Genomic DNA, 72,089 nt, shown 5'->3' on the forward strand with positions numbered 1-72,089 from the left:
TGATAAGTGATCATGCAGGGTATCAGAATATCCATCCTAAATGCTTGGTAATGCCACTAATGCTCCAGATGTTCAAGGGAGAGAAAGGCTTCAGCTAGGCCTGTAAAAATGGGTAAGATTGCATTAGACTGAGTGGGAGAAGGGCAGCATTCTGGAGCGGAGGGACTGAAAGAGCAGAAGTGGAGAGGTGGGCCTTCCGAAGCACAGCTCAGTGTGTTGAAGATGAGCTGAGCGCTGTTAAAAGGGGACCAGCAGGGGAGACGACAGAAGTTCATTCAGCATTTGTTCAGCTATTGAACTATTTGGAGCAATTAGGCGACGTGACTCCTTTGCCTTTAAAAGCAGCCTCTCCGGGGCGCCTGGGTGGTTCAGTCGGTTAAGCGTCCGACTTCGGCTCAGGTCAAGATCTCGCGGTCCTGAGTTCGAGCCCCGCGTCGGGCTCTGGGCTGATGGCTCAGAGCCTGGAGCCTGTTTCGGATTCTGTGTCTCCCTCTCTCTCTGCCCCTCCCCCGTTCATGCTCTGTCTCTCTCTGTCTCAAAAATAAATAAACGTTAAAAAAAAATTTTAAAAAAATAAAATAAAAAATAAATAAAAGCAGCCTCTCCGCCCCCAGATAGGGACGGGACTAGTTCAGGCTGGCTTAGCAAAATAGAATAACTGGGAAAGTCAGTAGGCCGGGACGGGAAAAAGGAGGCTCTGTGGGAGCCGTGCATGGCCACGTCACATCCCATAAGTCTAATGAGAGTAGCCTGCGTGCTGTTAAAAAGTGGATTCAGGGGGCGCCTGGGTGGCGCAGTCGGTTAAGCGTCCGACTTCAGCCAGGTCACGATCTCGCGGTCCGTGAGTTCGAGCCCCGCGTCGGGCTCTGGGCTGACGGCTCGGAGCCTGGAGCCTGTTTCCACTTCTGTGTCTCCCTCTCTCTCTGCCCCTCCCCCGTTCATGCTCTGTCTCTCTCTGTCCCAAAAATAAATAAAAAACGTTGGAAAAAAAAAAAAAAGAATGAAAAAAAAAAAAAAGTGGATTCAGAACTCCCACTGTCACCCCTGGAACACGCCGGGACATAGGATCCCTGCCGTACCATGGGCACCCCCGTCTCCGTGGCCCCTCAGCAGGGCTGGTGCGGCTGCTTCTGCTACCGCTCATCTGCAAAGTACAGTCTAAGAAGTGCCCGCTCTTGTCCACCTGTCCCAGAGTTCACCCTTGGGGTGGATGCGCCTCCTTCGTTGAGCTGAGGCCACCTGTCCCTATCCTGGCCGTAGGGCCTGCTGGGAAATCAAATATCTGGCGTGACAGCATTTATACTGAGAGATAAGGCCCCACTTCCCATTAGTAAGGCAGAAAACTCTCCCGGAACAGGAAGTGGATTAGAAGCTGGTGGTCCAAACAAACAGGCACTGACCTCCAGCCTGGAAAACTTTCCCACACCTTTTTTTTTTTTTTTTTTTAACTCTTAACACACCCGTTACCAGCCTCACACCTGCCTCCTCTGAGATCCCGGAGCACTTTGTATTAGAGCTAGCTACTCCTTAGATGTGTGTCTCGTGCAGCTTTGGATGTTCAGGACGGGTGTTTGTCTCCCTGGCCCGCTTGTAAGCAGCGTGGGGGCCGTGACCACGCGTTATATTTCTGTGAGCCCACAGTGCCTCGCTCGGGTAACTAACTGGTCGTGGAGAGCCCCCGTGATTTGGATTCATCACTGAAAGGGCCCTGGGATCGTGATGTTCTCATAAGATAACGTTTTAGGCTGGCAGTAAGAAAGGTCTGAGCCGGGTGTTGGGGTGGAAGGAAGAGACAGATGGCAGGCAGTAAGAAAGCGTCTTCCCCGCAGCTCCAAAGCCCAGCCTCCGGTGCCGGCTCATCAGGAGCTTGGAACGGGCCACGGTGGGAACATTTACACCGCAGATTCTGCAAATGCTAAGGATCTGGGCTTTATTTCTTTTCAGGGAGCCAGTTGTTAAAAATTTACCAGCCTGCCACTTCACTAAGGAAAAAAGAAAGGCTCCCTGTTAACGTCTTTCGCCTTGGAAACTCATCTTCAGCGCTTGAAACCCTACCCCACGTGGGTTGTCCGGATTTTGAATATGACTCTGATGTGGATCTTTCGATGTGGATAATGTTTGAAATATTTCTTAGTGCTTCTTTTTGAGCGAGAGACAGAGCACGAGCGGGGGAGGGGCAGAGAGAGAGGGAGACACAGAATCCGAAGCGGGCTCCGGGCTCTGAGCTGTCGGCACAGAGCCCGACGCGGGGCTGGTAAGCGACAAACCACGAGATCATGACCTGAGCCGAAGTCGGACGCTTAACTGAGTCACCCAGGCGCCCCTAGATAGGGATAATGTTATGTGCTTGCAAAGAAGCAGTAGGAATGCAGGAGAGGAGAGGCGAGTTTATATATTCATAATTTGGTAAGTAGACCTTTTGGGTTAGTTTGGCTTTTTTCTCCCCAAATTTGTATTTACATTCCAGTTAGATAACCTACAGCGCAGTATTGGCCTCAGGAGTAGAACCCAATGACTCATCACTCCCGAACAACACCCAGTGCTCATCGTAACAAGTACCCTCCTTTTGGGTTAGTTTGTAAGCTGCTCAGAGCAGAACCTGTAATGACACCTGAATGACGATTTAATCAGTGTGATCTAATTTGCGGGAGATAGCTAGGTAATAAAGACCCGGAAAAAAAAAAAAAACCCAGAATCACAGCCAAGAGCGAATTCCTAGCTCAGTCTTCATCCACTGCCCTTACACCCCTCTTGACTAGACAGCTTCCGTCATTAATGTGGGTATTCGCGCCTCACGAGGGAGAGACGATGAGCCATTTAATTCTGTGCGCCAAGGACAGCCAAGGCCCTGCGCCTCCAAATGAACACTGGTGTAAGACCATGGAAGACAACTCCCCTCGAGTAGAAACTACTGTATGCCTCTCCATTTGAACTGCTTGATTCTGTTACAGCTTTGTAACCTTCTTGTTCAAATGTTAATGAAACGCTTTTCAGCCTCCCATCATAGCCGGGACGAAAGCCTCGGCGAAAGCCTCACCGCTAACTGGTGGCCTCCTGCTGTGTTCTCGCCGGGCTGTGCGGGCCCCCTGTTGCCCTGTGTCTGTCAAAGGGAACAATGCAGAGGGGTCCCCAAACGACTGTTTTGGCCAGTGTTGAGTGCCAGAGTGGCAGTGTTTCCCTTTGTGAGATGAAGGACGCTTGCACTTAAAAGTCTTTAAGAAGAAATATCGAGGGCAATTTCTGTAAAAACTTCAAATTAAATGTGGGTTTTTTTCCCCCATTGTGCTGCATCTGGTTTCTGTAGAATGAATCTTGTTGATGCCAGTTTCAAGGTTGCTATTCTTTGTGCTTTTAAACCAAGGTCAAGCTAGAGGCAGCTCAGAGGCCTTGAGGTTGTCATTGACAAGGAAAATAGAAGCTTTATAGCTCGGGCGCTAATTAATCACTTCTAGAATCGTAGAAATAGGAAAAAATGTATACACAAAAGTTTGCATGTCGGCCGCGAATAGAAAATTTACTTTGTGATCTTGTGCATGTAATTATGTATTTATCAGCATGCTTTGCAGCACTTTAAAATATATGCTCTGTAACTAGATAAGTTGTAGTCAAGGCTGCCCCGGCAAGAAGTCTGAAGTTTCAGACTTAGCCGTCTCAATTAAAATATAGCTGTATATTTGGAGGTAGCCTCTAAATCCAAAACCCAAAGTAGAGAAAAGGATTAGCTGGTCTGGAGAAAACAGTGGCATTCCAGGTAGCAGAAAGAGCACCTGTTCAAGAGGGGAAAAGTATCTCGAAGGGATTAGAATCATTTGGTTGTGTCTGGAGTTTAGCATTCGAGAAAAAAAAAAAAAAACTGGTGGAAGACGAGGTTCTGAACCCAAAGCCATTGAAGGGATTTCAGTAAGGGATTATATCGAGGTTTGTGTCTTAGAATGATGGCTCTGCCTGTGGAATTGGGAATGTAACCGAGCACAGGAAGACTGGACGGAGGGAGATCAGACTGCTACAGCTATCAAAGCGCAAGGGGATGCTGGCCTGAATTAAAATGGTGGCAGAGAGATAGAGAAAAGGCGGTCTGATGTGATCAGTGATTAGTCTGGAATCAGCAAAATTGGTGATAAATCGTACATGGAAGGTAAGGGTGAGATAGGCCTATGCCAGAGTTTTCAACCGTAGTCCTATTGATATCTTGGACCAGAACATTCCTTAGTTTGGGGCTCTGGCCTGTGCATTGTAGTGTTTTATGACATTCCTTGTCTCTACCCACTGAATAACAGAAGCCCTCTCCCCCTAGCTGTGACAACCAGAAATGTCCCTAAACATGGCCAATATCCCGGAGGGGGGGGGGGGGGGACAAAACTGCCCCTTGTCAATAACCAATTGTCTATTTGAATGTCATTGTTTTCCAGCCTCGGGTCCACATTAGAATCACCCGGAAAGCCTTTTTTTTTTGTTTTTAAGTCTATTGTGGTTCTTCTCTGCCTGAAAGCAGACAGATTTCATCAGGCAGCAACAACCACTCTTTTTTTATGTTTATTTATTTAGAGAGAGAGAGAGAGGGAGGGAGGGAGGGAGGGAGGGAGGGAGGGAGGGAGGGAGACAGAGAGGGCGCATATGCACAAGCAGGGAAGGGGCAGAGAGAGGGAGAGATCATGACCTGAGCCAAAATCTAGAGTTGGTTGCTCAACTGACCGAGCCACCCAGGCGCCCCACCTGGGAAGCTTTTTAAACACACGGATGCCCTGCCCTCATCTACTACCCATTAGATCAGAATCTCAGCGTGAGACCTGGACATTGCTGTTTTCTGAAATAAATTCTAACGTGCAGCTCAGCTTGAGAGAGCTGCTGATAGAGAATAACATTTAAACGTAATAAGCTAAGATTCACCTGCTCTGCAGACACCACATTTTTGGTTAAATTTTCACCATTTTGAAGTAAACTTGTTAAATGTCCTCCTCTTCATAGTGAGCATAATGTCAAAAATGTCCCCTTGTGATTCAGAGCCATAATTATGAACACTTGCACATATTAATGTACCATCTTTAAAAACTGCTATTAGTCGTTATTCCGTGGCTGGAGTGTCTAACCCATATACCAGTTAGCCCAAGAGTGTGATTCGTTGCTGGTGTTATCTTTCTTTTTGGCTACCTCTGGCAAGTCCAAGAAATTACGGACATCGAAGGGTCGTTTCTTGTTGTTTTCAATGTTTCTATATCTATTTGTCTCTTCCCTTGCCCTCAGTCAGCAACCTTTATCTCCTACACTTCATATGGCGATTTGGGATTTTAGTCCGTTGTAGACTGAAAAACCTTCTAAACCGGATTATTATAACTGACCTAAGTAATAGCCAACATGGCTTTCAGGAAGAGGTTAAGAATATCTTCATCAGAGGGGCGCCTGGGTGGCTCAGTCAGTTAAGCGTCTGACTTCAGCTCAGGTCATAGTCTCACCATTCGTGGGTTAGAGCCCCACACTCTGTCTTTCAAAAACGAATAAACGTTAAAAATAAAAAAAAAAAAGAATATCTTCATCAAAGTAAAGCAATAATACTTATACATGGAAAGCTTCCCAACTCATTCTAAGAGTTTAGTATAAGGCACATATCAAATTCAGATATTCTCTCTCTCTCTCTCTCTCTCTCTCTCTCTCTCACACACACACACACACACACACACACACAAAGTGAATACGTTCATCTATCAATGTAGATGCAAAAATATGAATAAGACGTCATCAAATATATTTTTAAAATAACTGTAGACTCTGTTACTCTAATAATAAAATGATTCAACATTACGAAGTGTAAGAATGAAATACAATACATTAAAAGAAAAAAGGAGAAAAGGCATATGACCCATCTTTACTAGAGGTTGAAAATGTCATAAAACTCAACAACAATTTTTGTTTTTAGAAAATATTAAACTAGGGGCGCCTGGGTGGCTCAGTCGGTTGAGCGTCCGACCGGCTCAGGTCATGATCTCACGGTCCGTGAGTTCGAGCCCCGCGTCAGGCTCTGTGCTGACCGCTCAGAGCCTGGAGCCTATTTCGGATTCTGTGTCTCCCTCTCTCTCTGACCCTCCCCCGTTCATGCTCTGTCTCTCTCTGTCTCAAAAATAAATAAACGTTAAAAAAATTTTTTTAAATAAAAAAAAATATTAAACTTCCTTAATCTTTGAAGACATTTCAAACATAAGAAAAATATTAAAAACTCCCTGATTAGTTAAGAACAAGACAAAAATATGCCTTCTGTCAGTTCTGCATTTCAACATTCATTTAGCACTTGCAGCCAAAGTTAAAAAAACTCGGAAGAGAAATATAAGGCATAAATGCTGGAAAGGAAAAAGCAAGATAGCCATAATTCACACTGGATATTTTTTCTTCCTAAAAATACAAGAAAATCAAGTAGTAAGAAATTGCTATGAATTTTAAAACGAGTTCAGGAAAGTAAGAAGATAATCAGAAAAAACCCTTAATTTTCTAATGTATTACTAATAATTATGAAATATAACACAAAAGACCGTATTAACACCAGCCAATAGCCATAACACGTGTAAGATTTAAATAGGGAAAATGATACAATTTCACTGACAAAGAGGAAAGAATTTCTGAATAAAGGAGTCTAGATAACACGTGCTTGAAGGTAAGGCTCAGTACTGTAAAAAGATCATTTCTTCCAAAATGAACCTAGGGACACCTGGGTGGATTGGTTGTTTAAGCGTCAGACTCTTGATTTTGGCTCAGGTCATGATCTCACGGTTGGTGGGATCGAGCCCTATGTCGGGCTCTGCGCTGACAGTGCAGAGCCTGCTTGGGATTCTTTATCTCCCTCTCTCTCTGCCCCTCCCCTGCATATTCATTCATTCATTCATTCTGTCTCTCTCTCTCTCTCTCTCTCTTCCCCCCCAAAAATAGAGGGACATTTAATAAACAAACAAACATTTTAAAAATTAACCTAAGTAAATAAATTAATAAATAAAAATAAAAATAATTAACCTAAACGGTCAGTGCAGTCCCAGTCACTGTACCCATTAAATGTTTAATGAATCTTGAAGTTTACCAAAAAATTTTTTCTCAAGGTCATTAGGAATAGAAAATATACAAAAATAAAAAGAGATATTTTTTAAATTATAGGAACTTGCCCTATATGTATTATATGTAACGTAAAGGATCAAAATAATGTGATATTGGGGCACCTGGGTGGTTCAGTTGGTTGAGTGTCCCACTCTTGATTTTGGCTCAGGTCATGATCTCACAGTCATGGGATCAAGCCCTGTGTCTGGCTCCACAGTGAGTGTGGAGCCTGCTTAAGTTTCTGTCTCTACTGCTTTCCCTCTCCCCAACATGTGCACTGTGTCTCTCCCTCTAAGATAAATGAAGGGATGAATGAATGAATGGAATGAATGAATGAATGAATAAGAAAAAAATCAAGTGATACTGGTACAAGAATAAACAGTAGATCCTGGAAAAGAGTACAGCACAGTCCCTTCTCATAAGGGAATTTTTTTTATATGTTGAAGTTGGCATTTCACATCTTCTAATCTGAACCAGCAGTCCTGATTCCAGAAATGGCCATTCTTGCCTGTTTCCCCTGCCTGTTTCCCTTGCCTGTTTCCCCGAAAGAGGCAGGGGTGCATGTGCCCCTTCAAATCAGCATTTATGTATCCTTCGGATAAATACCCAGTAGTGGAATTGCTGGGTCGTAGGATAGTCGTGTTTTAGTTTTTTGAGGAACCTCCCTAGCGTTTTCCAGAGTGGCTGCATCGGTTTGCATTCCCACCAACGGTGCACAAGTGTTTCGTTTTCTCCACATCCTCGCCAACCCTCATGGTTTCTTGTGTTGTTCACGTTAGCCATTCTGACAGGTGTGAGGTGGTATCTCATTGTGGCTTTGATTTGTATTTCCCTGATGATGAGTGATGCTGAGCATCTTTTCATGTGTCTCTTAACCATCTGGATGTCTTGTTTGGGAAAGTGTCTCTTCATGTCTTCTGCCCATTTCTTCACTGGATTAGTTGTTTTTTGTGTGTTGAATTTGATAAGTTCTTTATAGGTTTTGGATACTAACACTTTGCCAAATGTGTCATTTGCAAATATCTTCTCCCATTCTGTAGGACTGCCTTGTAGTTTAGTTGATTGTTTCCTTCTCTGTGCAGAAGATTTTATCTTGATGAAGCCCTAATAGTTCATTTTCGCTTTTGTTTCCCTTGCCTTCAGCAGTGTAGCTAGTATGAATTTGCTGTGGCCAAGGTCAAAGAGGTTGCTGCCCCCACGGAATAATCTTAAGTACCCAAGGAAATAGGGATGTTTTGTGAATTGCATTCAAGACCAAAAATTTGGAGTGTACCTATTGAGGGACATCAGTGAGGATTACGTGTTATGGCACATGTGTATCATGGAATATTAGAAAACTGTGTAATTATTTAAAAGTCTGAGACAGAAACATATGCGATAGGATGGAAATAGCTCCAAGGTACACAGTTTACAAAAACAAAAAAGATTATATTTTATGCTCCGTTTCTTACCCTTCCCTGCCCTGCTTCCCTCAGTACCTTATCAGTTTCCCCCTGGAACAGTCCCTTAATAAATCACTCGCACATGAATCTTCACCTCAAGGTCTGTCTCTAGGCCAGTCAGCCTAAGATAGACTCCTGCAGGGGCGTGGTGGCCTAGAAGGCAAAGCTCCACACTTACCCTTAGGGGCTACTGAACAAAACTCACACGAGATCTCCCTGTTAAATGAAATGCTCTTCTGCATATTTAGGAAAATGACCCAAGATGCCTGAAAGGTCACATAGCAAATTACTAGAAAGCGGATATCCCTGGGGGTTGAAGGTTGGGGGAAGGTGAAGGGTTTTTCCTTTTTCCTCTGCATACTTCTGTATCGTGTGAAATGTGTACAGGGAGCACGAGTTCAAACTTTACAAACGTAGTTGAAAAAAACGCATCAATTACAGTGAGTGTGAATTCACATATTCCAAGTGTAGTTTTCTAAAAAGGGCTTTGTCACTGCCCTTCTGTCTGCATAACAGTCTTCAGACCGGGTTTGGGTTATAATGGGAGTACCCGGCCTTCCCAACGGGTAGATGGGCACCAAGAACTTTAAGAACATCAGTTTCCAGATTCGGACTCTCATATCTACTCTCACCTAAAATGGTGATACCAACCCCTTTTCAGTCTGCCTTTGTGGAATTATACTTCTGTTACTTTACTTCTCCCTTGTCCTAAATGTTGTTATAATACATTTTCGGGGCACCTGGGTTAGACGTCCGACCCTTGATTTCGGCTCAGGTCACTATCCCAGGATCAGGGCATCGAACCCCACATTGGGCTCCATGCTGAGTGTGAAGCCTGTTTAATAAGATTCCGTGTCTCTCTCTCTCTCTCTCTCTCTCTCTCTCTCTCTCTCTCACACCTTCAGTCCCTCCCTCTCTCTCCCCCTCTCCCTCTCCCTCTCCTTCTCTCCCTCCGCCCTTCGCCCCTGCTCTCTCTCCCAAATAAATAAAATTTAAAAATTTTAAAAATACATTTCCCGTCAAAGCATTAAAATATGTGGGTGCCAAAAAAATAATTAGAAATATTAGTGTTGCAAGAGGAAAAGTAAGTGAGTCTAATGACCCGGTATCAGATCTTTTAGCAGGACGGGTGGTTTCCAGTTTTTTGCATTCACAAAATAGAGTACCTAATTGAGTTGTCGGCTAATAGATCATTAAAATGTATTCTTGCTGGTATCTGACTGCCTTATATCGGCATATAATTCAGGAGTTACCTTTAAGAAAACTCCTTCTATTCCATCTATTTATTTACATGAAGGGTGATCAGTACTTACATCTAGAAGAGCAAAAGTAGAGACAGACTTGATGTGGAACTCTGTCTCTTTGTGAAATTAATGAACATCCATTCAGAAATATAAGTGAATTAGAAAAAAATCCTTAGTCATTTCATTAAGAGAGGCACTTTTAATAATTTTTTACTTTTAATCTTTAATAGTTACGTATTGAATGATGTACTGCATTTATAGGGGTTTGGGTTGTGTCCTAGTAATAACTGACGTAATCTAAGAGTGCAAACTTTTTTTATACCTAAAGATTAATGATCATGGGGATTTAAAAAAATTTTTGAGTCTCATAAATATTTTCTTAATGGATAAATCCAAGATAAAATGTGTGATCGAAGTGCAATAAAAATTCATTTTCCAGCAAGGGGCGCCTGGGTGGTGCAGTCGGTTAAGCGTCCGACTTCAGCCAGGTCACGATCTCGCGGTCCGTGAGTTCGAGCCCCGCGTCAGGCTCTGGGCTGATGGCTCGGAGCCTGGAGCCTGTTTCCTATTCTGTGTCTCCCTCTCTCTCTGCCCCTCCCCCGTTCATGCTCTGTCTCTCTCTGTCCCAAAAATAAATTAAAAAAAAAAAAAGTTGAAAAAAAAAATTCATTTTCCAGCAAGAAAGCAAACACTAAAACTTCCTCCTTGTTAACACAGAGCTTGTAGGGGCACCTGGTGGCTCAGTCGATTAAGCTTCTGTCTCTTGGTTTCATCTCAGGTCATGATCTCATAGTTCATGAGTTCGAGCCCCACCTTGGGCTCTGTGCTGACAATGCAGAGCCTGCTTTGGATTCTCTCTCTCTCTCTCTCTCTCTCTCTCTCTCCCCCCCCCCCCATGCCCTCGCGGTCTCTCTTCCTCTCTCAAAATAAATAAATAAAAAGAAGAGCTTGTGCATTTATTTTTATATTGATAATGGAATCACATAACTATGGTACTCCAAATACTATGCTCTTCTCCAGGATATATTTATTTCTGAGAATGATGTCACAGTTTTATTTCTAAATGTATAGCTAATAGTAGCTAGCACATTTTTTTTTTAACCTAAGCATAAATCTGCATTCAGAGGAGTGTTCCAGATCATGAGGCTTTTAGAGTTCCAACCTCGAAGAAGTAAGGATTGGCTAGTGATGTTTTGAAAGAGAGGGAGAATCTCATCAAGCTATTTCAGTCCGGGCCAAGAAGGAACAGTCTCTTCTAGAATGTGGGCTCTTTAACAGACAGCTTTGGGTATCAGGGTGACCATGCTAAGTCCTGTTAGAAGTAGCATATTGTAGCAGTAAAGAGGCAGGAAATAGTTGAACAGGTTAAGAGGAAATGTCTTCAGAGAACATTCTGCTCTAGAAACAGGCAAAGGAGTCTGCTTTCTCCGACCAATGACTCATGACCTTTAGAATCTACTTCTTGGTCCTTGGCTGATTTCCTTCGTATGCTATGAACCCACTCTTTTTTTGTTGTTGTGCGCTTCAGAGGAGACTGCCACTGATATTTGGTGGAATGCTGAAATTAGGATTTTTTAAAAAAAAAATGCCTTTGTGTCTCTTGAAATAATTATATTAAGAAACCCAAATGGTCATTACCTTAGGAATCTTAAAATTATTACACTGGTTCGCTCTGTACCTGGACAACCGGCAGAGGAATCTCTTTCTGATGGCTGTTTCTCAAGATGTTCAGCAATCAAATATGAAAACATGGGTCCGCACCATAGCCTCAATCCCTTCCAGAATCACTAACGCTTATTAAGCACCTTACATAGACAATCATGTTAATCGTCACAGCAGCCCGATGTGAAAGGTGCTATTCTATCACCATTTTACGGATAAGGAAACTTAGACCCAGAGCACTGAAGTAACTTGCTCCAAGTGACACAGCATTAAAGTCCAGCTTGTCAACTTGTTTGTAAATGACAGATCTGGCCTCTACAGGTACTTGCCATTTATTATCCACTAGCAGCTCTCAGGATAGCTCCTTTCGTAACTTCGTTTTCCAGGACCCATAATGCAGATCGGTATTTAAAAATAATTATTTGTGGTCAGTGTTTGCGTGTTATATACATGGCAAGCTGAACTTCCTGTTTTGTAGTTTTCACTTTCAAGCATGTACTTCTGCAAATCAGTAGCCCTTTTCCTCTTTCTATTCCTCATGTTTCCCTGGAGGGCATGGTCATATTAATGCAAATGAAAGAATTGATCAGACACCTTCACAATGCAACTTAAAAAAAATTGTTTTTAACTGCTCAGGAAAGGGCAAATGAGAAGTCCGCCAGAATTATACCCTCAGGGCAGGAAATAAATACACGTCATCCAAACTGGTTTCAAAATTGTTACAAAAGAAAGAAGCCAAGAATTAATTGTGATAAAGTTAATGAGGTATATCAAGCATTTGAGCTCACCGCAGTAGGGAGAAAATGCCAAGTCCGTTCGAAAGTGATTCAGTATTTTGAGGACTTCCTATTACAACATAAGCTTTGTAAGGGCCAAGGCTGATCTCTTTTATACATTGATGTGCCAGTTCCCAAGATCAAGTATAGAAACTAAGGAGTAACCAAATAAAAAAAAAAAACCTTTACGGGAAGCTTACTTTGCTCTAACATCTAGGAAGTCATTTTTCTTGTGATTTACTAAAATATCGGACGTTGGCGAATTCGAAATTTAGAACAAAATCGCTCCCTTACTGGCTCTTGGATACCAGCAGGGCCCGTGTTAAAAATAGGTTTTATTGGAATATTCGGTTTTTGTGACTGGCCTAGCAAGAATATGGTCCGTCCCAAAATCTAAGCCACTCTTCATGCCAGACCATTATGTTCTTTAAGTTTTTATTTTCGTTCCAGTTAGTTAACACACAATGTTATGTTGTATTAGTTGATTAATATGTAAAACTTGTATGTATTCTACCAGTTTTGGGTATAATAATCTCTATACCCAATGTGGGCTATAATGATGCAACACTTCCTTCCATACATTACCCGGCGCTCATCACGACAGGTGCCCTCCTTAATCCCCATCACCTACTTCACCCATCCCTGCCCAGATCTCCCCTCTGGGAACCCTCAGTTCTCTATAATTAAGAGTCTGTTTCTCAGGTTCCCTGGGTGGCTCGGTCACTAAGAGTCTGACTTTGGTTCAGATCATGATCTCATGGTTCATGAGTTCGAGTCCCACATTGGGTGAGCTCGTGTCCTGCTTTTGGTGAGCTCCACTTCTCTCTGTGCCCTCCGTGGGATTCTCTCTCTTGCTGCCCCTCGTTCGCTTGCGCCCTCTCTCTCTCTCTCTCTCTCTCTCTCTCTCTCAAAAAAAAAAGTCTGTTTTGTGATTTGTCTTTTTTATCCCCTTTGCTTGTTTGTTTTGTTTCTTAAATTCCCGCCTATTATTATAGCATAACTCCTTTGAGTGATGAAGTCCTTTGATGTTTAAGAAAATCCCTAGTGAGTGGAAGTATCTCTAATGGAAATCGTGTTGACACCCACTATTAACACGTTAATCATCACTTCCCACCTTGGCATAATAAAGGCACAAGAGGACAAGTCAGCTGGTACCGAAGGTGCCCAGGAACAGCCTTGAGTGACAGTGACAGTAGCAAACGTGATTTCCAAAAGTGGGACCAAATGAGCTTTAGTCCTATGGCAACTGCAGAATTAAAACAGTTCCCAGATGTTGCTACGACCCTGATTTTAGTCTAAGTACTATTTGACTACCTATTATTTGAGTGTGTCCTAAGGTAAAAACTTATTAGTAGATAAAGTTCACTTGGAAGCAGCCCAAATGTTCATCGATCATTGAATGGATAAAGATGTGGCGTATGTACACGATGGAATATTACTCAGCCATAAAAAGAAGCAAATCTTACCATTTGCCGCGACATGGATGGAGCTAGAGAGTATAATGCTAAGCGAAATAAGTCAGGGAAAGACACATCCCATATGATGTCACTCATGTGACATTTAAGAAACAAAACAAAGGAAACAAGGGAAACGAATCAAGAAACAGATTCTGAACTACAGAGAGCGCACTGATGGTTACGGGGGGGGGGGTTAAATAGGTGATGGGGATGAAGGAGTAATTTCCTATAATATATGACTTTGTTTCTCCAAAGAATACTGTTGATTTAGCAATATCTTGAAATGTCTCCACTTTATCAGTTAGATAGTGCCATGAAAATGCAGCATACCGTAGCACCCTGAAATCCAGTGAGCTGAAACGACCGTCATTTCCCCTCGCTTACACATGTGAGGTTCGGCTCTGTGCTGGGTCATCTGAGTTGGCTTCACACGGGCTTGGTGCCACTCTGCATCCTGGGTTCGGTGACCATCTTCTTCTTTTCCTGGTACAGAAGCACCCATCCTGGGTGGGTAGAAACACAGATACCTCTCAACAGTTTGGCTCAAGGGCACCTGGCTGGCTCAGTGGTTAGAGCATGTGACTCTTGATCTCAGGGTTGTGGGTTCGAGCCCCACACTGGGTACAGAGATTACTTAAAATCTTTTTGGGGCGCCTGGGTGGCTCAGTTGGTTAAGTGTCTGACTTCGGCTCAGGTCGAACTCAACGGCTGGTGAGTTTGAGGCCCATGTCAGGCTCTGTGCTGACAGCTTAGAGCCTGGAGCCTGCTTCGGATTCTGTGTCTCCCTCTGTCTCTGCCCCTTTCCTGCCGGTGCGTTCTTTCTCTCTCTGTCTCTCTCTGTCTCTCTCTCTCTCTCTCAAAAATAAATAATAAACATTAATAAAATAAAATCTTTTTTTTTTTTTTTTTTTTTTTTGTAATTTTGTCTCAGGGCACCCAGGCGGCTCAGTCAGTTAAGAATCAGACTCTCGGTTTCGGCTCAGCCCCTGATCTCACAGTTCATGAGTTCAAGGTCCACATCGGGCTGTGTGCTTGCAGTGCTGGGCCTGCTTGAGGTTCTCCCTCTCCCTCTCTCTCTGCCCCTCCCCTACTCACGCTCCCTGTCAAAATAAAGAAGTGAACATTAAAAAAAAAAAAAAAAAGCCTCTCCAGAACTGGATGGGTTATAGCAACAGTCAATTGTTAGCTGATGACTCCATGGTTGGAAAGGTGGGGCTGGGCTCGGCCGGGCATTCGTCTGCTGGTCTCTGAGCTCATTCCCACAGTTACTGTCTCCCGGGGAAGTTTGCTAGGGACCGGTTGGTCTGGGATGGCCACACTCACTTGCCTGGCACCTGACAGGGCATATATGTCTGGCGGTGTAGTGCGGGCTCGTCCGCGTGCTGGACATTCAGGTTTTCTAGGACCAACGAGAGAGAACAAGCCCTAACGCACAGATGTTTTCGAAGCCTCTGCTTGCGTCACATTTTCTGCTCGTCCACCCGCCAAAGGAAATCGATTAGCTAAGCTCGCGTTCAGAATACGCGAGGGCACAGGTAGAGCGTGAACGCATTGAGGTCTGTTCCCACAGTACTCGGCCAGACCCGGCTCTGTTTTTGCCACATCACGGGCGTCCAGAAGTAACACTTGAATAGCTGAATACTGATGATTTTCTTTCTTGTTGGTTGTCAGTACGGACTTCCAGAATCTTCCAAACTGCTATTGACGTGTGACGAACAGATTCGTCTGTAGCAGGGTAAAGTCTCTAGTGATGTGCTTTCCATATCAAGGGGCTACGAAAGGCACGTTTTCCAAATTTCCAAATGCCATGACGTTTGAAGTGAATCCAATGAATAGTATAATTAAAATCCAAACTATTGAGCTGGAATCACCATCATATTTTTAAAGGACGACTAGTAAGTTCTGCACGGAGACGCCAAAAATTTATTTTGAAGTTTGGGATGAAAGGCTTCCTTTGGCCTCCAGTCATTTGAAAAAGACGTTAGGTTTAGACAATTTCAAGTTCAGTTAGAGCCCACACCATAATACGTCCAGTAAAAAACATAAAAATGCAATTTTTAGTCTACACGGATAGGTATGTAGTATCGTTATCATGGAGCCTAATAGTCCTGGTAAGAGCGTGACCCATACCTTTCATGCCTGTCTAGGTGCTCCGTCTAAAGCACCTTCACAAGTTAGAAAACAGCTCAAGGAGAGCAGCCAGGGCGGTGAGCGACTGGGGAATCGCTTTACATGAAGAAAGGTTGGCAGAAGTACAGATATTTATCCTCAAGCAAAGCAGTGTAGACAAACCTGATAGGGGGCTTCAAAATCGGAAGAAGTATGTCATATAGAAGGAAACAATCAACCGTAATATTTCAGCAGCTTGCTCGAGCCAGTTGCTGGAAAGTTACAGGGAGGCAGGTGCGTGCTCACTGACAGCCTAGAAATGAGACACAGGCGAAATGGGACCCATGGTAAAGAATGAGCCCCCCTCGTCGCAAGTGTTCAAGCAGATACCGTGTGGCCATCTCTCAGGGATCGGGCAGAGATCTTTTTTTTTTTTTTTTAATTTGGAACAAGGTTGATCGCATGCCATTTAAGCTCCCTCCCAGATTCAAGTGGGCATCCGGTGCTTTGCATGTATGGGGGAGGAGACAGGTTTAGGGCGGGGACTGTTGCCAGTGTTGGAAAAGACTCGCTATTTCCCCCTTGTACGTGACTTAGTTAGAGTAATACCCTTGCTGAGTACCAGACCGAAGAGAAAACTCCTCAAGTTTATTTTGTAATGGCAGTTGAATTACTGCGAATATTGCCAAAATGAAAGTCACAGATTCCTTTCAGATGAAGAAAGGAAAACTAGAAATTTCCTATTTTCATTATTTCCTGTACAAATTCTATTGTTAGTGCACCCATGAGTTTGCCCTATCGCTCCAGGAAAATGTATGGATTTTTTCTTTTTTCCTCTTCTTTCAATATAGCGATCTTTTTCCTTTTATTACTGATGGATGCAAACGTTTATTTTTAAATTGTAAAGCCACTGTTATTCCTTCCACTAATTAATTCTGTCTCTGTGGCTGTGGTTTGTAAAATACTGCTTTTCTGTATCTTGAAGTCCAAACAAAACTGTTTTTAAGCTGTTCCCTTGATGTTAAGCACAAAAAATAAAATAAGTAAGTTCTGCTCTCTGTCAGGATTTATCTGTTTGAAATATTTCTAAAGCACAAAGCATTATTAATGAAGCACTTACCATTAAACTCCCAACAGCCTGGAATAAAAACAACCACAATAATCCTCCAGATAAAGAAAACCTGGGAAGTAGTTTTCAGTGGAAGCAGAGGAGGGATTTATGTACTTTTTGGAGTTTTCCAGGTTCTGGGTTCTATTACTGTGTCAGAGATATGAAGAAATGGAAACCGAATAATCTTTTTAATTAATTCCAAAGAGTTTAAAAAACAGTGGAGCGGTGCTGGAGATGGGTACGAGAGTGAGTGAGTGAGTGCGAGCAAATTTTCTTAGTAAACGTGCAAGCTGAACTCCAGAGAGCCAAAGAAAGTTGCGTAATAAAAACAAAAACGAAAACTGAGACACCATCTTGCTCCCTGCTGGTCCAATTGCAAGAAGTAAGGAGACCATGGCAGGAAAGAGGGTTGGCAGTGAACTCGGTCAAGAACCCGCATTAACCATCTTTGTTAGCCGAGGACAGAGAGGGGTCTATCAAGGCATCCCTAATGGGAACTGAGATCATGCCAAAACCTGCTAAAGGAGAGGAGGCGGCGTTTTGAAATGATCATCGAGGCTGTACAGTTCAAAAGAATGCACTTGAGAAGCGATGTGGGATGTCTTTGTGAACATGTGAACAAGACACGATAAAGAACAGGGGCCCTTTGGTATAGATGACGTTAGAAGCACACCAGCGTCTTCAAGGGTCACGTTTTACATCTGTCTTTTTTGCCTGCTTCACGGGTTTTCATTTATATAGAGGATAAAACTGACTCACTGGTCAATAAGACATACCCACAGAGTGTACGCTTTTGGAGATGGACTGGATTGAGCCCAACGAAGCTTATCAAAACCTTAACCCTCTCGTGGCCAAGAGCAGAGAAGGACGAGATTCGCTTTGGTTTAAAATAGTATTTTGGGGGGCACCTGGGTGGCTCAGTCAGTTGAGTGTCCGACTTCGGCTCAGGTCATGATTTCATGGTTTCTGGGTTTGAGCCCCGCATGGGACTCTGGGCTGACAGCTTGGAGCCTGGAGCCTGCTTCCAGTTCTGTGTCTCCCTCTCTCTCTGCCCGTCCCCACCCCTGCTCACGCTCAGCTTTCTCTCTCTCTCAAAAATAAATAAACATTAAAAAAAAAAAAAGAGCGACAGGAAGGGAGGGCAGAGAATTTAGTCCCCCGGCTCCCTCTCTGCCTGGCCACCTGATCTTGGCCCCTTTCCTCCATCAAAGGCTAGAGCTGTTATCATCCTTCCCTCCCCACAAGACCACCTCTGATTCAGTGTTTCAGGAGCGGTTCCCTCCCCTCACACCTCAAGGCTTACAGGTAATAACAGCATTCAGCGGTTACTAGCCCTGGGGATCCCCTGTGTCCTGTGTGGTTTTCCTATACTTTGACTGCTTGTAAATGTATTTATTAAACTATCTTTGAGTGACACAGATTGACAGTTCTGCCTTGACACTGTGTGTTTTCAATGACTAGCAAATTTGCCGATATACGAGGAACAGAGATATTCCATAGGAAGATGAAACTTTTGTGCTTGGGTTTTCTCCATAAGTAACTACAATAGAAAATAATAGCTAAGGTCTACTGGGTGCTTATTCTCCACCAGAAATTGCTCTGAAGAGTGTTCATGTATTAGCTCATATAACCTTATAGTTGAACCTGTGAAGACGGTAAGACCACTATCCTTACAGGTGCAGGAAGGTTAAGTGACTTGCCCGTGTGATGATGCGATTTATAACGAAGATATATGTGGTCTTTGTCCCCATTTCTAGCCCAGCGTTCCCCAAACCCTTGGGATTTCCTAGGGGATAAGGGCAATAAGAAGTGTCTTTGGTTATTCCTAACAAACCCCTTTCACTCACACCTGAGTTTATGTTAATGGGTGACCTTTGGAAGGCACCTAAGGATGGGGGCTGGGGACCAAGGCACCTAAGGATGGGGGCTGGGGACCAAGGTAACCAACCGTGTAGTTGGAAGATTGGAACTCTCAGCCCCAACACCCCCACCCACCCCCAGGCTCGGGGGGAAAGGAGAGGGGTCGCAGGTTTGAATCCATGGCCAATGACCAATGACCAATGATTCAATCAACCACACCTGTGTGATGAAACCTCCATAAACACCCAAGAGGATGGGGCTTAGGCCCTTTTAGGTTGGTGAACATGGGAGATGGGGGGCAGATTGGGACCCCCGGAGACCGCATGGCAGCTCCACATCCTTTCCCCATGCCTTGCCCTGCGCCTCTGTTCCATCCGGCTGTCCCTGAGTTACATTCTTTCCTAACACATTGGGCATCCCGTAGGTAAAATGTTTCCTGAGTTCTGTGAGCCACTGTAGCAAATTCATCAAGACCAACGGGGGAGTTGTTGGAACCCCCAGTATACAGCCGATCACTCAGAAGCACGGGTGAAAACCTGAATTTGGGCTAGGCAGGTGAAGTTGGGGCTGGGTGGGGGGAGTCTTGTAGGACTGAGCCCTTAACCTGTGAGATCTGAGGCTGCCTCAAGGGAGATCGTGTCAGAGTTGAGGTGAATTGTAGGACACCCAATCGGTGTTGGAGAAGTGCTTCGGTGTGGGGGGAAAACGTGTTGGAATTTGCACTGGAATTGTATTCAGTATCACAGTGTGAAAAAGTGGCAGAGTGGGGATGCCGTAGCAAAGGAGTCTGACTGCTGAGCCCATGCCGGTAACAACCCAGGGCAAACTGCCTTTTTAAATTTTTTTTAATGTTTATTTATTTTTGACAGAGAGAGAGAGAGAGAGAGACAGAGCATGAGCGGGGGAGGGGCAGAGAGAGAGGGACACACAGAATCCGAAACAGGCTCCAGGCTCTGAGCCGTCAGCCCAGAGCCCGACGCGGGGCTCGAACTCAGGGACCGCGAGATCGTGACCTGAGCATAAGTCGGACGCTTACCCGGACTGAGCCGCCCAGGCGCCCTGCAAACTGCCTTCTTATACATGAATACTTCAAGTCTAATTTGTGAGGAAAATTAGTTCAAATGGGAAATTACATTGATCAAAACTTAGAGCATGTATACAGCTGCTAAGTATTAAAATTAGCAATATTGGCTTTAATTGTAGCACATTTCTAGGAGATAAAATGTTAGGCCAGGGAAAGCCCTACGAGACATGGTGCTTTAGAAAAGGTAGATGGGGAAGGAAATGGGTGACTTTGGAGCACCCACTCTTCTTCCTGAAAGTTTACACATGAACCTACCTACTTACATTTTATAAATTATAATCCTTGTAGGAAACCCGTGTGCCCGGTGCTGTGTCCTTATTTTATAGAGGAGGAAACTAAAGCTCAGATTGAGTCAGGACAGCTGGGAGGTTAGGGACATATCACAAGACCTGTGTAAAGCCCCACATTCTGAAGCCGTCATGAAACACAGCCCCATGTGAGATCGTGACGACGGTGACAGAGACAACCGTGACAAAAAATACAAGCTACCTGTTGCCACATTTCCGGTTGGTTCTGTAGACTCTGACGGTGCTATCAGGTACTCTAAAGTGGCTCTTTGATCCGACCTAGCAATGGGGTTGGATGCCTTCATTTTCATAAGAAAGCGTTAACTTTGCTAATAACACAGCTGGTGTCGTCGGAGTAATTTTACAGACCCTCCTTACCAAGTCCCATTTTGTACGCAAATGGTAACTGGAAAACTCAGACTGAGGAGCGTCACTGATGTGTTACATTTCTTTTTTTTTCTTTTTTCCTCTTAGTGGATGAATGCCCACCCAGTTTTCTCATCGGTACAGCTCCTGGATCTCTCCGGCATCAGACTAGAGTGGACGAGGGGTCAAACGTCTTCCTATCTTCTGTCTAGGTTGCCGTCTAACGACCCAAAGCGTGAGTAAGGGATTTTTTTTTTCTTTATCCGGCCTATAAACTATAGCATTGTGAGAAATTCCTCCTAGGTTTTGTCAGTAACCTGTTGTTTTGTCTTTATTTTAAGCTGTTTTTTAGTTATTAGTATATGTGCATATTCATGAGCATATTTTCGTGAGACATTAGGCGGATCTACAGCCAAAGCCACCTCTTTAAATTCCTTTTACTTTTCTGTCTTTTAAATTACAAGTCTAAGTGAAGAAGGTTAGGAAATAAGGAGAAAATTGGTGCCAAGCAAGACGTCGTGTCGTACTATGATACCTAAGTTTTGTCAGGTTTGGTTTCCTTTCTCCTATTCTGTGGAACAGTTTGCCCATTTCTAGAGACTTCTAGAGTATCTAGAGCAATCTTATGTAGGTACTGCAATCTTAACCCATTACACAACTGAAAACTTTTATTTTTATTTACATTCTTTTACCTCCTCTAAACTCTGTTCCATTAAGTTAGCGTGTAATATATGAACTCAGTCCTGTGACTAGCTACGTAATTTGTTGGGCCCAACACAAAATACAAGCATGGGACTTCCTGTTCAAAACTTTTGTCAGTTGCAAGATGGCAACAGCAGAGCATTGAACCAAGCCCTTCTAAACACAGGCCCTGCCCTTGGCTGCTGCACGGACCCCTTGCCTGTGAGGCCAACCCCGCTCAGTTTCCTAGATATGTTTTCAGTGGATAAAAATGTTTTAATGTTGCATTCTTTCTTGTATTATTTTTATGCAACAGTCTGTATGACAAGTTACTAAAAGGAAGCTTCCTGCAATGTGAGAGGCATGAATTAGTGCATTTGATCCCTTCTATTAAAAAAAAACCAAAACACAAAAAACAGAAAGAATGGGGCGCTTGGGTGGCTCACTCGGTTAAGCCCCCGACTTTGGCTGGGTCATGATCTCGTGGTCCGTGAGCTTGAGCCCTGTGTGAGGCTCTGTGCTGACAGCTCAGAGTCTGGAGCCTGCTTCAGATTCTGTGTCTGCCTGTCTGTCTGCCCCTCCTCTACTTAGTCTCTGTCTCTATCTCTCAAAAATAAACATTAAAAAAATGTCTCTTTCCAAACAAATGGCATGTGCTTTCTTTCATTACCCATTCCTTCATTTACAAATACTGATTGATCAGCCTTTCTCTTCAAGCGCTTTTCCAGACTGGGAATAGATCCTGTCTTCTTGGAGTTTACAATCAGTGGGTGGAGCTGTGATCAGTTTTCTAACCTTTTCAGGGAAACTTTCAGCTCTCCTGAAGGCTGACAATGTTTATGGCCTTTTCTTCCACCAGTGTTGATGGCCTTTTCTTCCACCTTTTCTTCCACTTATGGCCACATTCTTCCACCAATGTTTATGGCCTTTTCTTCCACTTTGCGTGCTATATGGAAGAAGCAAATATGCAAAATTTCATTTCAGTGCACAGTAGGAGCAAAATGGAGAAACCACATTCTAACATACAACCCTCCTGCATTTCACACAACTTCTTTTAATGCCAGCGCAAATTGCAGGATACCTGGGTGGCTTATTCAGTTGAGCGTCCACCTCTTGGTTTCGGCTCAGGTCATGATCTCATAGTTTCATGAGTTTGAGCCCCGCATCTGGCTCTGCACTGGCAATGGAGAGCCTGTTTGGGATTCTCCCTCTCTCTCTCTCCCTCTCTCCCTCTCTCCCTCTCTCCCTCTCTCCCTCTCTCTGTCTCTCTGTCTCTCTCTGTCTCTCTCTCTCTGCCCCTCCCCTGCTTGTGCTGCCTGTCTCTCTCTAAATAAATAAACTTAAAAAAAATTAACGTATAAAAAATACAAGAGCAAATTTCTGTATAATTTACATGAACCATTAGATATGAATGAAAAATAGGTTTCCACTCATTAACTGATAAATTATCGGTATTTTGTGGCAAGTTTTAGGCATATCTCAGTCACCCTCTGTCATGACCAGGCATCAGTATTATGTCTAGTCCCTGATAAAAAGGGGGCAAAGGAGCAAAGTCCAAAAAATCTAAACAAAGCTTTTTCAGATTCGAACAAATACACCTGAAATCCCCTGAGCTGGCTATTGAACAGAATAGTGTTTATTGACAAAACAGCAGCACATAGTTATTTGGAACTTTAGCTTTGAATCAGACATTCTGTCATTTTGTTTCCAAATTACAATCCCTAAACTCCCCCGCAAAATCATGGCCCAGAGTGATGACGAGGCAGAACACAAGAGGATTTTTGAGGGCACTGGATCTACTCTGTGTGGTATAATGGTGGATGCGTGTCATTATACATTTGTTCAAATTCACCCCGTGTACAACAGCAAGAATGAACCCTAATGTAAACAGTGGACCTTGGGTGACAGTGATGTGTCACCGCAGGTTCATCAGTTGTAACGAATGCGCCACTCTGGCGGGCGATGGTGATGATGGGGGCCGTGCGGATGTGGGGGCAGAGGGTGTATCTGGAGACGCGCGGTCACTATCCGTGGACCTCAAACTGCCCTGAAAACTCAAATCTATTAAAAAGAAAAACCCAGGCCCACATAACCCTCTCAATCCGTTAAATCCTTAGCCAATACACGAGTTTCATTCTCTGATTTCTTCTCTTGGCTTTTGGGCAACGGCCATCTCACTGTGTGTTCACACGATCCCTTCTTTGTGCACGTGTGAAGAGTACTGCCTCTCCAGTGCCTCTTCCTATAAGGGCACGAATTCCCTCATGACCCCCTACTCTCAGACTTTATCTAAACCCATTTACCTCTCCAATGTCCCAAGTTCCAAGTACCATCATACTGGAGGTAAGAATTTCAACATGTGAATTTTTGGCGGCGGGGGGGGGGGGGGGCGCGCGGTGGTACACAATTCAGCCTCCAGCACCGTTGTTCAAAGTTTGGTCTCTTGGCCCTACACGTAGGAGGTAAAGAAAGGAACACTTAATATATTCTAACACGAAGTCGAGGTTTTCAATACACTGTTTCATTTGATAGAGCAAAGCAAATCGGGAGACTCAGAGAGAGGAAATCATTTTCTCCAAGTCACAAAACTAGTACACTTTGCAGATCCAAACCCTGTCCCGTTTGACCTCAGTGCTGGAATGTTCCTGCTGGCCCACGGGGCCTGTCTTAAACTTCAGTACTTGCTGTTAGCTTATGTAAGCATGATCAGGCCCCCAGAAAACAGGCTCAAACCTCCAAGGTCACATGAAACCAATGTGAATCAGGGAGTCGATGATTTTATTTCATAGAGCTATATAGTTGGTCAAAGAGCATATATTCGTGTTTGCTCTTGAATCCATGAATGAGTTGAAGAAATTGATTTTTTTAATTGCTTAGTTGACCTGAGGTCAGACACAGGGATCTGGATGGCCTACAGTGGTATTTCAATCCTGGCTGTTTTGCGTTCTTCGTGACCATGTGACGTTTCACGTCCCTTCACATGGGTATCTCGTAGTTTAGGAGGGAAGGACGATGTCACTGTAAATCACTGTGTACAGCCGAGTATCGTAGCAAAAAGAAAGAAGAATTTGTGAAAAGAAGCTCAATAATTCCTCTTTACCTGCGGAAACTACGTGGTACGCCTTCAAAGACTTGGCTGCTAAGCCAGGAGAATCTGCGAACGTTCTTCCTTGGGTTTGGAACCCAGTGGATGCAGCCTCCAAGATTCTCCCGCCGCTCCCACGTCGACCCGGTCGGTACCCAGCCCTTCACTGAAACCCTTCTCCGACCCCAACACGGCCCCCATTCAGTGGCACAGGGGTTGACGATCTCTTTTCTGTAAAGGGCCAGATAGTAAACACTTTCGACTTGGCAGGCAGCGATGTGATCGCTGTTGCAACTACTCGACTCTGTTGTTGTAACACAAAAGCAGCCACAGACAGTACATAAACAGGGGAGTGTGACTGGGTTCCAGTAAAATTGCAGTCATTTTAAGAAGGCGGCAGCCCAGATTTGGTTTGGTCGCAGTGGTTTGCTCAGCCCTGCAAGAATAAATAACGTAGTCTTTCTTGAAATCTGTATGATGAATGGAGAAGAGCGTTCATTCATACCTCACACTTCACCAAAGAACTCACTTAAAAGTCCCCAGTGAAATTCTCATTGTTTTACCCCCAAGTCTCCTTTCACCTCCCGGAGCCCCTGGTCTCTTTCCTCGCTCCCTTTCCACCAGAGACCCCAGTACTCCTCGAAGCATTTCAATTCTTCCTTAAAACTCACAAGCCCCATTAAACCATTAACGATATCCAGTGTTCTTTAAAAGCCGTGTGAGGGCTATTATTGGTGGATTGTGGCCCTCGAAGGTCTCACTCTCTACCCCAAGATTGCCTGAAAAATACGATGGCCGGTAATCACACGAAAAAGAGTTGTATGTCATCAATCATCAGGGATCACAGATTTAAAGCTCAGTCAGGTACGACTGCACACTCTCTCGGACGACTAAAAGAAAAAAGCTTGACAACACCAAATGTTAGTGAGGACATTGCTTATGGGAATGTAAAATTTTACAGCCACTTTGGAGAACCGTTTGACGGTTCTTTAATAAACATATATCTACCGTATGGCTCAGCCATTGTACCCTTTCTATTTACCCAAGAGAAATGAAACCATATATCCACAGAAAGACCTGGATGTGGCATGTGCGTAGGGGCTTTACTCACAGCAGCCCACGTCGGGAAGCAGGCCAGATGCTTCTCAACAGCAAAACGAGAGGACAACTTTGCTGCGTTCACATCGTGAGATACGAGGCAGCAATAAAGAAGGAATGAACCGCTGCTGTGCACTGGACCTTTCCCCCCAAAAGTTACCTGCTGAAGCTGTAATCCTCATCGCGATGGTACTTGTTCAAAGTTTGGTCTCTTGGCCCTACACACGGGAGGTGGAGTCATGACAGGGGAGCATTCATAAATGGAATTAGTGTCCTTACAAGAAGAAACCTGAGATGGTGTTTCTCGGCCAAGTGAAGACATAGCAAGAAGTCAGCCGACCTGCAGACTAGGAGGAGGGCTCTCGCCACACAGGCGATCTGCTGGCCCCTTGATCTTGCACTTTCCAGCCTCTAGATCTAGGAAAGGTAAATATTTATTGTTCAAGCCACCCAACCTATGGGGTTTTTTTTTTGCTAGAGCAACCCCCTTGACTAAGACAACGACGGGTACACGTAACGGCATAAATGATTGTCAAAAACGTTAGGCTGAGTGTAAGAAGGTGGATGCAAAGAAAAGAGGACGTACTGTATGACTCCTTCCTGTGAAATTCGAAACAGACAAAATTAATCTGTGGACGTACAAATGCGATTAGTGGTTGCCTCTTAGGTGAGATATGAGGATTGGCTGAAAGACAGCGTGAGGGATCTTTCTGGGGTGATGGAAATATCGTGGATCTTCACATACATGTGTTAAACTTATGGAACGGTATGCTTAAGATCTGAATGTTGCCTTGTACATAAATTTTACTTCAATACAAAAACAATACAAATATTTTATCTACCTGCCATTGTTAAAGCCCCAAGGTGACTGCTGGAGTTCCAGCCATCACATATTCGTTCCAGGTAGTGAAAAGGAGAATGAATGGAAAGATAAAAGGACAAAGGACACAGGACACATGTAGACTATCCATTCATTCTCACAGAGACTAAAAGTCTCATCAACAACTTGCACTTCATGCTCATGGGACATCCCTAGCTACCAGAGAAGTGGGAAAACGGACACATGTAGTATTTGGACAAGCACCTCTCAGATTAAAATCTGTGTTTGTAGTAACAAGAAGAAGGGGAGAATGGATGTTGGCTATCCATTGGGAGGTTTATCCATGCCACAAAAAAAGTGTATACACACACACACACACACACACACACACACAATATCTTACACAATTTCAGGGGATTCATGGACCCTCACTGCATCCCATTTTATCTGAATGCTGTCGTAAAAAAAACCACTGATCTAGGGAGCTGGAGCAACCAGTTATTATTAAGCACTATTATTATTATTATTATTAAGTTAATGACAAGCTCGTGAATGGCAGGTTCACACAGAATGGGCATTCAGTAGACACAGGATTGCTTCACATATGCCACGCTTATACCTGGAGTCAATTTTGTCGCCTAGGTCGCCCAAAGACTACAGTTTACTAAATAGCCTGTTCCGAGTTGAGCGTTCTTTCATTCTTTCACCTTCTAAACTACATAGCGGGGCGCCTGGGTGGCTCAGTTGGTTAAGCGTCCGACTTCGGCTCAGGTCACGATCTCGCAGTATGTGAGTTCGAGCCCCGTGTCGGGCTCTGTGCTGACTGCTCAGAGCCTGGAGCCCGTTTCCGATTCTGTGTCTCCCTCTCTCTCTCTGACCCTCCCCCGTTCATGCTCTATCTCTCTCTATCTCAAAAATAAATAAATGTTAAAAAAAAATTTTTTTTAAACTACATAGCATGCGGATGTAGGAAGATGGGCCTCTTAAGTGTGCATTCTACTTACACACTTGATTTGATGACATCAGTTTGCAGGTGTCTCTACTTCAATTAATTGTGCGTTGGTAAAATCCGTAATTTAGGGGCGCCTGGGTGGCGCAGTCGGTTAAGCGTCCGACTTCAGCCAGGTCACGATCTCGCAGTCCGTGAGTTCGAGCCCCGCGTCAGGCTCTGGGCCGACGGCTCGGAGCCTGGAGCCTGTTTCCGATTCTGTGTCTCCCTCTCTCTCTGCCCCTCCCCCGTTCATGCTCTGTCTCTCTCTGTCCCAAAAATAAATAAAAAATGTTGGAAAAAAAAATTAAAAAAAAAAAAAATCCGTAATTTAAACTCCGTCCCAAACTGAGGCCTTCACGCGATAGTCTCTTCAATATAACTATTCCACATGAGTTGGCGTGCTGACAAAATGTTGCCCTTTATTTTTTTTTCCAATAATGGCTTCAAGTATGTTCGGGATGAGATAACAGAGAAGTGGCAACAAGATATGCAAAGTATGAAATGAAAATAATCAGATGAAAAGTTGCTATCTGTGTCTCAATTTGCCTCCACAGATACACAGACTCTTGTTCCATATGCAACTAGGTTGCAGACGCTCGGTGTCCTACGTAGTTCTTCAGCCTGATTGGAAGAACGAAAGAAAGCACCTTCAAAAAGCCCACACAAATGCACAATATTTTTGCTGACCGGTGAGTCAGAGGTTGATCTGCAAAAGCACGCTGACTTCCTTTTATTGTAATAGGAAAAATTGGAAAGGGAAACATAAAATAAATAAGTTGGGTGTTTCCTCCACGAGATGGAACGTGAAAAATGTCATTTTATCATGGAATCGTTCCCTGACACCGCACCACACGGCTGAATTAACATTTCATGTCCTATCATAATGAACGTAGTTCGGTTTTTTGTGCACCTAGTCCCTGGTGGGGACTTTACAGGCCGCATCTCTGTGGCCACCTGGATGATGGCTCCCTCAGGGCCCAACACCTGGAATCTACGAATGCTACTTACAGGGCAAAGAGGATCTTGCACATTTTATCAAGGATGGAGAGGGGGAGGTGATCCTGGATTATGTGGGTGCGTCCACTGAGGTCAAAAGAGTCCTTTAAGAGCAAAGGTGATGTGAAGGATCAACCAGAGAGAGATGTGAAGACGCTATTCTGCTGGCTTTGAAGACGGAACAATCCAGGAACCTGAGAAGGCAGTGAATTCTGGCAGGCTCCAGAAGCTGAAAGAGAATAAATTTGTGATGATTTGTTACAGCAGAGGTAGTTGACTATAACGCTTTCTAATGTCAAAACTACTCTGGACGAATGGTATGACTGCTACGACACACACACAGTGAAGAAAATGAGATATAAAGAGGGGGAAGGAAATAAGCAGATGTCCCACACGAGGTAACGACAGAGAAAGTGACTTGAAGCCCCCAGACCATCGTTCTCTCTTATACCGGCCCATATGAACCATTAGGCACATTTCACGAAGCCTTATCCACAAAGTTTCTCCCTCTGTTTGAAAAGAAGCAGGTCATAGTGTTTCATGTTACATGTATTTCAAAGGGCAGGTATTTTGGGGCACCTGGCTGGCTCGGTCGGTGAAGCGTCCGACTTCAGCTCAGGTCACGATCTCGCGGTCCGTGAGTTTGAGCCCCGTGTCGGGCTCTGGGCTGACAGCTCGGAGCCTGGAGCCTGCTTCCGATTCTGTGTCGCCCTCTCTCTCTGCCCCTCCCCTGTTCGTGCTCTGTCTCTCTGTGTCTCAAAAATAAATAAACTTTAAAAACAAAAAAAATTACAAAAAAAAACAAAGGGCAAGTATTTGTTCTAAACAATGAGCTGACTGAATCAAATGTTTGTAGGCCCTAGTCTGTTTCTACAAGGGGGCTTTTGTATTCCGAATTAAACTCCTTTGCACCTGTAGGTATGGGAAATATTGTTACAAAGCAGCTGCGAAGAATGGATTCCAAGAGTGGCCACCATTAATGAAATCATGGCACATTCATGAAGGAGTCCAGTCTCTGCCTGAAGGTGTGATAATTCTGCAAACCTCCTTTGTAGCAGACATGTGATATGGTCACCCGGGCTTCGTAGAAGCTCCTCTCTTGCTAGCTAAATTGAAATTCAAAAGGAATTTTCCAGAAACACCTCATTTGGGATTGTCCAGTTGACCCCTTGAACAACATGGCTTTGAACGGCACGAGTCCACTTATCATAGTTTTTTTGAAATTAAGTGTATCGGAAAAATTTGTGGAGATTTTGTGACAATTTGAAAACGCTAGCTGGGGCGCCTGGGTGGCGCAGTCGGTTAAGCGTCCGACTTCAGCCAGGTCACGATCTCGCGGTCCGTGAGTTCGGGCCCCGCGTCGGGCTCTGGGCCGACGGCTCGGAGCCTGGAGCCTGTTTCCGATTCTGTGTCTCCCTGTCTCTCTGCCCCTCCCCCGTTCATGCTCTGTCTCTCTCTGTCCCAAAAATAAATAAAAAAGGTCGGAAAAAAAAAAAAAAGAAAGAAAACGCTAGCAGATGAACCACATAGCCTAGAAATAGATACATAAAAAGAAAGGGGGTATGTCATGAATGCATGAAGCGTTTGCAGAGGCTAGTCTATTTTATCATTTACTGCTGTAAAATATATGCAAAGCTAGTATACAAAGTTAAAACTTGTCAAAATGGCTGCACACACTTACAGACCATACAAGGTGCCATTTACAGTCGAGAAATGTAAACAAACGTAAAGATGCACTATCAAACCCTAACTGCATAAAATTAACCGTAGTACACGGTGTGCTGCTGTAGTCATTCCGTAGCCACCTCCCGTTTCTGTCGCTGTGAGCTCGAGTGTTGCAAGTATCTGTTGCAAACAGTGTGATGCTAATCATCTCTGTGTGAGCAGTTTGTCTCCGCAGTAAATTGCATATTGCAGTGAAAAGCGATCTCTCGCGGTTCTCACATATTTTTCATCGCGTTTAGTGCAATGCCATGAGCCTTGGATAACACCAGGGGACCCTTACAAAGTGCCACCAGTGATGCTGCAAGTGCTCCGAGGAAGCAGAGGGAAGTCATGACATTACGAGAAAAGGTTGAATTGCTTGGTATGTACCACAGATTGGGGTCTGCAACTGTGGTTGCCCCACCAGCTCAAGATGAAGGAATCCAGCATTAAGGACCATTGTAAGAAAAAAGGTGGGGGGAGGAAATACATGAAGCCATCACCGCGGCTGCACCAGCAGGCACGAAAACCTTGCATTTTTGGCACCATACCTTTTTGTCTCGTATTGAAAATGCAGCTGCTTTGAGGGTACAGAATTGCTATAAGACAAAGCAGGAAAGAACATCCAATGGAAAAAAGACAGTCTCTTTAACAAATGGTGCTGGGAGAACTGGACAGCAACATGCAGAAGGTTGAAATTAGACCACTTACACCATTCACAAAGATAAACTCAAAATGGACGAAGAACCTGAATGTGAGACAGGAAATGATCAAAACCCCAGAGGAGAAAGCAGGAAAAGACCTCTCTGACCTCAGCCGCAGCAATTTCTTACTGGACACATCCCCAAAGGCAAGGGAATGAAAAGCAAAAATGAACTATTGGGACCTCATGAAGATAAAAAGCTTCTGCGCTGCAAAGGAAACAGTCAACAAAACTAAAAGGCAACCTACGGGATGGGGAAAGATATTTGCAAATGGCATGTCAGACAGAGGGCTAGTATCCAAAATCTATAAAGAGCTCACCAAACTCCACACCCGAAAAAGAAATAATCCAGTGTATAAATGGACAGAAGACATGAATAGGCACTTCTCTAAAGAAGGCATCCGGATGGCCAACAGGCACATGAAAAGATGCTCAACGTCGCTCCTCATCAGGGAAATACAAATCAAAACCACACTCAGATACCACCTCACGCCAGTCAGAGTGGCCAAAATGAACAAATCAGGAGACGATAGATGCCGGAGAGGATGTGGAGGAACGGGAACCCTCTTGCACTGTTGGTGGGAATGCAAACTGGCGCAGCCGCTCTGGAAAGCAGTGTGGAGGTTCCTCAGAAAATTAAAAATAGACCTACCCCTATGACCCAGCAATAGCACTGCTAGGAATTTTCCCAAGGGATACAGGAGTGCTGAGGCATAGGGGCCCTTGTACCCCAATGTTTACAGCAGCACTCTCAACAATAGCCAAATTGTGGAAAGAGCCTAAATGTCCATCAACTGATGAATGGATAAAGAAATTGTGGTTTATATACACAATGCAGTACTACTTGGCAGTGAGAAAGAATGAAATCTGGCCTTGTGTAGCAACGTGGATGGAACTGGAACGTGTTGTGCTAAGTGAAATAAGTCATACAGAGAAGGACAGATTCCATATGCTTTCACTCTTGTGTGGATCCTGGGAAACTTAACAGAAGACCATGGGGGAGGGGAAGGGGAAAAAAAGTTACAGAGAAGGAAGGAGGCAAACTGTAAGAGATTCTTAAAAACAGAATACACTGAGGGTTGATGGGGGGTGGGAGGGAGGGGAAAGTGGGTGATAGGCATGCAGGAGGGCACCTATTGAGATGAGGACTGGGTGTTGTATGGAAACCAATTTGACAATAAATTTTATATATAAAAAAAGAAAAGCCTACTTATAGATACTAATATGATTTGAGGGGCGCCTGGGTGGTTCAATTGATTCACCAAACAACTTCAGCTCAGGTCGTGATCTCACAGTTTGTGGGTTCGAGCCCCTCATCGGGCTCTATGCTGACAGCTCAGAGCCTGAAGCCCGCTTTGGATTCTGTGTCTCCCTCTCTCTCTGCCCCTCCCTGGCTCGCATTCTGTCTCTCTTTCTCTCAAAAATAAATAAATGTTAAAAAATTAAAAATTATAATAATTTGATTTGAGAAAAAGTGAAGTCATTATATGACAACTTAAAGCAAAAGGAAGGAGAAGGATCTAAAAGTGGAGAATTTATTACCAGCAAAGGGTGGGTTGATACTTTTAGAAAGTGGTCTGGCTTAAAAAATGTCAAGATAACAGGAGAAGTAGGTTCTGTCGACCAAGAGGCAGCAGACAGGTTCCCAGACGGCATTAAGAAAATCATTGAGGAGAAAGGATATCTGCCTGAACAGGTTTTTAATGCAGACAAAGTACTCCATTCTGAGAAAAAAAAAAAAGCCACAAAGAATATTTATTAGTAAGGAAGAGACGCGAGGACCAGGATTGAAGGCAGGAAGGGGTAGACTACTCTTTTGTGCACATGCAGTCGGGTTTCTGGTCAGGACTGTCCTCATCTATAAAGGTGCTAACCCCCAAGCCTTGAACGGCAAACCTAAACACCAGATGCCAGTCTTTGAGTTGTACGAGAAGGCCTGGACAATGAGAACACTTTTTCTGGATTGCTTCCATCGATGCTTGTCCCTAAAGTCAAAAAGTGCCCTGCCAGTAAGGCACTGCCTTTTGAAGTTCTTTTCATATTGGCCAGTGCGCCCCTGGCCACCGAGAACCCCGTGAGTTCAACACCAAAGGCATCAAAATGGTTGCCCCCAAACACAATTTCTCTAATTCAGACTCTAGATCAGGGGGTCATGAGGACCTTTAAAGCTCATTACGCACGTACTCCGTGGGAAGGACTATCAAAGCTACGGAAGGGAACCCCAACAGAGAGAACACCAGGAAAGTCTGGAAGGATTACAACATCGAAGATGCCATCGCGGTTACCGAAAAAGCCACGAAAGCCATCAGCCCGAGATGGTAAATTCCTACTAGAGAAAACTGTGCCCAGACGTTTTGCGTGACTTCCCAGGATTTACACAGAGCCAGTCCGGGAAATCATGAAAGAGACTGTGGCTGTGGCAAAAAGGTGGGGGGTGGGGGGAGGGTAAAGCGTGTCAAGCTCTGGGTCTTGGGGAAGTTCAAGAGCAAGGAGACATCACACCAGAGGAATTAACAAGAGACCGCTTGCTGGAGCTGAGTGCGTCCAAACCAGTGCCAGCCGATGAGGAAGAAGACACAGAGGGAGTGGTGCCAGGCTGCCAGAAGGGTTTCAGTCGTTCGGAAGTGCTTTTGACTTCTTGTACACCATGGACCCTTCCGTGATACGGGCACTGCAGCGAACGCACACGGTGAAAGAAGGATTGGGACCATTTGAAAACGTTTTCAGATGTTCCCAGAGACACGAAAAAGCCTAAAAGTCAGACGGAAATTGGCACGTATTTCTAGAAAGCTCTACTGAGTGTGCCTGACTCCCATGCCTCTCATTTCACTCCCCCTCCCTTCCGCCTCTGTCACCTCTGACACAGCAAGACCACCCTCCTCTTCCTCCTCCTCCCCAGCCCACTCCTGAGGACACCAAGGATGAAGACCTTTATGTGATCCACTGCCACTTAATGAGCAGGAAGTCATCATCATACTGCATAGTTAAGAAACTTACCTGTTGCGTAGCTGTGTGAGGCTCTTTGTATGAAAATCTAACAAGTGTACAGCAAGAAATGTAAGGGGCGTCTTGTGTCATGGCCGTGATCATTGCCTACGTGTAGAACATCGTGTGTAAGGCTCGTGGGGAAGCGGTTAGCCTGCCCTTACACAGAAAGAAGACGAGTGATATTTCATACACGATAATGCATTCGTTTTCTTACCGTTTTCTCCCTTTGTTTTCGAAGAGTTACATCAACGTACAGTGTGCCCCTCGTGATTGGAGAAACCTCTCAGCCTATCATCACAGGCAAGTGGCTTTTTAAAACAAGTAACGATGTTTCCACAATTGTATTACCAATATGACTGGAATACTGCAGGCCATAAAAATTCTATGACGATTCATTCATCTTATAAGCACAACATAAACTTCTAATATTGATAAATAAATACGGCACTGCGTTTTCTCTTCTTTATGATTTTCTTAATAATGTTTTCTTTTTTCTAGCTTACTTTAACCTAAGAATACAGTAAATTCTACATATAACGTACAAGATATGTGTTAATTGACTCTTTATGTTATCGTTAAGGCTTCTGGTCAACAGTAAGCTGTGAGTAATAAAGTTTTGGGGGACTCCAAAATCATATATGGATTTTCAACCGCACGGGGAGTCAGCACCCCTAACTCATGTGTTGTTCAAGGATCAAATATGTTTATAATATATGAGAAGTGATGAATTAAAAGATGGTTTTGTAAATTTCAAAAGCATAGAATAAAGCAAATAATTAAAAAGTAAAATATTTCAACTAACCATGATAATTGTTATCTGCCCAATGTGTATGGAGGCAGAGGTGATTATTTCAAAGTCTCTGGAAAGTTCTGGATTTGGTGAAAGATGACCAGATCGTTTAATTTAATCTTTGTTCAGGTGAAATTTTTTCCTTTAAACCAAAATTTCTTTTTTTATATATTATATATATATTTTACATATATATATAAATATATATTTTTTTATTTTTATTTATTTTATTTATTTATTATATATTTTTATATGTTCTATATTCTTTTATATATTTTATATATATATATATATATATATATATATGAAGTGTAATAGACACAAAACGTTATACCAGTTTCAGATGAACAATATAATGATTTGATATTTGTGCACACTATGGAATAATTACCACAGTGAGTCTAGTTATGTAAAAAGTTACGTAATATGCAATACAATATTGTTGGCTATAGTCATCATGCTATACATTACCTCTGCCTGACTTATTTATTTTAGACTGGAAGTGTGTACCTCCTGACTCCCTTCTCCCATTTCACCCACCTCCAAACCCCTCCACGATGGCAATCACCAGTCTCTTCTCTGCATCTTTGAGTTTTGTTTTGCTTGTTCATTTGTGTGTTTTTTACATATCACATATAAGTGAAATCATATGGCATTTATCTTTCCCTGTGTGACTTATTTCATTGAACATAATGCCCTGAAGGTCTCTCCATGTTGTTACAAATAGCAAGATTTCATTCTTTTTTTGGCTGAGTAGTATTCCTGTGCGTGCGTGTGTGTGTGTGTGTGTGTGTGTGTGTGTGAGTCTGTGTACTACATTTTTAATGCATTCATTTATTGACGGACACTTAGGTTGCTTCCGTGTTTTGGCTGTTGTAAATAATGCTGCAGTAGACATAGGGCACATATAGCCTTTTGATTCAGTGTTTTTGTTGTCTTTGGGTGAATACCTAGAAATGGAATTGCTGGATGCTATGGTAGTTTATTATTAGTATTTTATTTATTTTTATTTATATTCAAGTTAGTCAACATACAGTGTAGCCTTGGCTTCAGGGGTAGAACCCAGTGATTCATCTCTTACGTGACACCCAGCATTCATCCCAACAAGTGCCCCCTTAATGCCCATCACCCATTTAACCCACATGATTAGTTTTTTTGAGAAACTTCCATACAGTTGTCCACAGCGGCTGAGCCAATTTAAATTCCCACTAACAGTGCACAAAGGTTCCTTTTTCTCCATATCCTCACCCACACTTGTTTGTGTTTTTGATAACAGCCGTTCTGATGGGAGTGAGGTGATTTCTCACTGTGGTTTTGGTTTGCATTTCCCTGATGATGAGTGACGTTGAGCATCTTTTCATGTGTCTATTGGCCATCTGGATGTCATCTTTGGAAAAATGTCTGTTTAGGTCCTCTGCCCATTTGTTAATGGGATTTTTTTAAATTTTATTTATTTTTTATTTATTTATTTTTGAAATCTACATCATCCTTTTTTTTTTTTTTCATTTTTTTAATAATTTACATCCAGGGACGCCTGGGTGGCTTGGTCGGTTAAGCGTCCGACTTCGGCTCAGGTCATGATCTCGCGGTCCGTGAGTTCGAGCCCCGCGTCGGGCTCTGGGCTGACCGCTCAGAGCCTGGAGCCTGCTTCCGATTCTGTGTCTCCCTCTCTCTCTGACCCTCCCCTGTTCATGCTCTGTCTCTCTCTGTCTCAAACATAAATAAACGTTAAACAAAAATAATAATAATAATTTACATCCAAATTAGTTAGCACATAGTGCAACAATGGATTTTTACTATAGACTTCTATGAGGTTTTTTAATGTGTTGTGAATAATAACCCTTTTTGAATATATGACTTGCAAGTATCTTCTTCCGTTATGTAGGTTGCCTTTTTCTTTTGTTGGTGGTTTCATTTTCTATGCAGAAGCTTTTTAATGTAGTTCCAGTTGTTTATTTTTGCTTTTGTTGCCTTTGCTTTGGTGTCAAATCCAAAGACTTGTCACCAAGACTGATGCCAAGGAGCCTATTGCCTGTATTTTCTACTAGGAGTTTTATGGTTTCAGGACTTACATTCAAGTCTTTAATCCATTTTGAGTTAATTTTTGTGTACCTTGTAAGACAGTGGTCCAAGGGTGCCTGGGTGGCTCAGTCGGTTAAGCTTCTGACTTTGGCTCAGGTCATGATCTCGCGGTTTGTGAGTTTGAGCCCCACGATCAGGCTCTGTGCTGACAGCTCAGAGCCTGGAGCCTGCTTCAAGCTCTTTGTTTCCCTTTGTCTCTGCCCCTCCCCCTCTCATGCTCTGTCTCTGTCTCTCTCTCAAAAATAAACATTCAAAAAAAGATAGTGGCCCAGTTTCATTCTTTTACATGGGGCCGTCCAGTTTTCCCAACACCGTCTACGTTTCTACCTATTGTGTATTCTTGCCTCCTTTCTTGTCAGTTAATTAACCGTATATGCGTGGATTTATTTCTGGAGTCTCTATTCTATTCCATTGGTCTATTTGTCTGTTTTTATGCCAGTCCCATACTGTTTTGGTAACTAGAGCTAGGTAAAATGGTTTGAAATCAAGGAGCATGGTACCTCCAGGTTTGTCCTTCTTTCTCAAGATGACTTTAACTCTTTGAGATTTTTGGGGATTGCATGTACATTTTAGGATTGTTTGTACTATTTCTGTGAAAAAGGTCTTTGGAATTTCTGTAGGGATTGCGTTGAATCTGTAGAGAGCTTTGGGTAGTGGGGACATTTTAACAAGATTCTTCCTGTCCATGAGCATGAATATATTTTCATTTATTTCTGTCTTCTTCAATTTCTTTTATCAGCGTCCTATAGTTTTTAGTATATAGGTATTTTACTTCCTTGGTTAAATTTATTTCTAGTTATGTTATTGTTTTTGATGTAATCGTAAATGAGATTGTTTTCTTAATTTCTCTCATAGTTTGTTGTTACTGTATAAAATGCAATCGATTTTTATATACTGATTTTCCATCTTGCAACTCTGTTGAATTTGTTTATGCTCACAGTTTTTGGTAGAGTCATTGGGGTTTTCTACATATAAAATCATGTTGATTATGAATACTAAGAGTTTTACTTCTTCCTTTCCATTTTAGATGCTTTTGTTTCTTTTTCTTGCTTTATTACTCTGACTAGGACTTCCAAGGCTGTGTTGAATAAAAGTGGAAAGAGGAGGCATCCTTGTGTTCTTTCTGATCTCAGAGAAAAACCTTTTAGCTTTTCGCTGTTAAGTATGATCTTAGCCGTGGGCTTGCCGTTTATGGCCTTTATTATGTTGAGATATAGTCTTTCTTATTTAAATTCAAGTTAGTTAACATACAGTGTACTCTTGCCTTCAGGAGTAGAACCCAATGATTCATCTCTTACACATGACACCCAGTGCCAGACCCAAAAAGTGCCCTCCTTAATGTCTATCATCCATTTAACCCATCCCTCCAGCCACCTTCCCTCCAGCCACCTTCCCTCCAGCAATCCTCAGTTTGTTCTCTGTATTTAAGAGTCTCTTATGGTTTGCCTCCCTCTCTGTTTTTATCTTTTTTATATACCTTCTTTCTTGAGAATCTTATCATAAATGGATGTTGAATTTTATTAAATGCTTTTTCTGCATCTATGCAGACGATCATGGGATTTTTAGCCTTCATTTTGTTAATGTGGTATATCATGTTGATTGATTTCACATGTTGAACCACCCTTGCATCCCTGGAATGAATCCCACTTGATGATGGTACATGATCTTTTTAACATAGTGTTGAATTCAGTGGACTTTCTGAGGATTTTTACCCAATGTTGATCAGGGATATTAGTCTGTGGTTTTTCCTTTTTGGAGATACCCTTATCTGATTTTGGTATCATGCCGACCTCGTAAAATGAGTCTGGCCGCATTTACTCCTCTTCAAGAATTTTTGGAAAAGTTTGAGAAGAACAGTTGAGGAAGGAGAGTTCCCGGGAAGGCTGAGTCCCTGGCTAAGGATCTGTAGATCACAGAAAGGTGGAGCCCTTCTCTTCCGGTGTGATTTCGATCATGGCCATTTCCAACGCCTTTGAACTGGAATTCGTTGCTGGGTTGGGCTACCATAAATTTGCACGTCCCTCTCAGGGAGACGTGGCCTTAAGAGATGACAATATTCTGTCACAGGAGGAGCCTGTAATTCATCATTGGTTTTTCCAGTTTGCGCCATCCATAGGAATTCAGGACACTGAGTTGCTGCTCTCTGAATGGAGGAACCTGCATGCTTTGGTCCTCCTGTGCCTGCCCTCCGTCCATCTGTGGCCAGAACTGTGAGCACGATTTGCATAAAGAGAACTGTGAGTCTGTGCCCCCTGACACCTGGCTGCCTAAGAAATGTTCCGGGTGTAAATGCTGGCATGGGCAGCTTCACTGCTTTCCTCAGACGTTTCTCCCACAGGGTGGTAAAGCACATTGTCCCCTCTTTTGCCCTTTTCGGTGGCCACATGATGGGTGAGCACTTCCTGGTTTCCCGGACTCCAGAATCAACACTGTCTTCGGGCCCTACTTTTTTTGCTAACTGGCATCTGCCTTGCTATACAAAGTTACTGGTAATGAACGCCTGCGTGCAACATTGGTCATGCAGATTTCATGACCTGCAAAGGCTGTCCCTCCAATGTCCTAACTGAGAGATGACCATTTGTTAGTTGCTTCGAAATAGTGATCGGATTTTCATAATGGTCCCTCACATTTCCTTAAAATACCAACTACTTTCCTCTCCCTGCCCTCTCCAAAGAAACTTCTTTAAGAAAAAGTCAGCCATATCTATGTTGTGACCAAGTTCTATGTTCCTGATACATGTATTTCTGCCAAGGGTTTCTTCTTCTTATTTTCCTTTAACCCATTGAATCTGTCTTCAGATTATTCAAGACTACCCCTAAGGTGGAAGTGAGGATAAAGCTTTGAGTAGAGCTCATCAAAATCAACTAAGTCCTCATCCTTTAAAGGAAAGTAAAGGAAGTCCCTTAAGGGAGCAAACGAGAGGACAGGGGGCAGATATTAGAGGCAAGGAACAGGATGCTGAAGTATTGGAAGTGTGTGTGTGTGTGTGTGTGTGTGTGTGCGTGCGCGCACGCGCCAAGGAGAATAGATAGAAAAGAGGAAGTAAATGGGAGAGATGATGGAAAAAATAAAACGCATTAGTTGGTTGATCATTAGAGAGGCCTGAGGAACAAGTTAAAAAGGTAAGTTGAAAGGCAAGTTTCTATCACGTATAGAAAGCCATAGAGGACAAGGACATCCTTTTTTTTTCTCAATGCATTGTAAAAAGGATAAAGTCTCTTTGGAAAAAAAAATTCTAAGTTTCCCCAAGAAGAGAGCTTAATAAATTATGTTTTCTCCATACTTTGAAAGTATTTTAACTGTTGTAAAAGAGAAAATGTCCACAATATATTTAGTTGTAAACCAGGTAATAAAACTATGTAAGACCCATTTTTATTTTTATTTTTTTTTTTAGGAGGCTTTATTTATTTATTTATTTATTTATTTTTTCAATATATGAAATTTATTGTCAAAATGGTTTCCATACAACACCCAATGCTCATCCCAAAAGATGCCCTCCTCAATACCCATCACCCACCCTCCCCTCCCTCCCACCCCCCATCAACCCTCAGTTTGTTCTCAGTTTTTAAGAGTCTCTTATGCTTTGGCTCTCTCCCACTCTAACCTCATTTTTTTTTTCCTTCCCCTCCCCCATGGGTTTCTGTTAAGTTTCTCAGGATCCACATAAGAGTGAAACCATATGGTATCTGTCTTTCTCTGTATGGCTTATTTCACTTAGCATCACACTCTCCAGTTCCATCCACGTTGCTACAAAGGGCCATATTTCGTTCTTTCGCATTGCCACGTAGTATTCCATTGTGTGTATAAACCACAATTTCTTTATCCATTCGTCAGTTGATGGACATTTCGACTCTTTCCATAATTTGGCTATTGTTGAGAGTGCTGCTGTAAACATTAGGGTACAAGTGCCCCTATGCATCAGTACTCCTGTATCCCTTGGGTAAATTCCTAGCAGTGCTATTGCTGGGTCATAGGGTAGGTGTAAGACCCATTTTTAAAACATATTGTGTGTATGAGTATGCCCAGTAAAAATGGGAAATGTATTGAAAAAAAAAGAAGCTTGAGACGAACAGATATTAAATCATGCAATGTCTAGTAGAAATCACCACTGAAGCTGTCTGGTCCTGGACTTTTGTTTGTTGGTAGGTGTTTGATTACTGACTCAATCGCGTGGTGATGATTGGTCTATTCAGATTTTCTCTTTCTTCATCATTCAGTCTGGGAAGATTGTATGTTTGTAGGAAGTCACCCTTTCTGCAGCAGGCCCACAGGAGTGTTCCAACCTGGGGTGCACCTGCTCACCAGGCTTAGCAGGGCCGAGTTTCAGAGAAACACAGGGGCAGGGTAAGCAGTGTTAGCAAGATATAGGGAGAGTGCAAAAATGGCATCCACTGTCACCTCCATCCCGGAGTGAGCTCCAATAGAGCCCTGCCCCTCAGCAGCCTCGTTAGGTTTAGCCAATGAATAGCCTTTGCATATGCACTAGGCACTTTTCAACCTGCTGTTTTATGCAGGGGGTCCCTGGGCAAGTGAGTTTGTGTGCAAGCCCTTTAAGAGCAGAGTCTCAGTTCCCTACAGCCCTTTGGATCTTCTAGATGTAAGGCCCATTGGTTTTCAAAGCCATATATTTGGGGGGGGGGGGGCTTGTCTTTCCAGTGCAGGTCCAGGGGTTGCGGTGCCCAATATGGGGCTCAAACCCCTTGGCGGTGCCTGATAGGGGGCTCAAACCCCTTGGTCCTCAGGGATACATTCCGTATTTGTAAGATGCCTCCCCCTTGTGGGTAGCTGCCCTGGGGGCGAGGTCTTTAGCTGTGGAAGAGCTGTTTAGGTCCTCCTCAGGTCTTTTGCGGAGAGAATTGTTCTAGATGTAGCTGTAGTTGGGGTGTGTTCATGGGAAGAAGCAAGTTTCAGGGTCTTCCTGTGCCACCAGGTTGAACTACCCCTTCTCCAAGTGAAATTTATAACCTCCCCTGTCCGAAAAATGTGGACAGTTTAGTGGCTGTGTTTCAAGAAGTCAATGACACATCAGCAGAGATCATTTTAAAGGCTTGCAGAAAAGCATTTAGAGATGGCTGGTAAAATAGTGACATCTTGTGGTAAGAATTAGCAACAAAATTTCAAAAGTTCAGAAAAGGGAAGACCGGGAAGCCAAGTAAAATGGGGGAGAAAAACAACCACCACAAACACTCCAAACAAACAAACAAACAAACAAACAAACAAACAAAAACCTTACTAAATCTTTGGTTTTTTTATTTTTTATTTTTTTTAATACATGAAATTTATTGTCAGATTGGTTTCCATACAACACCCAGTGCTCATCCCAAAAGATGCCCTCTTCAATGCCCATCACCTACCCTCCCCTCCCTCCCACCCCCCCACCAACCCTGTTTGTTCTCAGTTGTTAAGAGTCTCTTATGCTTTGGCTCTCTCCCACTCTAACCTCATTTTTTTTTCCTTCCCCTCCCCCATGGGTTTCTGTTAAGTTTCTCAGGATCCACCTAAGAGTGAAAACATATGGTATCTGTCTTTCTCTGTATGGCTTATTTCACTTAGCATCACACTTTCCAGTTCCATCCACGTTGCTACAAAGGGCCAGATTTCATTCTTTCTCATGGCCACGTAGTACTCCATTGTGTACATAAACCACAATTTCTTTATCCATTCATCAGTTGATGGACACTTAGGCTCTTTCCACAATTTGGCTATTGTTGAGAGTGCTGCTCTAAACATTGGGATACAAGTGCCCCTATGCATCAGTACTCCTGTATCCCTTGGGTAAATTCCTAGCAGTGCTACTTCTGGGTCATAGGGTAGGTCTATTTTTAATTTTTTGAGGAACCTCCACACTGTTTTCCAGAGCGGCTGCACCAGTTTGCATTCCCACCAACAGTGCAAGAGGCTTCCCGTTTCTCCACATCCTCTCCGGCATCTGTCGTCTCCTGATGTGTTCATTTTGGCCACTCTGACTGGCGTGAGGTGATATCTGAGTGTGGTTTTGATTTGTATTTCCCTGATGAGGAGCGACGTTGAGCATCTTTTCATGTGCCTGTTGGCCATCCGGATGTCTTCGTTAGAGAAGTGTCTATTCATGTTTTCTGCCCATTAATTCACTGGATTGTTTTTTGGGTGTGGAGTTTGGTGAGCTCTTTATTAGATTTTGGATACTAGCCCTTTGTCTGATATGTCATTTGCAAATATCTTTTCCCATTCCGTTGGTTGCCTTTTACTTTTGTTGATTGTTTCCTTTGCTGTGCAGAAGCTTTTTATCTTCATGAGGTCCCAATAGTTCATTTTTGCTTTTCATTCCCTTGCCTTTGGAGATGTGTCCAGTAAGAAATTGCTGCGGCTGAGGTCAGAGAGGTCTTTTCCTGCTTTCTCCTCTAGTGTTTTGATGCTTTCCTGTCTCACATTCAGGTCCTTTATCCATTTTGAGTTTATTTTTGTGAATGGTGTGAGAAAGTGGTCTAGTTTCAACCTTCTGCATGTTGCTGTCCAGTTCTCCCAGCACCATTTGTCAGAGAGACATTGGATATTCTTTCCTGCTTTGTCAAAGATGAGTTGGCCATACTTTTGTGGGTCTAGTTCTGGGGTTTCTATTCTATTCCATTGGTCTATGTGTCTGTTTTTGTGCCAATCCCATGCTGTCTTGATGATTAGAGCTTTGTAGTAGAGGCTAAAGTCTGGGATTGGGATGCCTCCTGCTTTGGTCTTCTTCTTCAAAATTACTTTGGCTATTCGGGGCCTTTTGTGGTTCCATATGAATTTTAGGATTGCTTGTTCTAGCTTTGAGAAGAATGCTGGTGCAATTTTGATTGGGATTGCATTGAATGTGTACATAGCTTTGGGTAGTATTGACATTTTGACAATATTTATTCTTCCAACCCATGAGCACAGAACGTCTTTCCATTTCTTTATATCTTCTTCCATTTCCTTTATGAGCTTTCTATAGTTTTCATCATACAGATCTTGTACATCTTTGGTTAGATTTATTCCTAGGTATTTTATGCTTCTTGGTGCAATTGTGAATGGGATCAGTTTCTTTATTTGTCTTTCTGTTGCTTCATTGTTAGTGTATAAGAATGCAACTGATTTCTGTACATTGATTTTGTATCCTGCAACTTTGCTGAATTCATGTATCAGTTCTAGCAGACTTTTGGTGGAGTCTATTGGATTTTCCATGTATAGTATCATGTCATCTGCAAAAAGTGAAAGCTTAACTTCATCTTTGCCAATTTTGATGCCTTTGATTTCCTTTTGTTGTCTGATTGCTGATGCTAGCACTTCCAACACTATGTTAAACAACAGCGGTGAGAGTGGACATCCCTGTCGTGTTCCTGATCTTAGGGAAAAAGCTCTCAGTTTTTCCCCATTGAGGATGATGTTAGCTGTGGGCTTTTCATACATGGCTTTGATGGTGTTTAAGTATGTTCCTTCTATCCCGACTTTCTCAAGGGTTTTTATTAAGAAAGGGTGCTGGATTTTGTCAAAGGCCTTTTCTGCATCGATTGACAGGATCATATGGTTCTTCTCTTTTTTTTTGTTAATGTGATGTATCACGTTGATCGATTTGCGAATGTTGAACCAGCCCTGCATCCCAGGAATGAATCCCACTTGATCATGGTGAATAATTCTTTTTATATGCTGTTGAATTCGATTTGCTAGTATCTTATTGAGAATTTTTGCATCCATATTCATCAGGGATATTGGCCTGTAGTTCTCTTTTTTTACTGGGTCTCTGTCTGGTTTAGGAATCAAAGTAATACTGGCTTCATAGAATGAGTCTGGAAGTTTTCCTTCCCTTTCTATGTTTTGGAATAGCTTGAGAAGGTTAGGTATTATCTCTGCTTTAAATGTCTGGTAGAATTCCCCAGGGAAGCCACCTGGTCCTGGACTCTTAGTTGTTGGGAGATTTTTGATAACTGATTCAATTTCTTCGCTGGTTATGGGTCTGTTCAAGCTTTCTTTTTTTTTTTTTTTTTTTTTTAAATTTTTTTTTCAACGTTTTTTATTTATTTTTGGGACAGAGAGAGACAGAGCATGAACGGGGAAGGGGCAGAGAGAGAGGGAGACACAGAATCGGAAACAGGCTCCAGGCTCCGAGCCATCAGCCCAGAGCCTGACGCGGGGCTCGAACTCACGGACCGCGAGATCGTGACCTGGCTGAAGTCGGACGCTCAACCGACTGCGCCACCCAGGCGCCCCTGTTCAAGCTTTCTATTTCCTCCTGTTTGAGTTTTGGAAGTGTGTGGGTGCTTAGGAATTTGTCCATTTCTTCCAGGTTGTCCAGTTTATTGGCATATAATTATCATAGTATTCCCTGATAGTTGCTTGTATTTCTGAGGGAATGGTTGTAATAATTCCATTTTCATTCATGATTTTATCTATTTGGGTCATCTCCCTTTTCTTTTTGAGAAGCCTGGCTAGAGGTTTGTCAATTTTGTTTATTTTTCAAAAAACCAACTCTTGGTTTCGTTGATCTGCTCTACAGTTTTTTTAGATTCTATATTGTTTATATCTGCCCTGATCTTTATGATTTCTCTTCTTCTGCTGGGTTTGGGGTGTCTTTGCTGTTCTGCTTCTATTTCCTTTAGGTGTGCTGTTAGATTTTGTATTTGGGATTTTTCTTGTTTCTGGAGATAGGCCTGGATTGCAATGTATTTTCCTCTCAGGACTGCCTTTGCTGCATCCCAAAACGTTTGGGTCGTTGTATTTTCATTTTCATTTGTTTCCATATATTTTTAAATTTCTTCTCTAATTGCCTGGTTGACCCATTTATTCTTTAGTAGGGTGTTCTTTAACCTCCATGCTTTTGGAGGTTTTCCAGACTTTTTCCTGTGGTTGATTTCAAGCTTCATAGCATTGTGGTCCAAAAGTATGCATGGTATGATCTCAATTCTTGTATACTTATGAAGGGCTATTTTGTGACCCATTATGCGATCTATCTTGGAGAATGTTCCATGTGCACTCGAGAAGAAAGTATATTCTGTTGCTTGGGATGCAGAGTTCTAAATATATCTGTCAAGTCCATCTGATCCAATGTATCATTCAGGTCCCTTGTTTCTTTATTGACCATGTGTCTAGATGATCTATCCATTGTTGTAAGTGGGGTATTAAAGTCCCCTGCAATGACCACAATCTTGTCAATAAGGTTGCTTATGTTTGTGATTAATTGTTTTATATATTTGGGGGCTCCCGTATTCGGTGCATAGACATTTACACTTGTTAGGTCTTCTTGATGGATAGACCCTGTAATTATTATATAATGCCCTTCTTTATCTCTTGTTCCAGCCTTTAATTGAAAGTCTAGTTTGTCTGATATAAGTATGGCTACTCCAGCTCTCTTTTGACTTCCAGTAGCATGATAAATAGTTCTCCATCCCCTCACTTTCAATCTTAAATCTTTGTTTTTGAAGATAAAGTGAATTTGTTTCATTTTGGCTGTGGGCTTTGAGAAAAAATTCTCGGTTTTGCCTTCTAACTGTATTTCCCATACCAATAGAGACAAAGGAGTCTAAATTGAGAAAATAAAACCCTGCTTATAGAAATAAGTAGGGCATTGCAAACATTTCCTTCTGTAAACTCGGCACTTAAAAGTATTTAGGGGCCCCTGGGTGGCTCACTCGGTTAAGCGTCCAACTCCTGGTTTCTGCTCGGGTCATGATCTCACAGTTCCTGAGTCCGAGCCCCGTGTCAGGCTCTGCGCTGGCAGCGTGGAGCCTGCTTGGGATTTTCTCTCTCCCTCTCTCTCTGCCCACCCCCACTCGCACTGTCTCTGTCTCTCTCAAAATAAATACATACAGGGGCGCCTGGGTGGCGCAGTCGGTTAAGCGTCCGACTTCAGCCAGGTCACGATCTCGCGGTCCGCGAGTTTGAGCCCCGCATCAGGCTCTGGGCTGATGGCTCGGAGCCTGGAGCCTGTTTCTGATTCTGTGTCTCCCTCTCTCTGCACCTCCCCCGTTCATGCTCTGTCTCTCTCTGTCCCAAAAATAAATAAAAAACGTTGAAAAAAAAAATTAAAAATAAAAAAAATAAATACATACACTTTAAAAAATAACAAAGAAAAATTAAAAACTAAACCAAAAATATTTACATCTGAAAGTCCTGTAGTGCGAAAGACTGCGTTTTTTTTTTTAACTTTAAATGAAAAGGAAGTGTGCCCGTGTCCCTTCTCCTGACCCCAGCAGTCAGCCACACGCGGGTAGACAGTGCGTGCCTTCTGTGTCCCTGATATCTGTCTCTGACTGCAGAATGAGTCCTGCCTGTACAGTATAAGGCTGCAAACGCCTGAAAGCTAACACCCCCAATGAGCTGCTTTCAGTCCCGAGTGAGGTCACAAAGGAATAAATGGCTCAGTTTTGTAAACCATCAGTGAGACAGTTCCGGGTCGCGTTCTCCATGGTCTCTCGGGGGGGATCCCCGGCAGGACTGGACAGTTTGCCACAGCAGTGGCTTGCTCGTCAACACACCTTTCTTTTCTTTTTTTTCCGAACTCCTTCACCATGCCTCCTGGGGTCACCAAGTCATAAACTCCATGCCCCCAAATCATGGTTGCAGGGTTATCCTTTGGAGGAATCGGAGCAAGTCTAGTGATCTCCCCGTGCTGCATACGCACGGACAAGTGTGTTATTCACAAAATACCAAAATGAAAAGGCCAAGATGAGTCTAGGGCGTTTTGGTTCTTAACTGCAACCATAAAGCCTGAAATTCCCCTTGTGGGCTTTCTCTTTGTGGAAATGGAAGTTCAATGTAGGGAAATTGCCTCAGTAAGGAAAGAGGGCACTTCCCCTCTGGGGCTTTTGTGTCCATACTTAAATCCCTGCAAGAAAACTTGAACTGGGTGCTAAAAGCTGGTTGTACCAATTGATTTTCTAATCAGTTGGGAGATAATAGATTAAGATTCCATACATGAAGACCCAATAATTAGAAATATGTTTTATAAAACATGTTGATCCATTAAGAGTTTTTTCTTTTCTAGTGATCAATTTAATCAACTCTTTTTCAATTCTTTCGAGTGCATGTGAGAGGCAGAGACACCAGTGAGTATCTCAGTATTTTATACAAAACAGGTCCCAATGCAGGAGGTGATATACAGGAATTGGGGGGGGCGCAGTAAGGCTAGTCGCACTTTGACCATCAATCACATGTAAATTTCAACCCCCAGCCGCAACTTTGCATCGAGTCAATTTATTCCCACCTGATGGCAATGTAGGGGCAAAGAAAAAAAGCTGTTTTATATTGGCATGATGAAAATTGCAAAATAAATCTCAAATGTGTTCACCTGAACTCTTGGTCACAAACAAGTCAAGTGTGCTAACTACGGCAAGTGACTAATAGCACTTGATACACCAAGTGATGTGGGTAAAGTCATGTTTTTATTTCCCTTTACTAGAAAACCATTTCCAGGTCAATTACTCATCTCCTCAGGTGGTAAATTCATGAGGTTTAATAATCATTAAACTAAAGAAAAAGATTTATCTGCCCCAAGTTTCAGAATAAATGCTTTTCTTGAAATCACCGTGTGTTCTAATATCTAATCCCCGTCTTGAAATCTACGCATGTCTCCCACTTCATCGCACTTCTGAGCCCCAAAGTTTCTTTACACCCGGAGGTATAATGATATCAATAGTGAGGCCTTCTGCCTAGTGTGTTACATACACTATTTTGTCCAATACCTGTAAGACTGTGACATCATGATAACGATAGACATTTTACAGATGACAACGCTGAATCTTTAGGAAGCTTGTCCACAGTCTGATCTGTCTGACTGAAAAATCAAGCTCTTCCTTGGGGCATCAGCCAGCCATTGCTGCCTAATAAGCAATCACAAGATCTCAATGGTATTCGATACTAACCATTTATTTTTCACCCTTCCACATCCTAGGTGAAGTTGCCCAATCGATCTTGGTCAGGCTTAACCAGACGGCTCCAAGCTGCGGGTGGGATCCCGCTCTGCCTCACACATCCGTCCACCTCCTCGGGCCACTGGACAGACTGGCGGGACCATGGTCTTCCCACAGTGATGACAGAGGCGCAGAGGGTAAGCCGAACACGCCGGGCCTCATGAGGCCCAAACTGGCAACCGGTAGAGTGTTCTTTCCATCCACATCCTGCCGACCAAAGCCCGTTGTGTGGCCAAGCTCAGAGTTAAGGGGCGTGAAAGTATATCCCTCTTTCACCGAAAGGACGTGCAGTTACACGGCAGACGAGCGTGGACACAGGGAAGGGTGAGATACTGAAAACAGGCATTCAGCATGTCCCAGTCACTCTGTCACTGGGCTCCCATAGGGGTACAGTCTTTTCATAAATACTGTGACGTGTGTGTGTTTGTAGTGAGGTCACGAATGAGCTATCGTTCTGACACGCTTCGGGGTAGGGAAAGCATATCTACTGTGATCAGCGAACCCAACGTGGGTGAAGGATCTCTCAGAGAAAGAAAGGAGAGCTTCAGAACTAACCAGGACTGGGAAGCCGAGGGCATTCTAGTCAAAGAAAATGGCATTCACATAGGACCAGTGGTCTTCAAGAAGAGGTAAAGAATCTGGGTCCCCTACGAGTAAAGAGCAGTGGGAGAAAGCTTGAAAAACGAAGTGTAGAACAAGTAATCAGTGATCTTGAGTGTCAGGACCTAGAATTTGGATTTTATAAGATCATAAGAGTGCTTCGATGCAGGGAAATGATGGAAGTCAGAACCCAGAGATCCTTCACCCACATCGGGTTCGCTGGGCAGGGCCCATCAGAGCCCCGAAACAGGCAACTGTCTCTTGGACACTCCTTACTCTCGCCTCCAGTCATGCCCGTCCAGTCTATTTCTCCTGTCCCCATGACAAAATATCCCGTCCCTGTAGCCCGCCCTCCCTAAACCCCACCCTCCGCCCTTCTTTTTGGAAATTGTTATTTATTTATTGTGAGAGGAGCAGAGCGAGAGCATGAGCAGGGGAGGGGCAGAGAGAGAATCCCAAGCCTGATGCGGGGCTCGATCTCCTGGGGTGAACCGTGAGATCGTGACCCGAGCCAAAACCTGGAGTCAGAGCCTCCACCGACTGAGCCACCCAGGCGCCACCGCTCTGCATTTCAAGGCTGAACTATCAGACAGCTCGCACCCCTGAGGTAGTGACAGCCAAAAAAGTTGAACAGGCATCCCTGGGTGCAGGCCACGTGTGCTTACATAGCCGCTGTCAACAAAATTTTCCGCAGTAAAACTCCTGTATCTTCTAATGAACTCGCGAGTGTAGGAAAATACGACAGAGGTACTGTGCTATTATCCCCTTATTATTGGTCAAAGAAGACTAATAGTGTTATTCCCTGTCAACTATTATTAGTTCACATGGGAGAAGGGGCAGGAAAGAGACAAACCGACCTGTTCTCTGGGTCTCCTCGTGACGCCCCGGCGGCCTCTGAAGTTCTTCCTCGGCTGCTCTAGGTACCGAGGAACACAGTTTGAAAACCTGTCCGTGAACTCTCTTGCCAGGAATGTCTGGTGGGTCCTGTCGTCTTTCACATCACACCTCTGTGAAAGCATGAAGCTACCTTGGTGCCAGGGCCTCTGTGATGTGATCTGAGACGCATGGGAAGTATTTTTCCCTTTCAGTCTGCCACGGCGTCTGCTTATCTGCCAATGTACTACCCCTTTGGTCCAGGGCACCTTCTTGTCCAGAAGTCACTTTGAAAAGTGTAAAATCTCTTTAGAGAAACAACCCATCAGTCTGTGAATATCTTAGCTTGAATAGGGATTTGGGGACAGCCTTGGGACAGCACATGTAGGTGGGGTCAGAACTGTAAGGCCTGGATATGCGAGGGGCCCAGTGAAGAGGGGTCAGAAGAAGCTGGGGGGGGGGGGTGGTGAAGTAAACAGAAAAAGGGGAGATATAAGTGGAAAGGTGAGGAGAACTCCAAACAGAGGCGAGTCTCGTCTGAGAAATACTTTTTCACTCATGAGCCCTGGCACCTTGTGTGTAGAGGTCATGTTCTCTGAACCCAGACGCTTCAGGAAGTTCGTTTCCCTCTGCTCCTGTGGGGAAAGCCTGGTAGGTGAGCTTCCTTTGGAGTCCCCGCTCATTGTGGGATTTGCTGTAATTCTGATTGATCCAGAGCTCACATCATCCATTTCAAACCATATGGTTTTGGAGTGAATTGCTGCAAAATTACTTATTTCGTATTTTTCATAGATTCTGGGAAGGAGAAATGGGACAAAATGGGCATAGTTTGGGCTTATCTGCTAGCTGTGTTACTTTTTCTAACGGCTGTCGTGTGGTCAGTGATCAACTGTCCCCTCCTCAAGAGCAAAAAGATACAGAATTCGTTGAATTCCTCTTGGACTTAGAACATTCTAGCAAGTAGCAGGTAGTTGCTGAAAAAGTACAAATTCATAAGACATAAAAAGAATTTTAACGTTTCCTGTAAAATTCTGTAGGCCTTTACTGAGAGCTTCCAGTGTATTTGTTTAACTCAGTTCAGCAAATAAGTATTGCCTTTTTTCATGCCGGGCACTGTGCTGACAAAAGCAGAGATAAATGGGACATTCTGTCTGTACTCAACATGCTCCAAGTCTAAGGGAGGAAGACAGAGATACGAATGACTGTATTACCGTGTGCAAAGCGCCACATCCGAGGGACAGAGAGAGCCGTGTGGGAATAAGCAAGTGAAGGAGTGGTCTAGTCAGGCTTTCAGCGAGAGGGAGAAAGGTAGGTCAGGGGTGGATTTTTGGCTAAGGTTAGCCTTGAAAAGCCCCTGGAGACTTGGAGCTGGAGAAAGGTGTGATTAGATCAGCTGTCTCAAAAAAGCACTCAGGCAGGGAAAAAGCAGTCGAACTACTTAAGAGATTCTTGCAATCCATCACTCAAGAACTATTAAAAGAGACCAAATAAAATGTGGCGCCTCGGGACAGAGGAGGGACTTCCTCTAGGTGACCTCAGGAGGTGGAAATAATGAAAGCTTAGTACCTGAACGAGAGGTTTATAAAAGGCAACTACTTTTTTCACATAGATGAGCAACCTAAAATTTTCCCCTTCCTGTCGTGCATTGTGGAAGTTGTCGTGCTCCCTCTAACTTGTAAAGAAACCGAGAAGCCCTTCCTCGGGAATAGTCAAGCAGCTGCGAAGGATGAGGCGTTAGTCCCCGGTCACCGGAGGACTCACATTCCCATTTGAAACGGAACGACTGGGGTATTTTGCAAGGAAATCCTTATTTGAAATAGCTGCCCTCGTGGCGTGGATAAGAGAAGGTTCAGTTCGGGCTTACATGTCTTCGTCCCATGGTCAATTTCTGAGACTCACTTTGTCACACAAGTACTATGCAAAACATTGTAAAAGCGGGGAGAAAATAAAATGTTGGCCTTCCAGGATTAGTGCTGGATATCACGTAGTGGGTAAAGATTAACAGTGGTAGTGAGATGTCACCCCATCAATTAAGAGCCCATTATTGGGGGCACCCAGCTGGCTCAGTCAGTTGAGCATCCAACTCTTGATTTAAGCTCATGTCATGATCTCATGGTTCATGGGTTTGAGCCCCACATCGCTGTCGGCACAGAGCCTGCTTGGGATTCTCTCTCTCCCTCTCGGCCCCTCCCCTGCTCTCGTGCTCGCGCTCTCTCTAAAAATAAATAAATAAGCATTGTTAAAAAGTACCCAGTATTGAATGCCAGTGCCCCGAGATCTACCTGACATCGAGTAGTACTCAGAGAATATCTGATGGATGAATAAATGAAGAAACAGGAAAAGTAGATATCAAGAATACATAAATTAGTTTCTCGTGATATTTGTCTCTGAAATGGTAAGAAAATACTAATGCCCCGCCTTGTGTGGTTGCAATAAAAAAGCATAATAAATATTTTGTCATATCCTGTGGGGGTTTTTTCCCCATTTCCATTTTCTGACATTCAAACCACTGCTCACTTCCACCAGAAGTGGGAACATGTTTCCGTTTTTAGAATAGCATATGGATTGACTTTTCCCCCTTCTTGTATCTTGGGGGAGGGAATATTTTTATGAATAAACAAAATGTGGAATTAGATCCATACATTCAGAATAAAAATAAAGTGGGAAAAAACCTTGGGATATTAGGGCAAATCGTGGTAGAGGTGAGCGGCCATCAATACCCCCACGTTAACTAGTGGGGCGCAATCCTACCCACAGAAAGAGAGCTGAATCCCAAACCCACCAGAAACAAAAGAAAAATGTGACCCAATATGTCAAAAGTCAGTGAACGTTTTTATGACCCGTCAACTGTATCATTGCGAGTCGTTAGAGAGGAGATTTTGATGAACATCCATTTTTGCATCAAGAGAAATAAATGAGCCGCCATTTCTTTCCTTCTCTTTGTTCTCACCTTCAAGTTGTTAAGGTCTTTGAGAAGAATAAAAGATGACACTTTCGTAGCTCACAAATCAGACTTAACTGTTCCCATGTCAGTTTGAGTTTAGAAAAGATTACTTTCATCTAACAGCCCTCTCGGATACAATACTACAGTGGGGTACCGTGTCACCTCCAGAAATGATTTATACCGTGGCTATCTAAATTTTAAAATATTAGAGAACTCTGCCTTCTATCTATATCCATGCTTTTAAAACAGCTCCCAACAGCACAAAGAACAAAGGAAGAATGTTTTCATATTCCTGAACTACCTACAACCCGAAATTAAGTTAGTCTTTAGAAAACCGTTCAAAACAGAAGTCAAAAGGAACACACACATACACACACACACACACCCCTTCTCCAGTTTTCCAGCCATCATAAGAGAAACAACTCAGACCTAAGACTTGGTTACTTTTCATCCGAAAAATCAGAAACTGAAAGTAAGAGACCCTTGTGAGGATTGCAGGGACAATAAGAGATGTACACAAATCCTTAAAATCTACACAGTGATAAGGTCACTGTCTTGGGAAGGCGTCAAAAGTGACGATACTCAGAGAAAGAAAGGAGAGCTTCAGAACTAACCAGGACTGGGAACCCGAGAGCATTCTAGTCAAAGAAAATGGCATTCACATAGGACCAGTGGTCTTCAAGAAGAGGTAAAGAGTCTGGGTCCCCTACGAGTAAAGAGCATTGGGAGAAAGCTTGGAAAACTAAGTGTAGAACAAGTAATCAGTGATCTTGAGTGTCAGGACCTAGAATTTGGATTTTATAAGATCATAAGAGTGCTCTGATGCAGGGAAATGATGGAAGTCAGTTGCATTTTAGATTAATTAGGAAGTAGAAGAGAGAGAGACTGGGTTCTACTCCTGAAGCCAAGACTACACTGAATGTTAAGTAACGGAACCTTAAACCAGAGCCTCAGCAGGAGGGATGGAAAGGAAGATCCAAATTCAACAGGTATAAAATGACACAATGGCTTGCAGCTTCCAGTTCTGCATGTAAGGAGCTTGGGAGTGACCACATTGTCCTAACGATAGGTAAAAAGCCGAACAGGCTGGAAAACCAGCAACTCTTCTTAGTTTCATAAGAGAGGGGAGGATTCAGGGTAGATCACTGCCCCCAAGATTGGAGAGACAGACAAACAAATGCAGGGAATCACAGTTTATTGGAGCAGAGACTCATGAGTGGAAACTGTGATAAGAACCAGTGCCAGGATAGAAAAAGCTGACCTATAATTGATGAACTGATGGAGGCTCAGTGCTGGAACAAATGGACATCCACATACAAAAAAAAAAAAAAAAAAAGAATCTAGACACAGACCTCACACCCTTCACAAAAATTAACTCAAAATGGATCCTAGACCTAAACGTAAAACCTCAAACTATGAAACTCCTAGAAGATAACGTAGGAGAAAACCTAGATCACTTTGGGTATGGTGATGCCTTTTTAGATACACCACCAAAGACACAATCCGTGAAATAAGTAACTGATAAACTGAAGTTTATTAAAATTAAAAAGTTCTGCTCTATGAAAGACAATATCAAGAGAATGGAAAAGACAAGCTACAGGATGAGATAAAATATTTGCAGAAGAAACATTGGATAAAGAACTATTATGTGAAATACACAAAGAACTCTTTAAACCCACAGTAAGAAAATGAAGAACCCAATTAAAAGCTGGACCAAAGACCTTAACAGACCCCTCACCAAAGATTGACAGATGACAAAATAAGCACGTGAAAAGATGTCTTACATCATGTGCCATCAGGAAAATGCAAATTAAAACAAAGAGATACCACTATTAGACCTGCTAAAATGGCCAAAATCCAAAATACTGACAACACCAAATGCTGGTGAAGATGTGGAACAACAGGAACTCTCGCTCATTGCTGGCAGGAATGCAAAATGGTGCAGCTGCTGTGAAACACAGTTTGGCAGTTTCGTATATAACAAAGCATACTTTGGGGCACCTGGGGGGTTCAGTCAGTTGAGTGTCCACTTCCGCTCAGGTCATGATCTCATGGTTCTTGAGTTCGAGCCCCACATGGGGCTCACTGCTGTTAGCACAGAGCCTGCTTTGGATCCTCTGTCCTCCTCTCACTCTGCCCCTCCCCCACTCATGTTCTCTCTCTCTCTCTCTCTCCCTCTCTCTCAAAAACAAATAAACGTTTAAAAACAAAACAAAACAGGGGCGCCTGGGTGACTCATTCGTTAAGCACCTGACTTCGGCTCAGGTCGTGATCTCACGGTTTGTAAGCTTGAGCCCCACATCAGGTGGCCACGAGCCCTGCTTTGGGTGAGCCTGCTTCTCTCTCTCTTTCTCTCTCTCTCCCTCTCAGCCCCTAGTGGGACTCTGTGTCTCTCTCTCCCTCTGCCCTTCATGGGATTCTCTCTCTCTGCCCCTCACTCACTTGCACCCCCCCCAAACCAAACCAAACAAAACATACTCTTATCGTATAACCCATTAATCATGCTCTGTGGCATTTACCCACAGGAGTTGAAAACTTAATTCCACAGAAAAACCTGAACACAGATGTTCATAGAAGCTTCGTTCATAATTGCCAAATCTTGGAAGCATCTGGGATGCCCTTCAGTAAGTGAACGGATAAATAAAGAGTGGTACATCCAGACAGCGGAATATTTAGAGCTAAAGAGAAATGAGTTACCAAGTCAGGAAAAGACATGGAGTTTAAATGCGTATTCCTGGGGCGCCTGGGTGGCTCAGTCGGTTGAGCGTCTGACTTCGGCTCAGGTCATGATCTTGAAGTCCGTGAGTCGAGCCCCGTGTCGGGCTCTGTGCTGACAGCTCAGAGCCTGGAGCCTGTTTCCGATTCTGTGTCTCCCTCTCTCTCTGACCCTCCCCCGTTCATGCTCTGTCTCTCTCTGTCTCAAAAATAAATAAACGTTAAAAAAAATTAAAAAAATAAATAAATAAAATGCGTATTCCTAAGTGAAAGAAGGCAGACTGAAAAGGCTACATGCTGTAAGATTCCAACCATATAACCTTTTGGAAAAGGCAAAACCATGGGGACAATAAAAAGATCAGTGGATGCGGAGTGGGTGGGGAGGGTGGAGGTAAACTACGGCCTTTAGGTGATTATGATCTGTCAATGTAGATTCATCCTCTGTAAAAAAAAAAAAAAGAAAGAAATAAAAATAAAAAGTACCATCTGGGTGAGTGCTGTTGATAATGGCAAAGATTACACACGTGTTGGGGCCCAGGATGTATGAGACCTCTCAGTACCTTCCTCTCAGTTTTGCTGTAAATCTAAAACTGACCTATAAAACAATCAAGTCTTTTAACAAGAGAGACCTAATCTCCCGGATTCTCTAAGTGCCGAGATGTGAGGACAAAATGGGTGCAGATACATATGAATTGTCTGCGAAGTCTGTGTGACTGGGAACATGGTGTGGCATTTACGCAAATCAGAAGCCAAGAAAGTAGAAGACGTGGAAGACGAGAGATAATTAGGTCATGTTTAGAACATGTTGAATTGAGGGGCGCCTGGGTGGCGCAGTCGGTTAAGCGTCCGACTTCAGCCAGGTCACGATCTCGCGGTCCGTGAGTTCGAGCCCCGCGTCAGGCTCTGGGCTGATGGCTCGGAGCCTGGAGCCTGTTTCCGATTCTGTGTCTCCCTCTCTCTCTGCCCCTCCCCCGTTCATGCTCTGTCTCTCTCTGTCCCAAAAATAAATAAAAAATGTTAAAAAAAAAAAAAAAAAAAAAAGAACATGTTGAATTGGAAATAAATAAATAAAATATGTTGAATTTGAGGTCCCCAAGGAACAATCGGCTAGGAAGGTCTACCTAGCGTTCAGTGCCATGAGGCCTGAACTTAAATAGACCTATTCAGTTGTGTGACTTCTTGTGTGTGAGCAGAAACACTAGTTAGTAGAGTTTATCCTAGGCTAGATATCGTCAGCCGCCTGTGAGTAAGACCCACCTGGAAGGAAGTCAAGGTCTCACTGCGGAACAAGACGCATCTGGAATGAGGCCCAGAAGAATGACTATTTCAAATTACTAGCAAAAACAGTGTTAACATGGCTGGTCTCAGAATGGATAGAACAGAAGGAACAAACCTTGTGTTATTTCCCTGTGTCAAACTTCCTCTTTTCCCCTGATTTGCATGTCTTTTGCATTGTTACCTAGAATCGCCACCTCTTTTTCTTCAAGCCTGTTAGATCTCTTCGCATCTTTTACCTTGCTACTAGACTTGTAGGACAGTATACCCAGTGGTTATAATTGAATCGTTTCCAAATGCGGTGTTTAAACAGAAACTTAAGTTACTTAACAAAAAAGTGCAGAGCCCAATGTGGGGAGCCCAGTGTGGAACCCAAGATGGAGCCGGAACTCACAACCACGATCAAGGCCTGAGCCGAGATCAGGAGTCAGACACTTAACCAACTGAGCCACCCAGGCACCCCACAGCATGAGCTTTTTTAAAAAATCAATTTTGTCAGACAAAGGAATAGAGTACATTTTGGCAGGTTAGCAAAGCAAGATTTTCCCCTCACCAGATTGCCAGCACATAAACAAAAGATGGAAGGGGGAAGCAAGAGAGGGAGAAGGAAAAAGAGGAGGGATGAAAAATGAAGAAGAACAAGAAAGGAAGAAAGGAAAGTAGGAGAGAAGGAGAAAGGAAGGAAAAAATGTTTTGATTGGATCCTTTGAGGTGCTGGAGAATCACATAAAGATGATTGTTTTGTTTCTTTTTCAGGCTTTTATTTAAATTCGGGTTGGTTAACATATAGTGTAGTATTGATTTCAGGAGTAGAATTTAGTGATTCATCACTTACACACAACACCCAGTGCTCATCGTAACAAGTTCCCTCCTTAATCCCCGTCACCCATTTAGCCCATCCCCTGCCCACCTCCCTTCCATCAAACTTCAGTTTGTTCTCTATAGTTAAGAGTTTCCTGTGGTTTGCTTCCCTCTCTTTTTTCCCCCTTCACATATGTTCATCTGTTTTGTTTCTTAAGTTCCATATATGGCTGAAATAATATGGTATTTGTCTTTCTACTTATTTTGCTTAGTATAAAACATTCTAGCGCCATCTACGTTGTTACAAATGGCAAGATTTCATTCTTTTTGAGTGCCGAGTAATCCTCCATCATATGTGTGTGTGTGTGTGTGTGTGTGTGTGTGTATACACACACACACACACACACACCCCACATCTTCTTTATCCATTCATCCATCAGTGGACATTTGGGCTCTTTCCATACCTTGGCTATTGTTGATAGTGCTGCTATAAACATCGGGGTGCATGTATCCCTTCAAATCAGCATTTTTGTATCCTTTGGGTAGATACCTAGCAGTACAATTGTTGGGTCATGGGGTTGTTCTGTTTTTACCTTTTTGAGGACACTCCACACTGTTTTCCACAGTGGCTGTGCCATTTTGCATTCCCACCAACAGTGTAAGAGGGTTTCCCTTTCTCCACATTCAAGTCAGCATGGAGGTAAGAAATCTAGATATGTCAGTCCTCAACACTCACTAATCAAACAAAGCTATATTTATTAATTCTGCTTCAGACAGATGGACCCTACTCAGGTCTGTTAGAAGTAGAAAACAAGGTAGAAAATAGGAGCCTGGGTGGCTCAGTCGGTTAAGCGTCCAACCCTTGATTTTGGCTCAGGTCATGATCTCACGGTCTCGTGGGATCAGGCCCCAAGTTGGGCTCTGTGCTGACACTGCAGAGCCTGCTTGGGATTCTCTCTCTCCCTCTCTCTGCCCCTCCCCCTGCTCGTACACTGTCTCTAAATAAATAAACTTTTTAAATAAACAAAGTACTTTTAGTAACACTCACTTCATGATGTCACTTTAAGCTAAAAGGTGTATGTGTATGTATGCTTATTACGCATCAGCATAGAATTCAACACAGTGTCAGTAGCTTCTCGTTCACTTCCTTACAGCATTACTATTAGAATTAAGTGAAATAATGTGTTTGGAGGCACCTGGAAAGCAGTTGATTAGCATGACAAGCTTACAAAGTAATAAAATGATGCTTGGAAAAAAACAGCTATAGCTGTGTACATATCCTCATGATTCTTTTTAAGTTGACGTTGAGAAGGAATTTATTTTGCTGAATAATACCTTGTAGCCTTATTGAAGTTCTAAATATTCTACATGCTAAAATAAAATTATAGTGCATTCCCTGAAGTATTTTCAGTCACTCTAAAATGCCATCTAACTGCATTGCCTCTTGTTTAGACGCAAGCCATATTTGCCTTTCAAACTCTGCTGACTGAAAGAGAAAATGCAGTGTTGATTAGCTTTCTAAGCCTCACTAGATTTTCAAGATGAACATCTTCTCTTCATTTTACTTGTGGAAACATGGCGGTAATCTGTGTCCATGTGACCACCCAAATTTATTTATTTATTTTTTTTAATTTTTTTTTCAACGTTTTTTATTTATTTTTGGGACAGAGAGAGACAGAGCACGAACAGGGGAGGGGCAGAGAGAGAGGGAGACACAGAATCGGAAACAGGCTCCAGGCTCCGAGCCGTCGGCCCAGAGCCTGAGCGGGGCTCGAACTCACGGACCGCGAGATCGTGACCTGGCTGAAGTCGGACGCTCAACCGACTGCGCCACCCAGGCGCCCCTGTGACCACCCAAATTTAGACGAAAGTGGTTCCAAACCCGTAGCTCTCTACCCGTGGTAGTTAATTGCAAAAGGTCTGCATGTGTTCATGGACACACAGAGTGCTAATTTCTCATTAGCTGAATACTTCCTCGGGAATATTTGTGCCAATATTTTAAATAGTACTTGCTCTTGGGATTAATAAAATATCATCTGAAAGCATTTATCATCGAAAAGACTCTTGCTTGCAAGGTAAGGGAAATCCAACTTGAACTAAAAATGGTATTTACAGACTCCCGTATCTGAAAAGTGTCTGCGTCAACCCAGGCACGAATAGTTTTAGGGGCCCAAAGCATGAAAATGGTACCTCCCATCTCTTTAAATATCTCAGCTTCGTCTCCTGGCCTTGAGTTTTATTCTCAGGCGTGCTTTATCCTGGTGAAGCCAGTTACCAGCAGCTCCAGGCCTGTATAAGCAAATCCCAACAGGCCAGGGCACAAGGGACAACCTTACTCTCAACAGTCCCAGCAAAGGTCCAAAGACCGTCTGCGATCGGGTAGGCCAGGCTCTTCCTGGAAAGAATTACCGAGGCCAGGGGGAAGCGATGCTGTGATTGGCCAGGCCTGAGTCACGTGCCCAGTCTGGGAGCCAAGAATTACGTAAAAATCATCCAGCAGGAGCGGACTGAAAGTCAAAAAGGTGAGACGGTTCACCGTAGGAAATTTGGGGTACTGGGAGGTCATTAAAGGGAGGAAACACTGACCAGCAAAGTAGCAGATGGCCTTTTCAGCATTATAGAATCTATAGCGGTAGTTTGCAGTGATGGATTTTCTCAACTTGTGCGCATCGTAAAATGTTTTGATGCTTACACAAGGGGTCCTTCCCTTTGAAAAGCCTGAAAATCTCTAATTGATGCTTCTTTCCAGAGAAGTATGGGGACTGATAGAGATCAGATACATGGATGAGTAAGTGAAGTTTCTATCAATTTAGATAATTACCGTGGTGAGTATGATACCATCGACAGCTGCTTTGGAATTTCTCATACTTAGAAGTCACTAGCCCCGTGAGTTTTCTTGGCCCATTAAGTAACTTCTGAAAGCATTGCCTTCTCCAGGGAGCAGGAAACACTACAAAAGAAAATTTTATAAAGCGCCTTTCTCAGCAGTTTTCTTTCAGGTGAGGGGTTTATTCTTGAATCTTCTGAAATATCCAGGTTACTGCTTACAGAATGAGTTTAAGAATTTTCTTAGTGGTAATTCAAAATTAGTTATGCAGTCTTTATATAAAGGCCTTTAACCTTTTCGTACTTCTTTCCATGAGATAGCTTAGCTCAAAGGAATTTTATGAGGTTGGTCATTATAGCATTTCCCCATTTCTCCGCACTTTCCTCTTTGCCTTTCACCAATTATTTCTGAAATAATAGTATCTTTTCTCTTTTAAAAAAATGTTTATTTCTTTTTGAGAAAGAGACAGCGTGAGCAGGGGAGGGGCAAAGAGAGAGGGAGGCACAGAATCCGAAGCAGGCTCCAGGCTCCTACCTGTCAGTGCAGAGCCCGTCGCAGGGCTGGAACCCACGAACTGTGAGATCCTCACCTCAGCCCAAGTCAGATGCTTTAACTGACCGAGCCACCCAGACGCTCCTTAAATAATATTATCTTTTCTTGATACTTATCTCTGTATACTCTTTTTTGCACATGAAAGTTCCAAAGAGGGGTTAATATCCAAAACATATAAAGAAGTCACACAACTCGTCATCACTTGCCATCAGGGAAATGCTAATCAAAACTACAATGAGGTATCACCTCACACCTGCTGAAATGGCTAAAATAAAAAACTCAAGAAACGACAAGTATTGGCAAGGATGTGGAGAAAAAAGAACCCTCTGGTACTGTTGCTGTTAGTGGGAATGCAAACTGGTGCGGCCACAGTACGGAGGTTCCTCAAAGAAAGAAAAAAATAGAACTACTCTGCAACCCAGTGATCGCGCTACTGGGTGTTTACCCAAAGAATACAAAAACACTAATTCAAAGGGATATATGCACCCTGTGTTTATAGCAGCATTATTTACAATAGCCAAGATATGGAAGCAGCCCAAGTGTCCATCCAATGATGAATGGATAAAGAAGATATATATAGAGATAGATAGATAGATATCTCATATATATATATATATATATATATCTTTTATTTATATATAATTTATATATATCTTATTTATATAATTCATATACATCTTATTTATATATATAATTTATATATATATATATACATATATAGCCACACACAATGGAATATTATTCAGCCATAAAAAATAATGAAATCTTGCCATTTGCAATGACATGGATGGAGCTAGAGAGGGCAATGCTAAGCATAATAAGCCAGAGAAAGATAAATACCATATGATTTCGCTCATATATGGAATTTAAGAAAGAAACAAGCCAAGGGAAAAAATAAGAGAGAGGAGGAAAGCCAGAAACAGACTCTTAATATCGAGAACCATCTTATGGTTACCAGAGTGGGGGGGGGGGATGAGCTAAACAGGTGATGGGGATTCAGGATTGCTCCTGTGATAATCACCGGGTGATGTAGGGAAGCGTTGAATCACTATATTGTACACCTGAAACTAATATAACACTGTATGTTAACTAACTGGAATTAAAATAAAAACTTTAGGGGCACCTTCCTGGCTTAGTCAGTGGACCATGGGAATCTTGATCTTGGGGTTGTGAGTTCGAGCCCCACGTGGGGCACAGAGATTTTATAAATTGTACATTTTTAGAATACACAATTTGATAAGTTTTACCACACTGCCAAGAAATCATGACCATAATCAAGGAAAAGAACATATTTAATACCCTCAAAAGTGATTTATTTTTACAAAAGCTACATGTAACAGAAGGGTATATTTTGATTCAATTGAAGTAATAGCTTTATGATAATAATATTTAATTTGAAAAAAAAAACCTGGGCAGCCAAAGAAATGGGTTTATTGTCATTTGACATATTCAGTGAGATGGAGGTTGAACAAGACATCAATTCTAAGATGTTCTGATTATCTGAAAATGAGTGTTTCCCTTACCTCTATCTTTCAAGGAATATACCTTGTGTCTTAGTGTTTGGAATTATCTTATAAATTTTACACTGAAACCTTTAAGTTTACCTATTCACTCTGAGAGAGAGGGTGCAAGTGAGGGAGGAGCAGAGAGAGAGAGAGAGAGAGAGAGAGAGAGAGAGAGGGAGAGAGAATCCCAAACACAATCGGCACTGTCAGCACACATCTGTGTGCCCAACGCAGGGCTTGAGCTCATGAATTGTGAGATCATGACCTGAGCCAAAGTCAGATGCTTAAGCAACTGAGCCACCCAGGTGCCCCTACACTGAAACTTTTGAAAACAGAGAAAAGAAAAACAAACCCACATAATTCTACTGCCGCAGCACAACCCTTGTTACCTTTTTGCACGTTTCCTTCTAGTCTTTTTTCCAAATGCGTCTTTTATTTTTGTAGTTAATTGTACTTTCACCGTCCTTACCATTTTCTACGACTCGTTCCACTTGATACTCTTTTCTCCATAGTCATAATTTGTTCAGCTCTTGTAAGTTGTCATTGTAAAATGATTATAGATTCCTAGGAGGTTGCAAAAAACGTGTACAGGGAACTTCTGTGTACCCTTCATCCAGTGTCCCCCAATAAGAACATGTGGTTTGACTACAGTAAGATTCCAAAACCAGAAAGTTGACGCTGATACAAACCACAGAGTTTGTTCAGAGGTCATCTGTTTCACATGCACTCATTTGTGTAGTCTGTATGTAGGTGTGCATCCGTGTGCATGGTTGTTTGCAACTTTAGCATATGTTTAGAGTTGTGTATCCATCGCCATAATCAAAATGCAGACCTTTTCCACCACCGAAAGGCTCCTCCTTGCTACTGCCTTATAGTCACTCCTACTCCCTTGCCTTCCCCATTCCCAGCCCCTGGAAACCACCAATCTTTTCTCAGTTTCCATAATTTTGTTACTTCGACAGTGTAATATGATACGATCATAGAATGTTTACCATTTTGCAACTGGTTTTCTCACTCACACCGTATACTCCTTGAGGTTCATGCAAGTTATGTGTGTGTCGTAGTTCATTCCTGTTTATTGTTCAGTGGTATTCCGTTGTCTGTGCAAGAGTTGGCATCCATTCACCCATTGAAGGACATCTGGGTTGTGTCTAGTTTTTGTCTATTACAAGTAAGGCTATTATAAACATTTGTGTGCAGGGTATTTAAAATTTTTTTAGAGGCGCCTGGGTGGCGCAGTCGGTTAAGCGTCCGACTTCAGCCAGGTCACGATCCCGACTTCAACTCAGGTCCGTGAGTTCGAGCCCCACGTCAGGCTCTGGGCCGATGGCTCAGAGCCTGGAGCCTGTTTCCGATTCTGTGACTCCCTCTCTCTCTGCCCCTCCCCCGTTCATGCTCTGTCTCTCTCTGTCCCAAAAATAAATAAAAAACGTTGAAAAAAAAATTTTAAAAAAATAAAATTTTTTTATTTTAGAGAAAGAGAGAGCATGAGTGGGGTAGAGGGGCAGAAGGAGAGAAAGAGATAGAGATAGAGAGAGAGAGAGAGAGAGAGAGAGAGAGAGAGACCTAAGCAGACTCCATGCTCAGCCTGGAGTCTGACGAGGGGCTTGACCCCACAACCCTGGGATTATGACCTGAGCCAAAATCAAGAGTCAGATGCTCAACCAACTGAGCCACCCAGGCACCCCTGTGTACAGGTTTTTGTGTGAATATGTTTTCATATCTCTGGAATAAGCTGCTGGATCGTATAGCGTTATGGACTGAATATTTGTGTCCCCCCCCCAAATAATCCTATGCTGAAGCCTTAACTTCCAGGGTGGCTGTATTTGGAGTAAGGAAGTAATTAAGGTTAAATGAGGTCAGAAGGGTGGGCCCCCAATCACTGTAAGACTAATATCCTTATAAGAAGAAGACACCAGAAAGCTAGCCAGCTGTCTGTCTCCTCTTTTCATGTGCATGTACTGAGGAAAAAAAAAAAAACAACCCATGAGGAAATACTGAGAAGGTGGCCATCAATACGCCAGGAAAAGAGCTATCACCAGGTACCAAACTGGCCAGAACCTTGATCTTGGACTTCTGGCCTCCAGAACTGTGAGAAAATAAGTTTCTGTTGTTTAAGTCACCCAGGCTGGGGTATTTTGTTAGGGCAGTCCACACCAACGGATATGTATGCTAAGTGCGGTTTTCGTTATAAAAGAAACTGTCAAACTGCTTCCCAGCGTGGCTGTATCATTTTACATTTCGGCCGTTAATTATGAATGATCCGGTTTCCTTGCCTCTTCGCCAGCATTTGGTATTGCCATGATTTTTTTTATTTTAGCCGTTCTGATAGATAGGGAGTCCTATCCCTTTGTGGTTTTAATTTGCATTTCCTTAATGACTAATAACGCTAAACATTTTTTCCAGTGCCGGACTTCCTTTTACCTCCCTAAAACTGTGAAATGTCAGGTGTAAACTTCAGTCCACAAAAAATCATACGTGCCAAAACTTTAACCTTATTTTTCCTAAACTGAATGCGGTTTTCCATACACCTATATCAGTCAGCTATTGCCGGAATAATTCCGCGTAAGAATTAAGCTCAGAATTTCTGGGGAATACAATGATTAACGTTTTTTAGAGGCTGATCTCTACAGGGTTTGGCCAGATGGCTTTCCCAGAAAGTAACTGTAGGTCTGACTGGGCATGGCTGGGGTGGCTCTACCCATGCCCCCGTGTGTGCGTTTTCAAGTCCAGATCGAAGGAGCAGCAGCTTCCTTGAGGAAGCTCTTTTCATGGTGATGTTCGAGGCTTCAGAGGGCACCTGGCAACTTTCAGGCCTCTCAAGAGCTGGGCCTGAAACCCACAAACTATCGTTTCTCCCCGTACACCGTTGGCCAAGCAAGTCATATTTCCAAGCCCAAAGTCGGAGTGTGTGGGAATTTACAAATTACATGGCAAAGGTCATGGACAGATGGAGAGTACGTAACTGAGGCCAACAATTACAATCTGTCACGACCCAACGACCGGCCAGATGGCTAAAACGAATTCTTAGGTACCTCAAGTTTTCCCTTGAGGTTACAGCTACAGGTTAGGCAGTGGGCCTTCGTAACTCTAAGCCTGAAGGGTGGGGGCGTCCTCTGTGGGAGATCATCATGTGTCCACTCTTGTCGTCTTCCAACCCCCTCTTCGTTCCATTGTGCTCTAGTCGTCGGTCTACGGAGGTCACTGCCACGTCTCGTTTGGCCAATGGCAAGGCCTATACACCATTAATAGGGGAATTATAAAATCTCCCCCTCTCAGGGACACCTAAAGATTTGACCCATGGCCTAGGAGTACACCAGACCGAGGAAAACAAGGGTCCTCTTGAGGTTGCTGTGTACTGAGCAGTGTTTCGTGGGCAAGCTAAACATGGTTATTTGGTTATTGAGATTGTTCATTGTTTACTTGTGTCATCCGTGATTGATGAGATTAAGGAGCCCTGGAGAATAGAATCTAGTCATGTTCTCCTGAAAGGTTTATAACACTATAAAAATATAAATGCTAACGAGACCCTAGAGCGTTCCTTGATCCATGTATACTCAGCCTCACTGTCTTGTGACCTCGCAAGTCCCTGCGTGGAGTCGTTAAAGACTTTGGGAGCTGTGCCTGGGTGTTGTGAGGCCTTTGTTGTGCCGTCATTGTGTGTGTCAGTTTTCCTGTCCTGCCTCCTTTGTTAAGGCTGAGCAAACTTGGTGCTTGTGAAGCAAGGGGTCTCTTTTGAATGTGATTGTCGGTCAGAGCCTAAGACATCCTTTAGCGGTTTTGTAGGGTTCAAGTCTCCCTCTGCCACAAGGACTTGGCCTCGTTTGGGCAGGAATGGGCAGGGAAAGGGCTTCTTTCCAGAAACCGTACTGATGTTCAATCCCTTCCTGTCTTCTGGTCTTGTCTCCCTTTTCATGAGTCTACCAAAACTGTTGACTACTGACGATATAATCTTCCAGACCTTTTGTCTGAAGCCCCAAACGTGGCTGTTTTTCGCCTCAAAAGCCAAGAGTCTGATTCTGTTGTCTGTGTGTTCTGGAATGCCAGACCTTCTCTGAGGAAGTAAAGGTAAAATGCCTGAGCTCTCTCGGTCCCGTCTCTCTTATCCTGCTTTACCTGTCGGACGAGGCAATACACTGTGGGATGAAGTTCAGGTTTGTTGCCCAACACACCTTGGTTCCCATCTCAGCTTCAGCTCTTAGTAGCTGTATGATATGCAGCCAGTTAACCTCTGTGAGTCACTTGATAAAGGCCACATGTTTTATTTACTCTTTGGTGATGTCCATGCTTCTTTCAGAACCTCTCACGTCTTTTTCTCGGGCACCACAAAGATGTCACTTCCCTACAATGGAGTGAGGCGCCATATTTAAGTAGCACTCCTTCCTCTCACCAGTTTGAAAAGCGAACGTATCATTCTTGTGCTTCCATCACCTGTACATCCGGGTGCGGCAACCTGGGGGGAACTGAATGACGGGAGAGATGTAGGAAGGGAAGAAAACCCACACCCGTATGACTCAGACCATTGCTCCCTCGCTTTCGCAAGTGTCTCTGATGCATAGCAAATGCCAGAGCGCAGAACTTCTAGCACCACACCCTTTCTCTAGTCTCACTCTTCCGTCTCCAACCTCTGTCAGATTCTGTCCCTTAGAACATCTGTGTGTCTCCTCGGCCACCTCCCCAGATTTCATCTAACTCATCCTCTCTATATCTACGACTGGCACTACAGCCTTGAAAGAGGAAGGCAAAAATTCTCCTGAAAGTGATGCCAGGGCGCCTGGGTGGCTCAGATGATTAAGCGTCTGAATGCAGCTCGGGTCACGATCTCACAGTTTGTGAGTTTGATCCCTGCATCAGGCTCTGCACTGACAGTGTAGAGCCTGCTTGGGATTCTCTCTCTCTCTCTCTCTGTCTCTGTCTCTGTCTCTGTTTCTATCTCTCTCCCCATCTCTCTCTCTCTCTCTGCTCTGCTCTTCCCCAACTGACAGTTTCTCTCTATCTCAAAATAAATAAACTTAAAAAAAAGAAAGAAAGAAAAAAAAGGCTGGACAATGGGTAAGCAAGACTATCTTTGGGGCACCTGGGTGGCTTAGTCAGTTAAGTGTCCAACTGTTGACTTTGGCTCAATTCATGATCTCACAGTTTGTGAGTTGGAGCCCCGTGTCTGTCAGTGCGGAGTCTGCTTGGGATTCTCTCTCTCTGCCCCTCCCCTGCTTGCTCTCTATCTTTCTTTCAAAATAAATTTTAAAAATTATAAACTTTTTATTATTTTTTTTTAACGTTTATTTATTTTCCAGACAGAGAGAGACAAAGCATGAATGGGGGAGGGTCAGGGAGAGGGAGACACAGAATCTGAAGCAGGCTCCAGGCTCTGAGCTGTCAGCACAGAGCCCGACGCGGGGCTCAAACTCATGGACCGCGAGATCATGCCCTGAGCTGAAGTCGGCTGCTCAACTGGCTGAGCCACCCAGGCGCCCCTAAACTTTTTAAAAAATTACAAAATACACTTCAGAAAGTGATGCTGCTACTTAACTCACAACCTTTAGAGGTCAGGTGAGCTCATGGTTTGGAAATCCCTTTGTTTTAATTTTTTTATGTTTATTTACTTTTGAGAGAGAGAGAGAGAGAGAGAGAGAGACACGCACGAGTAGGGGAGGAACAGAGAGAGAAGGAGACACAGAATCCGAAGCAGGCTCCAGGCTCTGAGCTGTCCGCACAGAGCCCAATGCGGGGCTTGAACCCACGAGACGCGAGATCATGACCCGAGCCCAAGTCGGACGCTTAACCAACTGAGTCAACCAGGAGCCCCAGTTAGAAATCCCTTTGTAAGCTATAAAGTGCCACACACATAGCAGTGTCATCTGTGAGTAGTATGACAGGAGTGGCCCCAGCAAGAGTAACCTCCCTAGCACCAGATAGAAACCAATCAGGGATATGAACCTGTCTGGCCCTGTCTGCCTAATTGTTGCAACAGGCGCTCAGTTTATTTGCATAAGAGCCTGCGATGCTCCTGGGAAATACGTTTTTGCAAATAGAAAGAAGAACAGTGACTGTGACACGGGAAAGCTCCTGAAAGATGATTAATGTTGTGGCAGCTGGAGGCCCTAGAAACCTAATATCAGTCATAAGGACCTGAAACTGATGCCACAAGCCTTGGTCAAGGAGAGGCGTGGTGCTTCTGAGTACAGAGTGATGACAGTCTTTTGAACTTACCCCTCCACCAGAAGGACCCTTGAGTCATTAGGAGAAAAAGTGGCCATCGTGAAAATCTAGATTATTAAAAAAAAAAAAAAGCCTAGAAAACATTGGGCCACCAGCAACATGTTTTATGGATCCCTCCAACAAAAGGTAACGCACAGAGTAGAGGTCACACGACGCCAACTCTTGGTACGTTCCGGGCTCCGGGAGTATTGGGGGAATCGCTGAGGCAGCGTACAAAGATTGATAAAAGAGAGCCCCTGAATTAACAAGTGTATTCTTCAGCTTAGGAGATCATGTTCACTTTCTAGAACTCTTGAGAACAAGTAAAACCCATTAAGGCGAACCTATACCAAGTGCCTAGGCATGAGCTAGTTATATCCATGTGAGGACTGAAAGTGATTTGCAGACCAGCAGAGGTCTGTGGGCCACAATTTGAGCAGCCATGAATTTGCGAGTGAACCATCCCGTTCTTTCACACACTCCTCTCCTATGCCCTTTTCCATATTGCTTCACCAGAGTTTCTTTTTTTTTTTTTTAATTTATTTTTGGGACAGAGAGAGACAGAGCATGACCGGGGGAGGGGCAGAGAGAGAGGGAGACACAGAATCGGAAACAGGCTCCGGGCTCCGAGCCGTCAGCCCAGAGCCCGAGGCGGGGCTCGAACCCACGGACCGCGAGATCGTGACCTGGCTGAAGTCGGACGCTTAACCGACGGCGCCACCCAGGCGCCCCTAGAGTTTCTAGCTCTTTATGTCTTAAGAGATCTTGCATCCTTAGTGAGACAAGAAAAAAGATCTGGTGGCTCCTATTACTCCGTTTGGTAAACTTTCATAAACAACAAGAAAAACGCTACGGTTCTTAAAAAGCAAAATAACAAACAACTCCAGGCCCACAGCATCGCACTGTTGTTCAGAATCCTCAGGCAGTAGAAACCTTCCACAAAGCCGACAAAACAACTAGCTGACTGCGGATCTTTGGGTCTTGGAAACCTGAAGCTTCTTTTCTCAGCCTTGGGTTTCTAGAAGACACTTTTGTCTCACCTCCAGACATGCGTATCCTTGTTGTGGGTCTCTGTATGTTCCACGAACGTGAGACACTAAGATTGCTGTATTTTTATTTTCTCTTGACGTGTTTTAGTCTTCGTTTGTATCCCGCAGTGCCTGAGGAGCAATTAATTATTAATTATTAATTAATTAATTGTGACTAAGAAATGGAAGAGGAACAGTAAGTAAGAATGCAGATCCTTCTAGCCAACAATAAATTGTTATTTGACTGCAAAGAAACCGCTCATATCTATTAGACACTGGCTATAATAAACAAAAATAATTAAAAGTATTGCACAAGCATCCTGTCATGACACCATTTTTTAGTGAAGGGCTTTGAGTTCTTAGAATCAATGAATCTTAGATCTAGAAGAGTCTTTTAAAATCATACAGTACAGGATAAATTTTTCAAAATCAACCTTACAAACACAGCTCCTTATTATTAAAGATAATTCGGAAAATACGGAAGGACAAAAGTCACATCGAGTCCCATGACCCATTACATACAGTCACCTTGAATATCACGTGTCCTTTCTGCCAGCCTACCCTCTATGCAAAGGTGACTCATTTTATAGAAACCTAACTGTAAGTCATACTGGATCTACAATATGATGTCATGATTTGGCATTTAATATTACAGAGCGATGGCTTTTTTCTACACTATTGCATAATCTTCACAAATGACATTTTGGATACTTTTGCAAGATAATTCCTCAAAGGCTGTGGTGACCACTGAAACATTCTGCATACTTTAATTGATGTTTAATTGACACATTAATTTTCATGACCATAAATTACACTAAAATTAATAATTTATTAAAAACTTGTCGCGCCCACGCAGGGTCACCTTGCACTGACTCCTTCATTTTGTATAACTGGCATATTCCTCTTTACCTCACAAGATAGAGTAAAAATTAAGTTTTAGTCCAACCTGGTAAATTCCATGAAGTCCAAGGATTTAAACTGAGTTTAGTTTGGACGAGCCCAGATCTCGGATATCCTTTACATCTACTCCTGTTCTTTTTTTTTTTTTTTTTAATATTTTTTAATGTTTATTTATTTTTGAGAGAGAGAGAGAGACAGATCAGGAGTAGGGGAGGGGCAGAGAGCGAGGGAGGCACAGAATCCAAAGCAGGCTTCAGGCTCCACGGTGACAGCACAGAGCCCGACGTGGGGCTCGAACTCACGAACCGCGAGATCATGATGGGGGCCAAAGTTGGACGCTTAACAGACTGAGCCACCCAGGCGCCCCTACTGTTCTTAAGAAACCTCTAGGGTTTACTGTACCTCATGGCCCCGGGGAGGGGGGGGGGAGAGGGAGTCTATGAGATGGTATTGATCTGAGCCCATCCCCACCCCCCAGAACAGCTAGATGTTCTGCTAGCATCTGCCGCTGGAATTGGGGCTGATGCAGTGACCTGTTTTACTGACAACTTTGCGCAATCTGAGCTCCCATTGGTGCCTGAGAAACTTCTGGAGTCTTGATGTGTGTCTGCCTTCACTGCATCATACGCCTCCCTAAAATACAGTGTTTAGCTCATGCCTCTGCCGGCACATCTTTGTCTGGGTCGGGCTTGAGGGATTTCAGCTGAGCTTACTCATGCATTTGTGCTCAGCTGCCAGGCCAACCAGGGGCCAGCCAGGTGGCCTCACAGGGCCCCATTTTCATATCTGGCGGTAGGCAAGGGCACTGGGGTGGGGTGGGGTGTCGCTAGTCCGCAGATCCCTTGTGATCTAGCAGGCTAGCCCGGACTCTTTCAAATGGCAGCTGAGTTCCAAAAGCAGAAAGAGTGCAGACTCCGCTGCACAATTGCTTTGCAAGCTAACGTTTACATAATGTTTGCACATATCCCATTGGCTAAAGCAAGCGTAAGAACACGCTGGAAAGGAGCATGACAGAGGGAAAGGAATATTTCGTGGCTCTTTTCATAATCTACGGCATCCTGTGATGATCATTCAGTTACACCAGAGCCATAGCAACCCACTCTGGTATATCACCCAGTTAGACTATAGGAAACCCACTGGGGACGTGCAGCTTTGGAATACTAGCTCTAGTCCTCTTTTTGATCACTCCATTGTGCCTTGTTTCTGGGGCAAGTGGGAAAATGACCCCATTTCAGCTTTATCTTCACCCTCTTTAAATACCTCTTGGGTCTGCTAGGATTCGTGCTTGCAGCCAGTAGGATTCATGAAGTAATTTAGCGCAAAGTGTGTATTAAAATACGTTAGGGAGTCACGTTAAAAGGACCAAAGGGTGCACCTAGACGCTTATACTCTCAGGATCGAAGCACGCTAAAACCTTGGATTGTGGGTAACTTGCTCCGCGAGAGTTCCACAAGACGAGCAAACATTTCTAATAAATGTTAACTCGGTAAACGAGTGACGTCTTACAATACAAGTAGTACGTGACGGGCCACCTGGGTGGCTCAGTCGGTTAAGCGTCGGACTC

At 43.4% G+C, this 72,089-nt stretch overlaps 1 non-coding gene and 1 pseudogene across 1 annotated transcript; both read left to right on the forward strand.

Moving 5' to 3' along the window:
- Positions 1 to 14,203: 14,203 nt before the first annotated feature.
- Positions 14,204 to 14,276, forward strand: TRNAK-CUU (transfer RNA lysine (anticodon CUU)). The gene has a single exon. It is a non-coding gene; the product is annotated as a tRNA-Lys (tRNA).
- An 18,246-nt stretch (positions 14,277 to 32,522) lies between these two features.
- Positions 32,523 to 38,900, forward strand: LOC131502040 (putative teratocarcinoma-derived growth factor 3; annotated as a pseudogene).
- The last annotated feature ends 33,189 nt before the right edge of the window (positions 38,901 to 72,089 follow it).

The sequence above is a fragment of the Neofelis nebulosa genome, chromosome X, assembly GCF_028018385.1.
Source record: "Neofelis nebulosa isolate mNeoNeb1 chromosome X, mNeoNeb1.pri, whole genome shotgun sequence".
NCBI classification, from domain to species: Eukaryota; Metazoa; Chordata; class Mammalia; order Carnivora; family Felidae; genus Neofelis; species Neofelis nebulosa.